This window comes from Lactuca serriola, chromosome 1, assembly GCF_051521515.1.
Source record: "Lactuca serriola cultivar US96UC23 chromosome 1, Lser_US96UC23_V15, whole genome shotgun sequence".
Lineage (NCBI taxonomy): Eukaryota > Viridiplantae > Streptophyta > Magnoliopsida > Asterales > Asteraceae > Lactuca > Lactuca serriola.
In genome coordinates, this window is record NC_136408.1 from 98201224 (window position 1) to 98273312 (window position 72089).

Consider the following 72089-nt stretch of genomic DNA (forward strand, 5'->3'; position numbering starts at 1 on the left):
TTACACCTTGTAACTTGTTGAGCAAGGTGTGTACCTTCATGTGATGATATGTCATTACCATATATGTCATTTGTCTTGTTATATAGACATACATTAGTTAACAAATGTATTTTTGCTATATTAAGCATGGTAAATGATAAATTGTTATAAACAAATTTACATCCATTACATACAAACATTTGGTAAGCTAGGACAAATATAGTTTACGAATACTACAACTACCCTTATTTTGATAAACTATAATATGTATAGTTTATGATTCATTTACATAATAAACACATTACTAAAGGTATTACATATACAAAAGGGGTTATTACCACTACGAATAACTATGATAAACTATAATAAGTATAGTTAAGTCTATTACATCCCCACAAGTAAGTACGCTAATTATAATCGGTATAATTAGGTTGCATATACATTACAAACAATATGATAAACTATAATAGGTATATTTTATGTTTCATCTACACTACAAACTTATTACAAGAAGAAATTTCACCATCACTTTTGATAAGCTATAATATGCATAGTTCATGTTCACTACCACTATCGCTATTTGATGAACTGTAATATGTATAGTTTATGTTCACCATCACCATCACTTTTGATAAGCTATATGCATAGTTCATGTTCACTACCACTATCGCTATTTGATGAACTGTGATATGTATAGTTTATGTTCACCATCACCATCTCATTTGATAAACTATAATATATGCATAGTTCATGTTCACTACCACTATCACTATTCGATAAAATATGATATGTATAGTTTATGTTCACAGCCACTACTACTATTTCATACACTACACTAGGATTTGGTTTCGGTCTTTGGTTTTAAGACTACATTCTATCTAGAATTGTTAGTTTTCAGGTATAATTTCTAAGTGTATATGCTAGAGTTATATAGAATGTAGTCGTGATCGACTTAGAATTGGTGGGTCCGCTTTATTTCCTGTTCCTTGTTTGGTTGTGAGCCTAGGGCAGACCCATTACATTCGACGGTTTATTTAACTTTAATTTTATATAACTTATATACACTTGGAGGTTATGGAAGGAAATTATTGGGAATTCTAGGATGCACAATTTCAAAACACGGAAACTTACAACTCACTTTTCAAGGAAAATATTGGATTTTCTGGAATCCCTTTACCGCTTTTACAAGGAAAACAGTTTATTTCTCAATTAAAACTCTTATGAACTCACCAACCTTTGTGTTAACACTTTTTCAGACAACTTGTATTCTCAGGAAATCACTAAACAGGTAATCAACTGCTTTCGAGGACGGGACGCTAAGGCGTTAAATTGAAAACTTATTTTGTCATCATGATCTAATTGATTTTGAAACATGTAAACTTACTCTATGATGTAAATCTTTCAATTATATTGATGATGGTTGTGTTTGCTTTCTTCAATATTATACTCTTTGTCATGATACTATACATGAAGTCATCCACCCCCGAACGTTTCCGCCGTTCTGGTTTGGGGGTGTGACAATCACTGCCCCATTGGGGCTTAGTCATTCGATACCAATAATAACCTTGTTCCCCCTGAACGGTATGGGAACCAAATCAACTAGATAAAGCTCTTCGAACAACCTCAAAACACAATCCCGGAAGACCTCTGATGCTTGCACAGACTGGTCGTCTGCAATCTCGACCTCTAGAGGGCAATCCAACATGCCCGAGGACTCGGGAAACTTCTTGCTAAGCGCAAGAGAAACAAACGATCAGGTAGTGCCCGAATCAAACAACACCTGAACTGGGATACCGTTCACATGGAACGATCCTAAACATATATATATATATATATATATATATATATATATATATATATATATATATATATACAGAGCATATATCAATATCATAAGCATCATATGAATAAATCAGGGAGAAAGAATCATACATGTCACTACATCGGGTGCGGAGCGTGCCTCCTCGGTTGTCAACTAGAAGGCCCGACTGCTCACCACTGGAGCCTTTGACTTGCCCTGCTAGCCATCCGTAATCCGCAAGGTCGCTGGAGCTGGTGCCTTCACTGGCGTTGCTGCTGTCAACTAGGGGCAATTGGCCCTCTTATGGCCCCTCTGGTTGCAATGGAAACACAACAACTCGGATGTCTGAATAGTGGGTGCAGGGGAGGTACAATCCTTGCTGAAATGCCCCAACTTGCCACACTTATAGCAGCCCGACGATCCCATCCTGCACGCTCCCTCGTGTGACTTGCCGCATTTCCTGCAGCGGCCTCGACCTAGCTGGCCTTTTGGCCCAACGTCTGATCCCTTGGGCTTCTTTCCCGAAGCCCTAGTCACCTGTCCCTCCTCGGCCTTCCTTTTCCAAACGTGCTCCAGGTCAATCTCCCTCTCCTTTTCCCTAGCAATCATGGAATCCAGGGTAAGGCAAGCTGAAAAACTGACATGCTCCCGAATGTCGGCTTGCAACATGTCATGGTAGTGGGTCCTCCTCATATTCTAGTCTCCCGCATACTGGGGCACCAGTAACGCCCTCTCCTAAAACTTGGTGGTGATCTACGCTACTGTCTCAGTCGTCTGTCTCATATCCAGGAACTCCCGGGCCAACTGTTGAAGCTCCACCGCAGGAGCGAACTCAGCTCTGAACCGGGTCATAAAATTTGGCCATGCCATAGCCTCAATAGTCAAGGCTCCTATAGAGTCACCAACCGACTCCCACCAATCCCTGGCCCGGTCCCTCAAGCATCATGCTGCATATCGCACCTTCGACCCCTCGGGGCAGAAGCTAGTCAACTATGCCGAGTCAATGTCTACAATCCATCGTCTGGTAGCAATGGGGTCCTTTGCCCCATGGAAATCCGGTGCACCACTGCCCCTGAAGTCCTTAAAGGACAGTGTGCGTGATCCTGACTGGCTGGTCGCCATGTCACTCCTGAACGCCCTGAGGCGATCTTCCATCAGCTCGATGATCCCTTCCTTGATTGACCCAAAGATGACCGAGGTCGCATCAAGGACGCCTCTAGTGATCTCGGACACGATGAACTCGCGTAGCCTCTCATCCACTGGTTCGGAACCTGAACCCAAACCCGATCCCTCTCCTGAACTACCAACTGGCAGCCTGGGACGTAGTACCACCATTCTGCAACACATAATGACAATCGCCAGTGATACTAATACATCTAGAGGGATCACATCTATCACAAGTTTCTTGGTCTTGTCTCAGCCTTCCTCGACTCAAGTATGGATCCTCTGCTTTCCGTAGTACAGGCCCATACTACCTTCCACATATATCTGTACTTTCCTCAAGAACTGCCTCGACTACACCAAGTCCCTTCTACTGCTACTGATCTCTACTACTCTCATCCTAGGCTTGCCCTAGGGTACCTCTAACTCCACCCAAACCAATCCTCAGTTGCTGAAGGCCTCTTTGCAACGCCAATTAGCCACCATATGGATACAATCACATGCCATGAGGCTCAGATAATCCTTCGGGTAAGGGACTCATCCCTACAACGGTTAGGACTCAGACAAGAGCTACACAATAGGGTCAAATCCAACACTCTGAGATTATTCAACCCTAATTGCATGTGACCTAACGTACCCACCTAATAGCTAACTCCCATCACTCCGAGTCCTGCAAAGCACAAAGCAAGCAACATTCAGACAAAAAGGAAACAAGCTCGAGCAATTCTATCCATATAACAAGAATCTGTACTAGCATGCGATATAAGCTCATATAACCAGGCATAGCCTAAACAGGCTATCCTATCTCTGTCTAATCAACACTATCATGCAGCTCAAGAGCACATATAACAGGCACATAAGGCATCATTCTTAGATCCTTAGTCCTAATCTAGCATGCTATTCTACTGAACTGATAATCATAACATAAACTTGTATGGGTACTTTAGGGAAAACTTACTTGAGCTCAGCCGGTCGCGCACATCACAAACCTTGTTCTTTCTTAAAAATCTTTAACTTAGATTTAAAAAAACCATTTCCTTTGTAAAAATCTTTTAATCCCTTGGTTTGAGTCCAGACACCCCCGAGGGTGTGTCCAAATCCCTCAAACCAAGGCTCTGATACCAACTTGTAACATCCGAAATTCCGAGTCCAAAAATTTCAATTTTGATATAACGATTTAGAAAACATTTATCAAACAACATCACCATGTCATATCATTTCAGAAAAGTAGTAACAATGTCAGAGTGCAATCCCAAGAAATATCATAAGGCGAAATCCAATGTGTGTATGATGTGCAGCTACCGCGCCGGCTCCTTCCCCTTCACTGAAGAGGTACCTGAAACAAAACTGAAAACTATAAGCACGAAGCTTAGTGGGTTCCCCCATCGTACCACATACCATACAATCACGTAACATACATATATTGTCAGACATATCTGGGTGCCCGACCTACCCCTTCGGTCCTCTCGACCGGATATTGCCTAACATACTTGGGTGCTGGCCTCCCCTTCGATCATCTCGACCGGATACTGCCTAGCATACCTGGGTGCTGGCCTCCCCTTCGGTCCTCTTGACCGGATACTGCCTAGCCTACCTGGGTGCTGGCCTCCCTTTCGGTCTTCTCGACCGGATACTGGGGACTATTTCACCCCTCTACTACTACCACATAACATGTAACACATAATCATATTATATCTAGCATGACTGGGTATGGCTACCCCCTTTCGGCCCTATCGACTGGAAATCTTGGGGACTATCTCCCATACTGCTACTAGCATACAAAATCATATGATACTGGTACATAACATATCAGGTAGCAGCACGCCTAGATGAATATCACAAAGACAATCATCTAACATACGACTCCTACTGGTGGGCCGACATTGGTGCCTTAGACCCACTTTTACTGGAAGGTAACTCACCTCGTAAGGCTGACTGCTGAAAAGCTGATCGACAGATGTCTGACTGCTGCTCCGGTGATCCTCCGACAATAAATCCATAAAACACTTAATCAGACACTGATAACTACGCTTAGGGTAAAATGACTATTTTACCCCTGACCAAGTCAAAGTCAAAGTCAACTTCCAGTTGACTCGACTCGCCGAGTTGGGCCGCCAACTCGTCGAGTCCCTATCCCCTCATCTGTGCTTCTCCACGCCTCTAGTCATCGAGTTTGGCAACGACTCGACGAGTTCTCCCTCTAAAACAACCCCGAATGAACCTTCATCCGACTCATCGAGTCATATGAACAACTCGTCGAGTTCATCTCCATCCTATGAACAAGTCCTGCCCTTAACTCGCCGAGTTGTATGAACAACTCGTCGAGTTCATCTTCGAACGTTGGGAGATTGCCTTGGACTCGCTGAGTCTGTTCATACACTCGCCGAGTCCTATGATTCCCAGGTCTATGGCTTAGTCCAATGCGTTGGGTCATTCCCCCGGACCCCTCTAAGACCACTCTAACACTCACTGGGTTCCTTCGAACCATAACAGAAAATGGGAAGTCAATCCATGGACTTGCCGAGTCCCTGGAACGACTCGCCTTAGGGAGGAAGTTAAGGGATTAGGGTTATCTAAGATACACCTGCGTTATCCTAAACCTTCCTTATCACCTATATAAACCCTTATAGGGTTGGATTTTGTCTAAGGGCACTCCAAGAGAGGATAGGGCCAAATTTTCCACTTCCCTTCTCTCTCCATAGTAATCCTTGGTTGTTAGGTTTGTTTGTGAGCCATTAGAGGCGCGACACTTGTGGCGCTTGTACCAAAGTTCAAGATCTTCAAGGATTTGATTGTTATTACAATATAACAATAAAGGTATGTATCCTAACCCTAATTAAATGTTAATTTCGAAAAATTACATGTGCCTCCTAGGGTTTCTAGTTTTTGTGTTGAATGCTTGTATGTCTAATAGTGAAAACATAAATCCTCAAATTAGGGTTGCATGCACACATAAGATTGTTTGTTTTGTATAAAACCCATCAGTACTATCTACCCCTTCAGTCTCTTTCAACCAATAATCGGGGACTATTTCACCCCTCCTACCATTAGCACATAATATCATAGCATTCTAGCACATAAAGCATAACATATAGTGGCATACCAGACAATTATCACAAAGACAATCGTCTTAACTACAAACAATTACTAGTGGGTCGGAATTGGTGCCTTCGACCCACTTCTACTGGAAGGTCACTCACCTCTATGTCGTATAGTAGTTGAACTGCCCTTGGCTCTAGAATCAACTCCTTTCAAACTCTTACACATAACAATCTCCTTTAATTACTCTTTCATACTCATAACCCCATTAAGGTTCAACTCTGGTCAAAGTCCAAGTCAAAGTCAACATTCTGGTTGACTCAACTCGTCGAGTTCCACGAACCATAAATCCTGAAATCGTGATCTAACTCGTCGAGTCCTCCCTCAGAATCGTCGAGTTCTTCCCTATAATAGAATTGGGACTTTTCACTATAACTCGTTGAGTCCTTCCTTGAACTCGTCGAGTTCTTCAATCTTTGAAACCCCTGAATCCTTAGCCAACTCGTTGAGTCATCTCCTAGACTCACCGAGTTTTCTCAGTAATCAGAAAAGGTTGGGGACCACGACCTAACTCACCAAGTTGAATGAACAACTCGTCGAGTTCCCCTTAGTCTAAATTCATTATGTCACTTCCAGACGAGTTCAATGCTTCCAAACCATAGATCTGGTCCCTTAAAGCTAATATCTTACGTAAAGTTGCTAATTTTCCTTGCATGCATGGCCTTTTGGAGCTTAAAAGGCCAAAATGACACCTTAAAGCTTGCATGGAGCTTCCATGGCCAAAAAGTTTGCACCTTTTATTTATGCCATGAAACCCCATCTAGACCCTAGATCTGGAAGAGTAATCACTTGGGATGTCCAAGTCTCAAAAGCTAATATTCTTGGACACAAAACCCCATAAAAGTGAAATGAAGAGATCTAAGAAATCATTGAGCAAGTTTAAGACTTGCTTACTCGAAAATGCAGCAAATGAAGTGAAGTTTCTGGCTCTACTCTCTTCTTCTTGAGTCCTCTAGCTTCCTCTTCTTCCACAAGCTTCAAAAGCACAAGTTTTCTCTCAAAAATGTCTCACAAGCTCACACAAGGCTCTAGGGTTTCGTCGCTAGAGTTTTGGGACTTGGAGGCTCTCAATAAGGGCAACCATTAGGGATTAATGTGTTTAAATAGGATGCAAAACCCTAAAATTAGGGTTTCACTTAGCCAACCCTACTCGTCAAGTTGGGGTTCTCAACTCATCAAGTAGGTTTCTTCACCCGCGTCCCAAAATAATCCCTACGCGACGAGTTTGGGACCTCCAACTCGTCGAGTTCTCATATAAAAGTGAATAAATTTTATTTAAAATACATACCAGGAACCGGGCGTTACATATCAATTTTATTGATAAACTTTCCTTTTAATTTCAAAATTATTAAATTAAAGTCTCATTAATTTCTTTTATTTATTTATCTAAATTATTTGTTAAATTAAAAAAAAATCCTTTAATTTTAATATTCAATATTTTTCTCACTTTTTCTTTATATAAATTCAAACTTCAAATGTTTAGAATTATATAATAAACACAATTGGAGTTGAAATACAGTTAAAAAGCCAAAAAAAAAAAAAAAAAAAAAAACCCGTCTATGCTCGGTCCGCACATCAACATGCATTGGGCATACATGGTCCGTATTGATCATTGATGGAATGACATTAGGCCAACGGAAACAACTTGCTTACCAACATTTTTGCCTAAGACATAAAAGATAAGGTAAATAACAATGTCCTTAGAGTAACAAAGAAAGTTGTGCAATTTCATTTATTAATGTTAGGACCAAGTACGCAAAAACAACAAAAATACTATATTTATGTAAAGTTTTTCATTATTCATCATAATAACACCCCTCATATGTATAGCATTAAGGCTAAACCCCAACCATATCGACTCATTCCCGAGCCACAACCACGACTTGCTTGCCAACATTTTTTCCCGAAAAAAGCCCGACCAAAGCCGCCGGTGCACTCTCAAGCCCCTCTACAATATCTTCAATGTAACATATCTTCCTTTCTTTTATCAATGGTATAACCATTTCCATGTACTTTGGAAGCAAATTAAAATGATCACTTACAATAAACCCTTTTATATGAAGTCGTTTCATTATTATGCTTGACAAATTCCTCACACCCTCCTCTTGACTTAAGTTGTATTGTGAGATCATTCCACAAGCCGAAATCCGTCCATTTACTCTCATATTTAAAAGCACCGCCTCCAACATTTTCCCACCAACATTCTCGAAGTATATATCAATTCCTTCCGGAAAGTACCTGATATTAATCAGAAAAAATAGAATATATATATATATATATATATATATATATATATATATATATATATATATATATATATATATATATATATATATAAAGTATTAATCTATGTTTTAGGTGACAAATATATTATTTGTTTGGGGTACTAACTAACCTCTTGAGAGCTGCATCAAGATCTTGCTCTTCCTTGTAGTTAAAAGCCTCATCATATCCAAATTTATTTTTCAGCAGCTCAACCTTGCATAACATATGATTTTGAGAAAATGTATGCCAATAAATAAATCATCATATAAGGGAAAATATTGCTAAAATTAATCACCTTTTCGTTGGTTCCAGCAGTCCCAACAACATAACATCCGGTCAGCTTCGCAAACTGCCCGACAAGCTGACCGACTGCCCCCGAAGCGGATGAAACAAAGACATACTCTCCTTTCTTCGGAGCACAAATCTCATAGAAGCCATAATAAGCAGTCATACCAGGCATACCTTGAAAACACCATCAAAGAAACAAACTCATTTTACAGAACTCAAGATCCGTAATTTACAGAACCTTAAAGCTCGATAATTAAACATAAAACATACCAAGGATTCCTGTATAATAGGAAAGAGGGACATCTGTATCTTGAATCTTGAAAAGGGTCTGGGGAGTGGTGATAATGGTGTATTGTTCCCATCCAGTTCCTCCCCAAACAAGGTCACCTTTCTTGAAGTTTGAATGCCCAGAATCTACAACTTTAGCCACTCCTAGTCCTGTTATTGGCTACAACATGAAAACACAAGAAAAAGATTGGGTGCTACAGTTCATTTCGAATAGAAAAGCACAATCCTAACGACTGAATTTTCAATTGTCAAACTGTTTTCTCCTAAAATGCAAAAACGAAAGTGAGAAATGAGAGTGTAATTCATACCGAACCAGGAGTGAAGGGTTCAAAGTAACTGCCTTGAGTTTTGCTCATCCGACCACGCATGTAAGGATCGCAGGAGAGATAAAGATTCTTTACGAGGACGCCATTGGAACCTTGTGGGAGCTTGAGGGAGATGGTGGTGGAAGTTTTAAGGAGCATGTCTGATTCCTTGGGGAAGCCATTAACGTAATCCTTCAAGATCACCTGTTGATTTTTCGCTTCTTCCATTTGCTTGCTACCGTGAATGTGAGTGGATTGGGAGAAATGAAATCGAATGTGACTATGTGAGGTGCAAATTTGCGGACCCACAAGCTTCTCGATTGGTCTGGAAACAATCTAGTCTTTTGGAATCGGCTTTCAAAGGTTCTGTCTTTTTTATGGACTTGTCTTTTTTCCGTACACGTTTATTTTATTTTTTATTAACTTTTTTTTTCTTATTGGGTACGGTTTTTTGGAACCGATATTTTTTCGGTCTCGCTGTCTTTATGTACATCTTTTTCTGTTAATATTCATGGTTTTCAGTTTCAGTTTTAGTATTTTTTTGTCTTAAATTTTTCCGTTAACTCATATATGATTAACACTGATACATTAAGATTTACTAAAAATAAAATATTAAAATTTAATTAAAGTAAAAAGAAACGAACTTGTAATGTGTGATTAACAAATATGTACCTAACGCAAAATGATATGTATATAAACCATGACTTTTGTTTTTTTAGATTGATATTAAGTTGGCCATAAGGCATTCTTAATACATTAAACTCCATAAAATCCAGTAGATTGCTATATTATCTTTACAATTGTATAATTCTATTATTATTTTTTTCTATAATACATTGAACTCTACAAAGTTTACAAAGTTCAATAGAATGTTACAAACTGTAATTTATAATAAATATTTAAGAATTAAAAACTTTATTTTTTCCATTGAAGAGTTCAATGGTCATTAAACTCAAAATCCATTGAATGTTAAAGTAGCATTTCACAATGGTAGAGTTCATCAATTGAATGACACATAGACTTGTCACCTCATTCAAATCTCCCATTAAGCTTACCATTATGAATAATCTTAGAATGATTCAGTCTTCTTTGGGAACAGTTTGGTTTTTTTACCGGTCTTGAACCCGTCTTTTTCAATTCGGTTTTTTTATAGGTCATTTTTTATTTTGTTCTCGTTTTAGATTGGTTTGGTCTCTGTTTTTTTAGAACAGTCTGAAACTAGTCTTTTTGTTCATGTCCAACTGTGTATAACTCTTGATGAATCGAGTTACGTTGCATGCCTTCAAATATTTTTGTTCTTAATATTATTTAACGTATGGTTTGGTTTCGTGTAAATTGCATCTTTCATCTTTATTTTTTTTACTTGTAGTAGTTTGTTTGTGTATTGTTTTTTTTTCCAGACCTAACTATATTACACTTATTGGATTTTATTATTTTTTTTATTTGTTTATTTATTTTAATAGGCCCTATATCTTACACCCAAACCTAAGTTGTCAAGATCGGGATCATACCCAATATCATTTTATGTTTTGCAAGATCATAACCATAAGATCGGATTGGGATTAGAAGATCTTACCAAAATAAACTTGTACTCAAATTTTCTCGTAAGGTCTTGGGTGTACAATATACATTATAACTTGATGTCGATTAAGACGTTAATATGGAGTCAACTATAACTTTTTAAACATGAATCATAATTTATGTTACTACAAAGCATAAAGATTAAGTATAAAACATCTTAACTACAAAATGAAACAAGATCATTATGATCTACAGCTAAAGGATTAAGATCACAAACGAGATATCATGAGTATAATCTGCCTAATTCGACTTAAAGTGATGAAGTAATAATGATCTATGAGGATTTTGCAACTTACAGTTGATTGCAAGTTAAATATAATTTTTTTTGAGGTTTGACTATATAATAAAACTAAAGTGGTGGAATCGAATCGTGTTAAGATTTTAAGATCCTAGTGTGGATCCTAAGATCGCACTATAGATCTTGCTTCTGATGGATCCTAGTGAGCTTGGGGTCATTTTTGGCTTCTAGGATCTTAAAATCATAAGATCTTAAGATCAAGATCGAGATCATGCCCCAACCTCACCCATTTCCTCCCCTATAATCAAACAAGCACGACTAATAACTTGATGAAGTCAAATCCAAAAAAATCTAAACTAATCAAAATTAAATCTATAAAAAATTCGTAGAAACTTGATGAAATCAAATCTAAAAACTCGAGAAAAATAAAATCTTCAACCAAAAAGTTTAGAGAAATCAAACCATGTGAAATTAAATCTAGAAAATTCCAAAGAAACCCGATAAAATCAATTCTAGAAACACCCAAAATTAAACTAATGCAAAAATAATCTTCAGTCTCTATTTCTTATGCAAACCTACTGTAACATACACTTTTTGAAATCGTGTATTGTAAATTATAAAAATGATAATATTATGAAATATTATATGAAATTGAGTGTTGAGTTCTAACGGATACTTTTTACTAGAAATGAAGTAAAATTATGTTTAGAATCACTCAGAAAATATTGGAAGTCTTATGAGATTCCAATTAAAATGCCAATCCGAGATATAACGAAAAAGTTATGACCAATCAAATATCCGCAACAAAACCGGCACGGTGCCGAATAACGTAAAAAGTGAGTTTTTGATAAACAACTTTTTAGCCTTAGTGATCTTAATGAAAGTTGTAGTATTCGTTAAACCGATAATTTTGATAAAAAGAACGCTAAAATCTGACTTCGTATGAGAAAGTTATGGATTTTACAAGATTGGGCACATTTTTCGATAATTTTCGCATGAATAGTGTTCAATCCGCGTGGCGTCTTCTGATTGGACCGCAACCTCGCATGGCACCCGCTGATTGGTCCAAAGTCGTCACCCTCTTTCCCCATTAGACCGAACTTCAGTTACTTAGAAGCTTCCATCTGGCCGAAGTCAATGACGCGTCTCATGAGCTAGTGTCTCGCAAGCTCGCCCCGTGTCACCCTTCCGAGCCTCGCACCTGGCCGCCTCACATGCGCGACGTCTGGCCTCTGAACCGAGCTCCTGCTGCCACCGAGCTGCTTCGCTGCTGACCTGCGTCTCTCCCTCCTTGCTTCGGATCCAACCCTCGCGAGTATATATAGAGGCTGCGAACCAGCCTAGGTATTTTTAAGAAATTGCCATTTTTGGCCCCTTTTTCTATATTTTTAGTATCTCCACTTTCCCCGAAACCGTGGTAACATTTCTAGCACCCGAAACACGTTCCGAAGTTCCCGAGAAGCCCGAAAAATTTATCTTTTCGGTTTTGAAGCTCTACCTTCGCAGAGCCCGGTTTTCAATAAATCTCCTGGTGTTCAACGAATAAAGTAATATTTGGAGCCGAAATGCTGCTCAAATTACTATTTTAACCCCCAAATATTTCAAGGTGAGTTTAATATATAGGAACAATTGTATGTTATGTGTTATATGTGTTATGTGATTTTCGGTGTTATTATTCCGGGTTATTTTCCCGTGTTATTTTTATTCGCTATTTTTAATAGCAAAGAAATACCTTTTACCATGTGATCAGTGAAAGGACTTAGATTCACGTTGGTACTGGTATGTAGCCTCTGGTCATATAGAACATGTATCCGTAAGAGAATGATTTCTATTTTATGGCATTGGCAGAAGGTTAGACAGGGCTGAAAGACTGAAATCTACCAAAATATTTAATTGGAAAGTGTATGTCTTGTGTGCCATTTGGGCCGAAGCTTTATTGATGTATATCAAGTATGGAAATCGTTATTTCTCATTGATTGTATATCGTTGAACCAAATCAATGATTGATATGGAAAGTTTGTCACATGATTCACATATGCCCCTGTTGTTCCTTGTTCCACTTTGCTTCTGCCATATTGAAGTGTATATATATGGCATAACGTTATATTGTATCTATTATTGAACTCACTAAGCGTCACCGCTTACCCTCTCAATGTTTAACAAATTTGCATGAGATAAATAACCAATATAGTTATATACTGTCGAAAGGTTTAGAATAGTTGTAATATTACTTTTGTATTTAGGGATCATGTATGTATAAATGTATAGTATCCTGGGTAGTTGTGTAATATATAACACTTTGTAATAGTCGGTTTGTATCCAGTCATTTGTAACCTCTTTATCAATGTAAAATATTATTTTTATGAATATGCAAGTAGCATGTTTTGAAGTAACTATATTCTCATGTATGAAAGTTTGGGTCTTTCAGAAATACAAAAGTGAGGGTCTTTCAATCATGGTATCAGAGCAATGGTTTAAGTGAACTAAATACCACGAATTGGTATTTAGACTTAAACTGTTGGAAGTTAAATATATAAACGGATTCATTAGGAGTATATGGATACAAACCAAAGGAAATACTTAAGTGGGGTATTGGGTAGTGATAAACCCTAGTATTCTAAGATATTATGTTACTTCAAAATTTCTAGAGAATTAGTTTAAGTGAACTAGGAATTTTTGAGAATTTCTAGACCTAAACATAAATTGTTAAGTGAAGATGATACGATGTGTATCTGTTATACTTAGGTTGAATACCTAAATGGAAACAAGCACTAGAATATTAAGAGGAGATATGCCTTATATTCTAATATGTGCTAAATGATAAATGAATATAACATGCCTTAGGTTGCTTGCCTTATTGCTATTATTTAAGAAAGTTTAAGGTCTGTTGCCGACCTTGGTTTAGAAAATTTTATGTTCTGAATTCTAAGAATTTTTGTAATAGAATTTACATGAAACTTTTCGAAGTGATAAAGAGACTTATGATAGTTGAGATCGATAAGTTTATAAATAAACGATCGTGGGATATCGTAAAATAATATTTACCAAGTGAAATCGTAAATAGTGTATTAATACCAATAGAGTGGTGTTGTACATTCAATGTATAAATTTGATGAAATAATAACATCTTTAGAAGAATGATGTACATTTGAAACACATTTGGGCGAGATAAATGTGTGGGTACAAATCCATGAAGTTGTTCCACCGCTGTCCAGATTGAAGCAGTGATTGTTTATAGAGTCAGAAGAACCGAAGATGGTGATAAATACTTCGACAATATTGAAATTAATGTGGTACAAGATTTAGAAGAATTAAATAAAGATTAAAGGAAATGCTAATGATGTTTTCCGACTCAATAGGCCAAGACTTTGTGATGTAGTATGTAGTTCAAGTAGTAACTTTATACAAGATGCTCAGACTTAGTATTTAATAATACTGAGTGGTGATTGACTTCTATCACATCCTTATGGAAGTTCCATTGTGTGTTAAGCCGAATTTAACATACATGTTTAGGATGGTGAATTAGGTCATTTAGTAGTAAAAGGTTAAGAAACTTACTTGTTTAAGTAAGGTAGAATGCTTAGTTGAAGAAGCAATACACCCATAGTATTGTATGAGAAGAAATGTTGTAGTAAGGAATGACACAGAACCAAGTTGAAGCTAGTAGAGCTTGCTGAGATACAGTGATAATGCAGACTTCTTAGGATAGAATCCTATGAAGTAGACTTAGACTTACTCAGATACAAGAATGACGATGTCATGGAAGGATAATGAAATGAACAAATCTGCATGGTGAATTACATAAGTTAGAAGATGATGCAAGTAGTTGAAAACCGTTTGTATCTATACTGCTAGAGTAAATTTTGGGTGTAGTATGTCTTGCAGAGTAGATACTACCCGAGAAAGAATTTATATGAAGAATTGGAAGTAAAATTCTATCGACCTATGGAAAAGTATTAGAATATGCTAGATCGAGCATATGCGTGAAAAGAATCGTAGAAGACGAGTATAAGTAATCCAAGATATGTTTGATAGAAACGCGAAAAAACCTAGTTGAGTCTTAGAGAAATTGTTGTATGTACTTCTTTGAACACACTCAGGTGTGAAAAGTTGCTTTGTGAAAATGTTTGAATGGTGACTTGGGAACTGCAAGACAATACTTGGGACGAGTATGAGTATGTGTGAATGGTAATAGAGGCCTATACTATTGGAAGCACATGACTCACGCTTGGATTAGGGAAAGTCACAAGGTTACCAAGAAGCTAGTAAATGATTCCGTTTTATTCATGTGTGTCGTTACCTTTGTTTCGGTAATGACTAAGAAGATAATTATCGTTCAAATATTAATGTCATAAAGAGTGGAGTCTGATTAATATAAATCTACAAAGATAAAGTTGATTGGTTTAGAAAGCCACGTATTGAGTAATGACAAAATTTCAGTCAAGAAGGAGATGGTCGATAGAAATATAACGATCTTCATTAAAGAATTGAGCAACCATTAACTAGAGATGTTACCTGCTATGAAGGCAATGAAGAATTTAGTTATTCATGGAAGGATTACAGTATGAAATCCATGATTTCGTAATCAATCGAAATATTCCATCATTTGACGAAAATTGATGTGTATGTACGAAAGCACGAATTAGAGATATGTGGTGCTATTCTTTCTGTTCCAAAGCATCCACGTGTTGATCAAACTCTTTTTGTTTTCTTTATTCCATTAGCTCGATTTATTCGATCTGATTCTAATACAAGAGTTTGGTTCGTTATGTGTCTTGCGCGATATAAAATCAAAGGTCATTAGAATATGATCATTCGAGTTGTTGTTATAGCAAAAGTAAAGACCTTATCTTGGGTTTAGTCTATAAACCAAGAAGGAGCAGGAGTCTGCAATGAGAATTGAGTTTTAACTCAAAGATTAGGATCAAAGGCTCAATAGAGAATGATGAGCGGGTGTAGGTTTGAGCACCGCTAGTAACTAAGAAGTTTGAAGGGTTTGACAATCATTTGGCAAACCAAAAGTTAAATATCGTACATTTTAGATTACCACATAAGAAGTAAGTTAGGACTCGAATGTTGTAACTAGTAATTTTCTCATAAACTCTAGATCTACTCACATCTTATTTGATTGTGATGCCTCAGATTCTTTCGTGCCTTATAAATTCGCACATTCTTTTCGAATTTCTTGTTACGCAATTGTCCAATCATTTCATATAGATAACACAGGAAGTATATCATTACTTGCTGATAAAGTCTATAGGGATAATGTCATAAGAATTGAAGGTTATAATCTTCTTGCTAACCTAATTCCTATCTCCTTGCCCAACTTTGATATTATTCTCGGCATGGATTGGTTGTCAAAGAACCAAGCAAAACTCTTGTGCTACAAAGAGATAGTATGCATCCCTATCGAAGAAGAGGATTCTATTTATGTCTACGTTGAAAATAATAACTTCTTTCTTAGAAACTCATAAATTTATATCAAAGGTATATTCTACTTATCCGGCTAATGCAGTTGATATCTTAAGAGAGGGGAAGAAAATTGTAAATGATGTTTCCATTATTAATGAAAATATTGATGATCTTCCCGACGAATTGCCTGGACTACCCCGAATAGGCAAGTAGAATTCTGAATTGACCTTATGCCTGGTGCTACTTTAATTGCCATAAACTACTATATAGAATGATAGCATTTGGGTAACTGTCGACAAGCTGACTAAGAGTGCATATTTTCTCGCCATACGTACAACGGTTCTAATGGAGAAATACGCACAAGTTTACTTAGACGAAATCATCGCGAGACATGGTGTGCCACTAAAGATTATTTTCGATCGTGATACTCGCTTCACTTCTCACTTTTGGGCGAGTATGAAACGTGGATTGGGATCTCAAGTTGCTCTCAGCACAGTTTATCATCCCTAGACAGATGGTCAGACAGAGAGAACTATCCAAACAGTAGAAGATATGCTTCGTGCATGTGTCTTGGAATTCGGTGGTAACTGGGACAAGTACTTGATCTTGTAGAATCTTCGTATAATAACAGTTACCATGCTTCAATCAAAATTCCACCATATGAAGCATTATATGGTCGTAAATGTCGTACGCCATTATGTTGGCGAGATATAGGACAGAAGATCATTGGAGGCCCTAAAATGATTCAAGATACCACTGATAAGATTCAATTGGTATGAGAAGGAATTAGAGTGGCCCAGGATTGACAAAAGTTCTGTGCAGAAAAGAGAAGATGACCTATAGAATTCTAGGAGAGTGAATTCGTAATACTGAAGGTATCCACATGGAAAGGAATTGTATGATTTAGAAAGAAAGGAAAACTAAGTCCTAGATTTGTTGATCCTTTCCAAATCATCCAGAAAATTAGTAAACAAGCATACCACTTGGAATTTCCTGAAAATTTGGCAGGTATTCATGATGTATTTCATGTGAGTTATCTGTGCAAATGCTTGAGCGTATATGATGAAACGATTTCGTTATCCTAAGAGAAATTGGATAATAAGTTATGATATGTAGAAAAAAAACTGAAAAGATCGTAAACGAATGAACGACTAATCTATGTAATAAAGAAGTGGAGTTAGTGCTTGTCAAGTGGAAGCACCATCGAGGACCAAATTATCCTTGAAAAAAAAAAGAATAAGATAAGAGTGAAATATCCTCATTTGTTTTAATCGTTATGATTTCGGGGACGAAATCCTCAAAGGGATGAGGTATTTGTAACATACACGTTTTGAAATCATGTGTTGTAAATTATAAAAGTGAATAATATTATGAAATACTGTGTGAAATTGAGTGTTGAGTTCTAACGGATAGTTTTTACTAGAAACGAAGTAAAACTATGTTTAGAATCAGTCAGAAAATATTGGAAGTCTTATGAGATTCCAATTAAAATGTCAAACAGTGAAATTTAGCGAAAATATAAAATTTGAAATAAGTAAAATTTTATTATTGAAAGTTGTAGATAATCTCGTTATAAATATAAAGGCAAAAATTTTGATAAAAAGAACGCAAAAATTTGACTTCGTATGGGGAAGTTATGATTTTTACAAGTTTTAGCTTAGCAGTTGACAGCTAAAAACTCGAATTTTAGATTAAGTGATTTTTAGCTGACATAACCTAAACGAGAATCGAAGGTCTCGTCATTATCAGTACAACGGTAAAAAGTCTGACGAAAACGGACGTCGGATGAAGAAGTTATGAATTTTTAACGGATTTACCAGTCCCGTCTGTTAAAAAAATAATAATATAAAAATAAAGTCAAAATTTTCCGACAAAGTCTAAATGAAAGTTGTAGAGCATAATTTTCTCTATGCTTGCATATAAAGAACGTGAAAAACGGAGCCCGTATGAGAAAGTTATGGATTTTACAAGATTGGGCACATTTTTCGATAATTTTCGCATGAATAGTGTTCGATCCACGTGGCGTCTTCTGATTGGACCGCAGTCTCGCGTGGCACCCGTTGATTGGTCCGAAGTCGTCATCCTCTTTCCCCATTGGACCGAACTTCGGTCCACTTAGAAGCTTCCATCTGGCCGAAGTCGATGACGTGTCTGATGAGCTGGTGTCTTGCAAGCTCGCCCCGTGTCACCCTTCCGAGCCTCGCACCTGGCCGTCTCGCATGCGCGACGTCTGGCCTCCGAACCGAGCTCCTGCTGCCACCGAGCTGCTTCGTTGCTGACCCACGTCTCTCCCTCCTTGCTTTGGATCCGACCCTCGCGAGTATATATAGAGGTTGTGAAGCAGCCCGGGTATTTTTAAGAAATTTTCATTTTTGGCCCCTTTTTCCATATTTTTAGTATCTCAACTTTCCCTGAAGCCCCGATAACATTTCTAGCACCTGAAACACTAAGGATGAGCATAGGCGGGTACCCGCCTCATTTGGCGAGAACCAGAACTGGAACCGCCGGTTCCGGGACTAGTTCCAAACATTTAAGAACTGACTAGAGCGGTTTCGGTTCTAACTTCTTAGGAGCGGTTCCTCAGAAGTTAGAACCGAAACCGCTCTAGTCAGTTCTTAAATGTTTGGAACTAGTCCCGGAACCGGCGGTTCCGGTTCCGGGAGCGGATAACCCGGTTACATTAATTTTGTTAACTTTTGTCGATAAATACGCAATGTAGTTTGATCCAAATCAAGTCAATTCGGACCAAAGACAGACAAAATCGGATCAATATATATTCTAAATCAGTCTAAGTAACACACATATTTATATGAAATTATATATATATATATATATATATATATATATATATATCTATATATATATATATATATATATATATATATATATAAACTGGTTTCGGCGGGTACCCAACGGGTAGCGGTTCCGAAAAAACGAGAACCGGAACCGGAACCGCTTAAGGCGGTTCCATAACTTTAGGAACCGGAACCGGAACCTCTTAAGGCGGTTCCAGTTCCAAAACCGGCAGTTCCGAGGTGGTTCCGGTTCCAAAAGCGGGTACCCGGTTCCGATGCTCATCCCTACGAAACACGTCCCGAAGTTCCCGAGAAGCTCGAAAAATTTATCTTTTAAGTTTTGAAGCTCTACCTTCGCAGAGCCTGGTGTTCAATAAATCTCCCGGTTTTCAACGAATAAAGTCATATTTAGAGGCGAAATGCTGCTCAAATTACTATTTTAACCCCCGGATATTTCAAGGCGAGTTTAATATATAGGAACAATTGTATGTTATGTGTTATGTGCTTTTCAGTGTTATTATTCCGGGTTATTTTCCCGTGTTATTTTTATTTGCTATTTTTAATAGCAAAGAAATATCTTTGACCATGTGATTAGTGAAAGGACTTAGATTCACATTGGTACTGGTATGTAGCCTCTGGCCATGTAGAACATGTCTCCGTAAGAGAATGATTTCTATTCTATGGCATTGACAGAAGGTTAGACAGGATTGAAAGCCTGAAATCTACCAAAATATTTAATTAGAAAGTGTATGTCTTATGTGTCATTTAGGCCGAAGCTTTATTGATGTCTATCAAGTATGGAAATCGTTATGTCTCATTGATTGTATATCGTTGAATCAAATCAATGATTGATATCGAAAGTCTGTCACATGATTCACATATATGGCCTTGTTGTTCCTTGTTCCACTTTGCTTCTACCATATATATATATATATATATATATATATATATATATATATATGACATAACGTTATATTGTATCTATTATTGAACTCACTAAGCGTCAACGTTTACCCTCTCAGTGTTTAACAAATTTGCAGGAGATAAATAACTGGTATAGTTATATACTGTCGGAAGGTTTAGAATAGTTGTAATATTACTTTTGTATTTAGCGATCATGTATGTATAAATGTATAGTATCATGGGTAGTTGTGTAATATATAACACTTTGTAATAGTCGGTTTGTATCCAGTCATTTGTAACGTCTTTATCAATGTAAAATATTATTTTTATGAATATGCAAGTAGAAATCGATCTTATTTCATGATTTTAGAAATAAGTAAATTTGGGAGAAGTCAATTCTCAAAAATAGAAATCAATTTTAAAAAATTCAGTTTTGTTTCACGATTATCAAAACCACCAAAAGTGTCCATGTGTTGTATACACATTATGGAGAGAGGAGAGGCAGTTATGGAGATGGCGGATGTCAGTGACTATTGAACAATCGAACAGAAGCATTAAGAAAAAGAGGTGGCTATTGAGCGAAATCAGTAAGTGAAAAAGCATCGGTAGATTGAATGTAAATTGGAGATGCGGTGATGGAGAATGGAGATGGTTGGATGTGAAGTGTGTGTATAAACGTATGAAAAGACGTGGGTGTGAGGGAAAATAGGTTTATAGGATCCGATTGTTTGTTTGTTTTTTTTTAATTCATATAATAACAATACTAATAAATAAATCAATAAGAAAAATTAAAAACTCTATAAGGGTATAATGGTTATTTGAAGTTGGACGAGATCAAAATCGATACAAAACAAACTATAAAGATGGTTCAATTTTATAAGAAAAATGTATCAAATGCACAAGATTATCCAAACCATAGAAACAATCTATATAGTATAACAAAATGATCAATTAAACTGAATTCGTATAACTATTTTTTCTACACCAAACATTGCAAATTTTATAACTTATTGTGGATATATTTCTAAAAGTATAAATATATATTTATAGTTATAAAAATGTAGTTATATTTCTAAAAAAGCGTAAAAATATATATTTTTAGGTATTTATGCTTTTTAGAGTTATAAATATATATTTTTACTTTTTTTTTAAGTATAAATATCTATTTTGATGTTTTTAAAAGTATAAATATTTATTTTTTTGTTTTCAAAAGTATAAAACATATCTATATATAGTTTTAAAAAAAATAAACTAATATTGCTAAAAAAAATTGTCTCTCTTTTGAATGATATATTTCTAACTACGTAAAAATGTGTATGTAAACTTCTTAAAAATATATTAATATTTTCTAAAAAATATCGTTATATTTCTCAAAAACACAAAATACATATTTCTATTCCTAAAAACATATTTATATGACGTTTAGTTAAACTTTTTTTTTTATGTATAAATACGTTTTTTCTACATGAATACGTATAATATGAATAAAAAAAATACCTAAGGTAAAAATATAAAAGATTTGTAAAATTAAAGATTTTTTGTAGATTTGATTTTTATGATAACCTATAAACCTAATATACAAGTAACAAGGGCAAAAAAATGGCAAATTTTATATATTAACAAACAAAAAATTGTCGCATGGACAAAATCCATAAATTTTTACAAAGTTAATGGCTTTCATGTAAAATACACATAAAAAATTGTCAAGTAGGTTTACTATATGTATTCATTCAATCAAGCAAACTAAGGTGATGTTTGGTTTTTGGCAAAATGCGTTTTTAGCAAAATGTATTTTTGACCTTTTATGTCTGCTGGTGGAAAGACACTTAATGAAAAAAGTTGTTTGTTTTTCAGAAAACAAAAGACATAAAAAAAAATCTTTTTGGCATCTTTTTCAAAAGATAAAAAAAGATTGTGTTTTTCGAAGACATTTTCTAAGTTATAACCCAGATGTTATATCTTTTCCACCACCACCACCACTTTTGCCGACGCCACCAACTCTAACACCACCATCGTCGCCGCTACCAGCACCAACACCATCATTCTTTTTATGAAAAATTTAAAAAACAAGCAATCTTTTTATGAAAACTAAAGAAATGGAGAAAAAACTTTTGGTCTATCTTTTATTCGAAGACATAGAGAAAACATAAAAAATGACCGAAGACGTTTAACTCTTCAAAAACAAACACCACCAAAGTGTAGGTTAAATAGTGAATGAGTTCCTTTTAAGCCGAAGGGTATACTCATCACGAGAGAAACTCCACCTCACCACCACCTTACCACGATCGTCTTCCACACCACACACTGGTGTACCTGCAACAAGAGGGCACGATCGTTCACAAAGAAAGAAGAGAGGAGGACATAGAAAAAAACAAAATAGTTAGATGTGGTTTCTTGTGGTATATACCACATGTGGTCACAATCATGACTCCAGGTCATCAACATAAGGTTATCAACATAATACCTTCGGGTGATGTGCATCAACGTTGCCCTTCTCTAACTAGTCAAATGACATCTTCGTGCCATATATATCCCCATGACGTTATTTTGGATGGATTCGATCCCGATAAGTTGTGCTTTAACATATAAAACATAACTTAAAAATAATGGAAAGGATATACAACCAATTAGAGGCAAACATCATACAACCAATGAGAGGCAAACACCTTACCACGATCGTCTTCCACACCACACACTGGTGTACCTGCAACAAGAGGGCACGATCGTTCACAAAGAAAGAAGAGAGGAGGACATAGAAAAAAACAAAATAGTTAGATGTGGTTTCTTGTGGTATATACCACATGTGGTCACAATCATGACTCCAGGTCATCAACATAAGGTTATCAACATAATACCTTCGGGTGATGTGCATCAACGTTGCCCTTCTCTAACTAGTCAAATGACATCTTCGTGCCATATATATCCCCATGACGTTATTTTGGATGGATTCGATCCCGATAAGTTGTGCTTTAACATATAAAACATAACTTAAAAAATAATGGAAAGGATATACAACCAATTAGAGGCAAACATCATACAACCAATGAGAGGCAAACACCTTAATGCCAATGATTCAAATATAATATCAGGTTAAACATAACTTATTTTATTTGGTTAAATATAACTTGGGAAAATCGCAAGAAAGTCACTATATTACCACAAAATTTCGATTTTGAAACTGGGTTTTGTTTCTCAATTATGTCACTATATTTATAATTTTGTTGCAATATCAACCAAATGATTGGTTCTCCCGCAATAAAGTCATTGAGTTTAACAAAATTTCGATTTCGACACTGAGTTTCAGATTGTAAGAAATTCACTATATTACCACAAAATTTTGATTTTTATACCGAGTTTTTTTTTCTCAACTATATCATTACATTTACAATTTGGTTGCAATGTTAACCAATTGACCGATTCAGGAGATGTTGTGGTTTAGAAGCTCGAATTGTACAAGAAATGAGTAAAGGTCGATCCAATGGTTCAAACTCACTTATAAGTCGGCGAAATGGGCATAGTCACCCTTCCAGGAGATGTTATTGTGGTTTAGAAGCTCGATTTGTACAATCAATAAATGAAGACCCCTAAGTTCAAACCCACATAGCATTTCCCGGATTAACCTTTTAGGGGAGTTCATTACTTGTTGTACAAATCGAGCTTCTAAATGACAAATAACATATCCTGAAAAGGTATGTACGCCTTTTTCACTGCCTTTTAAGTGAACTTGAACCACTGGATTGACCTTCATATACCATTTATGAAGAAATACTTTGACGAGAATTAAGCATTAAGCATTATAATAAAAAGTGTCACCTAAAAAGGTGAATACACACTTTTCGCTGACTTTTAAGTGAGTTTGAACCATTGTGTCAACCTAAAAAGATATGTGAAATTGCATTTAATGCAAATCCAATATGTGTTGTTTACATGAAATATGCTTACGAAAGAATCAGATTCGATCATCTCAAACATCATCCCTTGAAATTTTTTAAGTTTTCTAATCTTGAACCAAGACTGCCACTTCATTAAAACTCTGGGGGCCAAAATTGTAACACTGCAACTTCTTCCCCAATTGTGTGATACATGAACATAAAGCGACCAACCAGTCCCAAAATTGAGTTCAACCCCAAAATTGATTTTCATCTTTGTTCTGATTGAGTGACTTTCGTTCTGATTGTCTTCATAACTTTCATTCTGATCATACCAATCGCCATCACAATTATGCAATGATTGTAGGAAAATGTTCTGATTCATGTTTAAGTTTTGTTTCGATAGTGTTCCAAACAAGTCATCATTCCGATACACATACCCAAAGCGACAGCCTTCGTTCCAAAAAGTGGACAAACATAGACCTTCTAAGATTCGACATTCAAACTCCTAGATTGGAACAACAAGGCAGTTATCTGACAATCATCAGAACCAACTTTGAACCTGAATTTTGACCGATTCATTTCGACCCATACTCCTTGTAAGCATATCGATACATCTCTTCTTTTTCAATACTCCTATAATCTTCCACAAACTCATTTAAAAGTCAGCAAAAAAGGCGTACTCAACCATTTAGGTGACACTTTTGATTATAATGTTTAAATTTTTAATTCTTGTCAGAGTAATTCTTCACAAATGGTGTTTGGTGTCTGAAGTTCAATCTATTGGTTCAAAATCATGTAATACTCACCTTTTCAGGAGATGTAATAGTTGTTTAGAAGCTCCATTTGTACAACAACTAAATATAAAGACCGCTACAAGGTCGATCCAGGGGATCGTCAGTGAATTTAAACCACTAAATCGACCTTGTAGGGGTCTTCATTTATTTGTTGTATAAATTAAGCTTCTAAACCACAATAACATCTCCTGAAAAAGTGATTATGCCTATTTCATTGACTTGTAAGTGAGTTTGAACCATTGGACTGTCTTTCATTTATTTGTTGTAAAAATCAATTTGTACAACAAGTAACTTTTTTAAAAAAGTAATTTAATTATTTACATTTAAAAAAAAACTAACTTATAACTTACTTTTTGGCTTGCCAAACATGATATTTTTAAAAAGCTCGAAAAATAAACTAGTTGTGAAACGTCAAACACAACCTTCACAAAAAATATGGCCATTGTGTGAAATCTTCTTAAAGGTGGCTTGTTGGAAGATACATTGCGTTGTCATTTTAATGAATAGCTCAATAATTTTTAGTTAAATATATTAAATTAATGTATAGCACACTTAAAATTAGCTAACAATATATCAAAATTGGCACCTCCAGCCATGAGTTTAAGAACCATTCTCAAAGAAAGCATTGGAACCGAAAAATCAAAGACTTAATAATATTAAAAAAACTTTTAAACAATATATTTCAATGAAATAAATATATGTCAGTTATTAAAAAAAATATATGAATACAAGATACTTTGAGGCTTAACCTAATGGGCCATAGGATGGCCGAGACTATACATCAACGATATACAAACATAATTGTACGTTAAAATCCACTCGTTATTTAATCGGAATAATTGGTCCAAACATGTGGACCTAAAGTCATTAAAATGATATGGAGAGGCTATTGATGAATACAACTTTATAACCCGTGAGAACCATGGTTATAAAATTAATTATATTTTTATATTAAAAAATCAAAATTATTAATTAATTATTTTAAATAAATTATTGCTTAAGAGATATTTTTTAGTTATATAAAATTATAATCCTTAATTTAAACAAATACGTGAAGTTATATCACCTTATCATCTGTATTAATTTTATTTTATTTTTTAATCTAATGTTATTAATTTAATATAATTAAAATGAGAAATTTTTAAATTTGAGATTTAAAATGGAGTTAATCAAATTAGAGTGGAAATTTTGAAATTTGAAACGGATAATTAATAGTTTGACAAGTGGCATGATATGTGATATATAATATTAATGATGAGTTCTAATATTACGACACTTATCAATAGTAGAATAAACCTATTCATTTATTAGAATAGGAAGACTCAGAATTCATAAAATGCATGGAGGGACATAAAGAAAGTGAATATCACCTAAAACAACTTTTTCATGAACAAAGTGGGAGTCTATATTAATATGTGGCTGTCGACATTGAACGACACTTATGGAAGATAAGAGAAACTAACATTGTTGTGTTAAAAGATGGTGAATTTGGTAGGGGAAGAATGTAGTTCTTGCAACATATTCTAAATCTAACATGTTTCAACAACATTTTCCACTCCTTAATATTCTACATCAACACTCGATCAAGATATGATGTATAAGACCATATTGGAGAAGATGAAGTTAGTCAACGTTGACTTCTTGACTATATTTGACTTTCTGTTAGAGAGTTAATTGTTTGTTAGCTATAGTTTAGTTAGTTGATCAGAGTTAAGTTAATTAGTTGTTTTACTTGATGTATATAGATTGTATTGGTTGTTCAGATGAATTAATGAGATGAGAAATTCTTTCCAAATCTTGAACTTCTACATGGTATCAGAGAAGGAAAATACGATCATGCGGTCTTCATTCTTCATTCTGTAGATTGATTCTTGTTCTTCAATCTACATATTTTTTTTATTGATTCAAATCACAAATTGATTCTTGTTCTTCAATCTATTTCATTTTTTTTTTCATTTTCATTAGATCGATTTTGCTTTTCGATCTAATTCTGCATCATGTCTACAAATTCATCAGGAACGATTGAAGTTTCTAATCCGTTGTTTCTAGGACCTTTGGATAATCCTAGCACAATTTTAGTTTCAAAAATTTTTGATGGATCTGGTTTTTCGATGTGGAAGAGATTGATGATTCTAGCACTTTCAGCCAAGAATAAACTTGGATTTGTTGATGGATCTCAGTTCAACCGGATGAAGCTTCTGCACTGTTTCAAAAAATTGGAACAGAGTCAACTCAATGGTTATAAGCTGGCTGTTGAATTCGTTATCAAAAGATATTGCTGAAAGTGTTCTTTTCTTACAAACTGCTAAAGAGATTTGGTTAGAATTAATACAAAGATATGAGCAATCTAATGGAGCACTGATATATTAGATTCAAAAACAGCTATTCTCAATTAGTCAAGGATCGGATGATTTTTCATCTTATTTCACTAAGATCAACCGAGTTTGGGATGAACTCAAGATGATACATGAAGTTCCAAATTGTTCATGTGGATCTGCTGCAAAGATTAACAAATTTCTAGAAGAACAAAGACTAATTCAATTACTAATGGGGCGTAATGATTCATACAAGTCGATTCGAGGTCAGATCTTAATGATGAATCCCCTTCCTAGTATTTCTACTGTTCATTCCTTGTTGATTCATGAAAAAAGACAGCGTGATATCACTACTAGCCCTACTATTGTGTCTGAAGCAAGGGCTATGAATGTTAACAATTCTCATAATTCACACAAGAAACAGTTACAATGTACTCATTGCAGAAAGACAGGTCATGTTAAGTCTCAATGCTATAGACTAAATGGTTTTCCTGCTGATTTTAAATTCACTAAGACAAAGAAAGTTGAGTCTACAATTCATAATGTGAATGATCTATCTTCATCAAGTGCTCCATCTACATTTTCATCTAGCTCTTAATCTATCACTCCTGAACATTACAAACAATTGATGCAACTTCTAAATAATAATGTCAATGAATCTACACGGGTCAACTCTGTTATTACTGATGGAGCTATGGATACTGCAGGTAATTTTGTCGGCTCTTATGGCAAGCATGTTTCTTACATTTTTAATGTGATTGATTCTAATAGCCAAGAATCTACATCATGGATAACCGATTCAGGAGCATCAGATCACATTTGTTCAAACAGATCAATATTTTCATCTTTGAAAACATTTACACGACCTCATCTAATCGGTTTACCAAATGGGCAATCTATTCATATTTCTCATAATGGCAGTGTTCTAATTCATGAGAATATTGTGCTTCATCAAGTTCTTTATGTACCAGAGTTTAAATACAATCTTATTTCAGTTGCTCGTGTCACTTCTCAACTCAAGGTTTGGAATCTTTTTACTGATGAATTATGTGCAATGCAGGCCCCTTTGTCGAGAAATAAAATCATCATTGGACAAAGAGTGAGGAATATTTACATTAGAGATTACAAATTCATTAAGAATCCTAGTTCTTTAGTTCATTCTCTCAATAATTGTCAATCTTGTAATAAGAATGATTTTCACAATCTTTAGCACAATAGATTGGGACATCTTCCTCTTTATAAGATGAAATTCATTTCTTTGTTGTCTAAACATTGTAATGACAAGAACTTTGACACTTGTACTATTTGTTATTAAGCCAGGCAACACAAATTGGTTTTTGCTGACAGTAATACCATTTCACATGAGTTGTTTGAACTTGTACATGTTGATATTTGGGGACCTTACAAAATTCCAACATATAATGGGTATATATATTTTCTTACTCTTGTGGATGATTATTCAAGATGCACCTGGGTTCACTTACTCAAAAAATAAAGGAGATGCTTTTGCTCTTATACAAGCATTTACTAAGTATGTTTAAGTTCATTTCAAAACCCATATACAAATCATCCGTTCTGATAATACTCTTGAATTGGGATCAAGCAAAGAAGGAATTCAATTTTATGCAACTCATGGAATTCTTCATCAAAAATCATGCCCTCATACACCCCAACAAAATGGGATTGTTGAAAGAAAACACAAGCACCTTCTTGAAATTTCTAGAGCTCTTTTTTTAATCTGGTCTTGGCAAATTTTTTTTGGGGAGAATGTGTTCTAACTGCTGCTTACTTAATCAATAGAATTCCTTCCAAGATTCTAAATAATCTCACACCCTATGAAATATTACATAAACAACAACCAAATTTGGAATCATTGAGGTCTTTTGGTTGTTTGTGCTATGTGTCTACTATTTCACAAAATAGGGATAAATTTATGACAAGGGTTGGGAAATGTATTTTCATAGGATACCCATTTGGACAAAAGGGTATAAATTTCTCAATCTTTCTACAAATGAAATCATTGTCTCCAGACATGTTAAGTTTGTTGACACTGTTTTTCCCTTACATAATAATCATTCTGAAGAAGGTGTTACTTCATGCTTTCCTAAAGCTTATGATTGTCTAGATTCTGAATTTTCTCCAAATGGTTCAGTTGATCACAATGATTCTTCAACCAATGCTCATTCTGATGCAGCTCCATCAAATGACAATTCTGCCTCTACATACTATGAGCCTTCTCTAAATGTTCCTTTAAGAAGGTCAACACGAGCAACTCATCCTCCAGCTTATCTCAATGACTACATATGTAACAATGTAACAAATCATGATGATAATGGTTGTGATTGTCCTCATACTATCATAAACATGTTCATTCCTAATGCTACATTCTATTCTCATGTTGTTAATTTGACAAAAGTTTCAGCATTCAATGTCAATTCCAAAGTTGTTGAACCATTATACGATCATCAAGCAAAGGGTAATTCATTATGGGAAGAAGCTATGCAATAGGAATTTGCTGCTCTTGATGCTAATTAAACATGGGAAATTGTCCCACTTCCAAAAGGAAAAAGACAAATTTCTTGCAAATGGGTATACAAAGTCAAATATAAGGCAGATGGCAGTATTGAACGATATAAAGCTAGGCTTGTTGCTAAGGGCTTCACTCAAAAGGAAGGTATTGACTATCATGAGATTTTTTCTCCTGTTATAAAGTTCAACACTGTTAGATGTTTGGTCAACTTAGCAGTCAAAAAGAAATGGAAAGTACATCAATTTGATGTTAATAATGCGTTTCTTCATGGAGATCTACATGAAGATGTATATATGATATTTCCCCCTGGCATGAATAATTCTTCTTCACAACTTGTATGCAAGTTAAAGAAGTCCCTTTATGGCCTTAAACAAGCTTCTAGACAATGGTATGATAAACTCTCTTCTAAACTTAATGCTAAATGCCTTATTAGATATGAAAATGATCATTCTTTGTTCATCAAAAAGCTTGAGAATTCCATTGTTATTGTGGCTGTATACGTTGATGATGTCTTAGTCACAGGGGATAATATTAAAGAAATAAATTCACTCAAACAAATTCTTGATGATAAGTTCAAAATAAAGGATTTGGGAAGTACCAATTTCTTTTTGGGATTGGAATTCATACATGTTAATGATGCAATGATTGTTCATTAACACAAATGCATCAAGGAACTTCTAGAAGCTTATTCTATTACAGATTACAAATCAGTAATTTCTCGTCTTCCAACCAAGTTAAAATACTTGTTCAATTCTTCCGCATCCTTGTGTGATCCAACAGAATATCGACAACTTGTTGGGAAACTTAATTTCGTACTTCACACAAGACCCGACATTGCGTTTACAACTCAGTTTCTAAGCCAATTCAATAGCAAACCTACTTAAGAACACATGGATGCTGCTCTACATGTTCTTAAATACTTATATGGTACAATGTCACAAGGAATTTTCTTCAATAATAAGAATGAGTTTCAGCTGGAAGCGTTCTGTGACTCTGATTGGGCAGCTTGCCCTTCTACACGAAGATCTGTAAGTGGTTATTTCATTACTATGGGTGGAAGTCCTATTTCATGGAAGTCTAAAAAGCAAGCCACGGTTTCATTATCATCAGTTGAAGCTGAATATTGGTCTATGCGTAGAGTTTGTTCGGAGCTTGCCTGGTTAAGTAGACTCATGGTTGAATTTGAGATATCAGACATTGAACCGATTCCTTTAAAATGTGATAACATGGCAGCAATTTTTATAGCCAAAAATCCTGTCTTCCACGAACGCATGAAACATATTGATCTCGACTGTCATTTCGTTTGAGAAAAGCTTCAATCAGGCTTAATTTCAATTTCTCATATTCCCACAACAGAACAACCTGCAAATGTTTTCACCAAGTCTTTATCGGGATCTGATCATGTGCATGCAATATCCAAGCTGGGGATGCTTCCATATCCACCAGCTTGAGGGGGGGGGGGTATTGGAGAAGATGAAGTTAGTCAACGTTGACTTCTTGACTATATTTGACTTTCTGTTAGAGAGTTAACTGTTTGTTAGCTATAGTTTAGTTAGTTGATCAGAGTTAAGTTAATTAGTTGTTTTACTTGATGTATATAGATTGTATTGGTTGTTCAGATGAATTTATGAGATGAGAAATTCTTTCCAAATCTTGAACTTCTACAGACCATGATATCATATTTGTGCCTAGGAAGACACAATAGCTGGAAGTGGAACATCGAAATCAAACATCCACCTTAATTGAATATCATACCAGACTATAAAAATAATAGACAATAAGGTATAAGGTTGACATTTATGATGAAAAGTTCCTTCAATGTAACACAAACTGCACCCTAATATGAGGCTTTTGAGGATTATTCATAAATAGACCAATGTGTTTTATGACATACGAGTATATGACGTATCAGTTTTATTGAAGATAAGATATATTAAAGTGTCCAAGGATCCACTATTGTGTTCCAAGTCCAAACTGAGTATCTGCTAAAGTACTACATGGTTTTAAGTTAAACATCTTTCACATATAAGAATCATGGTAGTATAATTTTGTTGACTAAGAAACCATTTGTCAGTGGTGTGCTTGGGGAGATCTCGAGAAAGTAACCGAATTTATCCTTAAGTAGGTCAAGAGTGCTCATGATAGGAGAGTACTTTGTTTCAATAAAACTCATGTAATGCCAAACAAGGACATCATAAAAATATAACATATGATATGATATTCCATAACAAAAACCTTATATTTGTATGAATATAGATGAGTCAGACTAACAATGCTAAACCTGATGCACGTAAAATACTATGCAAATCACGAAAATAGCCTCTCGGATTTTGGTTTGAGCAATACATAGATTGATGTAACAAACACATATGATCATGTCATCAAGATTCACAAAAAAGGGAAAATGACTAGCTTAGGAGAGTAATTATCTATTCGTTTTGTTCAAATTCAGGCAACTTCTTTTTTTATACACGATTGACCAACTATCTTAGGTTACAACTTACTTTACGTATATGTGACATCTACATGGCAAATTAAAATGGAAAAAATGATTTTGAGAAGTTTAATTATCAATTTGTTTTGCTTTTTTTTTTTTTTTTTAATAAACGATTGGCCATTGGACTTTTAAGAAGTGTTCAAATGTTATCATTTGTAACTGATATTTAATTTTGATAATTAAGTAACTTTGTAATATATCTTTTAAAATTTGATGTTACTTTTAAATTTATTTTTATTGTATTTTTATATATTATTAGGAATAAATTTCATTTTATTGAATTTACTATAGAAGAAATAACTACAAATTTGCTATATATGGATCAACAAAATTTGTTACGAAAAAAATAGTTATGAGATTTGCTATGGAAATATGGCCACAAAATGATATTTAAACATTACTTTAAAGATTAAAAACATCTTTAATTAAAAGTGGAATTCTGAAAACTATAAAAAACCTCAAACAAAATAAAATATTGTTTAAAAGTATGACAGTGGATAATCACAAACGATATCATAATATTTATTCATCCAATAATTATTTAAGCTATTTCAAGCCTAATTAATAACACCTTTTCTATGTTTGTGACTATATTTTCTTCTCAATCTGCACCATAATGCTTGTTTCTCACATGGGTATGTCAAAATAATGCATAATGCTTGTTTCTCACATGGGTATGTCAAAATAATGCGCTCTTATGCAAAACTTAGGAAGTCATAGAAGAGTTATTTTTTTACATATATATGAATGCAAGATGATCATGAATTTTGCAATATTGTATACGCCTTCAATCTGTGTGTATCTCAAAAGTACTAAACTTTTAAAATAAATGAATACTACATATATTGACAAATAATAGATTGTATACATCACCATAAAGCACATAGTGGTTATTGAATATTTGAATGTATACATCGTCATAAACATATGGAATGAAAGAAAAAAGAGTATCAAAATAAGCAAATGGATAAATCATTTTTTGCTATTATTGAATAATTCATAATCGCTAATAAATAATTTATCAAAATAAAATAAAAACCATTGGTCGTCATAAATGATATTGAACACTTCTAAAAAGTTCGATGCAATTGTGTAAAAAAAGTTGTCTAAATATAAACAAAAAAAATTACCCTCTTAAGTCATTTTCCTATAAAATAATATCCATTGATGCATGTAACTTTTTTCTTAGATGATCCGTGATAAATGCATTTTCATATAATTTGGTTATGATTCAAGTTTTGAGATACTACAAGACCTAAAATAATAAAAATAATCTTTGATTTAAAATAACGGGTTAAAGTTTTATCATAGTTAATGCGAATAATTTGACTTCTACCATTATTATATATATTAAAATCATTTCGTTTATGAATAGTATACTTTTATTGTTTCATAATTTGGCTATAAAACTTTCTTATTTCAGAATTTGGAAACAAAACTATCTTATGATGGTAAATTTGGTCCCTAAACTTTTATATGACTACTATAAAAATACCCTTTAATGACACACATTTAGTGTCGTAAAAGCCACAGATGCCACACATATACATGTCAAGAAAGGCTCTGTCATAAAGGAAGACGACACGCTTTTGTGCGTCATAAACTTACGACGTGCATTTACAAAGTGCATTTACAAAATGCATTGCATGTCATTGAAGCCCCGGTCATAAAGAAATGTGACACACATTTGTGTGTCGTAACCTTACGACGCACATTTACGACTCACATTGAGTATCATTAAAGCTCATGTCATAAAGAAAGACGACACACATTTTTGCTTGTTATAATTTTAAATGTTTAAAAATTATATATTTTAATAGATTTACTAATTTTCAAATAAAATAACACATTAAAAGTCTCATAATACAAAATAAAATACCATAAACAAGAAATATAGATTATTGCACTAATATGTCAAATACAAATAATCATTCCAATAGTAAATAAATGTAATACATTGCTAATATTGTATAATATTTATCATAGAAAAACAAAACATGTACTACATTAAAAGGAACTTATGAGTAAGTTCTCCTTTGACAATCTCCATGATAGCTTTAAGCCTTTCAACTTCATGAAAAAAAAACAGGTGTTGTTACTATTGATGTTATTGGGATAGAAGAAGAAGTACTAGTATGATTGGAAGCTAATGCAGCTGTTAAAAGGGGTTGCCACATGACTATTGTAAAACCTTGATGTATTCTTGTCAGGTGTGAGTTTGTGATTCACTAGAAACGAAGTTGGAATGGAACCAAGAGTTGCCCTAGCCCTAATTCCCACCATTTCCCTAATGCCAATTTAGTAAAGAAGATAATAAACAAGATTGTAACTTTATAAGATCTCTTTGGTTTTATATAAAATACAAACCAAACACTAATTACCTTCCATTGTTGGGATCCCACTCCACTACATATGCTTGATCATCTTTATCATTAGTGTTTGCTAGTTCACCAACTGGAATACACTATCTAACCTTAATTTTTATACTCCCTAAAGGTACATCAGACTGAATAAAATCATCAGCAACAATTAATGTATGATCTCCCTTGGTTTCTAAAACAACATAGCTTCCATGATCAATAACCATAGTAGATTGATCCTGTGAAAAAAAAATATCACATAGGTCAAAACATGCAACAAGTTAATATCTATAACCAATTTTGGTTTCAATCTAATGACCAAAATAGATTCATACAAATAAGCTTTTATAAATATTGTTAACAAGTAAATCCATAAGAACATAAATGGCATTTTTACCCATGTTATTGCAGTCCCTCGAGTAAAGTCATAAGAGGAAGCGTCCCTTTGTATAAGAATTTCAGCCATGCAACCATAATCTACAGACTTCAAGAGTAGGATTTCTAGATTCATAACTTTACAAATAAACCATGAAATAATTAAACTATATTTTTGGTCCTTGAGTTTAGCTGCTAATGTTAGTTTTTGTCCCAAAGAAATTCGTTTGCAACTTTGGTCCTTATATTAATGTTTCATAAGAATTGTGTAACATTCAATTCCAGGTATTTCTTCCTTTGTCCTCTAAGTTTCAAAAAAATTACAAAAATGGTCCTTCGTACACTGGGCATACGTTTAGGTACGCTTAGCATACATGCACGTTTTAGATTGGATGAGCTTACCCATGTACGTTGAGCATATGTGGTATATGTAGGGCGTATGCAACTAAAGACTAAACCCTAAATTTTAGGGCATGATCCCTATTTAAACATCATTATAGCCCTTGGACCTCTACCCTCATCAGCCCCCATTATTCATTTCATCCCATTGAAACCCTAGTTCATCCTTGGAGTGTTCTTGAGCTTTGAAGTGATTTTTGTGTCATTTTTGTATGTATTCAAGAAGAAGGAACTTGGAGACCAATAATTTGTTGAAATTGAGCATTTAGATCTAGAATCTTCATCAACTTTGTGAGCTTTAGATGGTAAAAAGTGATGGGTTTTAAGAAAAACAAAAATACCTATGTGTGCATGCAACCCTAATTTGTAGGATTTATGTTTTCACTAATGGACATGCAAGTATTGAACACAAAACAATAAACCCTAAAAGGCAACTATAATTTTCGAAATTAACAATAAACTAGGGTTAAGATACATACTTTTATTGTTATATTGTAATAACAATGAAATCCTTGAAGATCTTGGACTTGAGAGCAAGTGTCACAAGTATAACACCTCTAACCACTACTAGAAAAACAGCCTCTTACAACGCGCAATGCGTGTCGTAAAACGATCAGATGACGCGCAAATGCGTGTCAAGGAAGGCCCTGTCATAATGAGAGATGACACGCTTTTGCGCGTCGTCTATTTATGACGTGCAATTACAACACACATTTACAACGTGCGTTTACGATACGCTTTGCGTATCAAGGAAGGCCCTGTCATAAAGGAAGATGACACGCATTTGCGTGTCGTAACCTTACGACGTGCATTTACGACTCGCATTGCGTATCATTAAAGCCCCTGTCAAGAAAGACCATGTCATAAATGAAGATGACACGCATTTTTGCGTATCATAATTTTATATGTTTAAAAAAATATATTATTTATAGATTTACTAATTTTCAAATTAAATTTGTATTTAATGTCTCATAATAGAAAATAGAATATCATATACAAAAAATACAATCCATTGCATAAAATTACATGTCAAACAAATAGTCGTTACATGGAAAGATAAAACAAATCAATAGAAGTTGTAACAAAAATTTACAAACTAACTACATACAAAAAATATAAAAAAAATATACCCTCAAATGCTTTTCAAATTCTAATCCCCATTTCAGCTCTTCAACTCACTTCTCCAGTTTGTCCTTAGCTTCTCTAAGAGCTCTAACATCTCTTGCAGCCTGTGACAACATATTATAATTTTTTAATTACTATTTATTCTTATAATTCAAAGAATTTAGATAAAATTGTATTATATTTTACTTATATTTTTTTACAGAAAATCCACTCACCAGCTTCAGCATTCTTAATTCTTTCCTTGCATACCTTTGAGGAAACTCTCTTTACTTGATAACTTTCAGCTGCATTAAGATAAAATACAAATCATTATATTTCTACCTTATTCTTATTTTTAACCTTTCACTGAATTTCAAAATGAAAATGACAAAATTTTCTTACATTATCCATTTAACAAGTCTAGGCCTCTCTCATGCAAAATCTTGATCAAGTGAAAAACGTATCCAGACAAGGAAACATCGAAACCTGCTTCATATGGACAATATTTCATTCCATAATCCTTCTCAATACTAAACACAGCATAATCAAAAACATTTTTCATATTATTACTAAAAACAGAAATGTTAAACTTTGACATAACAACACTATTATTATACTAAAAACAGAAATTCAAATGGTAACTCCTGTATGCACTTCAAATGGTAACTCTTGTATGCACTTATAAGTTCCTATGTTCATATTTTTACAAGGTTTTGAAAACTGGACCGGACATCGAACCGTTTATCTTACTGGTTCGACGGTTGGAACGGTCCTAAAACCTGGAAAAAATCGGATATATATATATATATATATATATATATATATATATATATATATGTGTGTGTGTGTGTGTGTGTGTCTGTGTGTTGTGTTTAAAAGAATAAATTATATATACATTAGTGTTTTATATATGTATATATGTATATTAAATAACATAGTGTGTGTTTTACATTATCGTAGTTGTCTAAAAATATAGTCTGAATAATTAAATATGTGTAATATTTGTGTTCATCATAAAAAACAAATAATGTAAATATGTTTAATATGTGTGGATGTTGTATGAGAGGCCAAGTTTGAGGCATCCCCCATCGGTGGGTGAAAAAGAAATAGAAGGCAAATAAGTTCCATAAAAGGAGTGCTTAGAAGGACAAGCCAAGTATATGTTCTCACTGCCGGCTCCTTTGAGCTGGCTTGATCTTTTGAGCCGAGTATAAGAAAAAGAAACAGGCCAAGTGTTCACATTCACATTGACACAAACAACAAACAACAAACCATCCATCAAAAATTATGTACAAATTACAAGGTCAAGGAATGGAAAATAAACTTACAACATTTTGACCGAGCACGTGTAGAGGATTCCGTCTGATGCGTTTGCTCGGCAGGCACAGATCATGTATGTAGGATCAATGTATTTCACATCAGCTGCATCCCCAATCTCCTTGAAATATTTTTTTTATCTAAAAAAACAAATATCATTTCACTTACATTCATTTGTTTCTTATAATATTTCTTCCTATCCAGTTATATTTATAGCAAAGTCATCGAAACACATACCTATTTTCACTGCTACAATTAAGTTAATTTAATTAAAAAAAATGGTTGTAAACGAGTTTTCAAAGTAGAACATTTCCATAACAAAAAAAGTACCTCCTGTTGTATATGAACGCCAATATCTCCAAGTAGAACATTCCCAGATGCATCCTTAGCATTTGTTTTCTCCACAAAGTTCTATACAAAACCATATCACAAATTGTAAGTTGAGCTGTCTTTTTTTCCCAAAGTTTAATCAAATTACAATCTATTTTCTAAAAACAATATACATTTTATTATAATCTTATTTGTTTTTTGTAAATGAAGAAAATATAATTAAATTATGTATGGAGTAAAGTTAGAAGTTAGAACTAATCTGACCAGCTCCCTCTGCTACACAGATGACAGTTGATCCCTTTGTCTCGAGTAGATACTTTAGATGTTTTAGGACACCATGTGGCCCATGCAACTCAAAGGGTACCTTTAATTTATAAAACAATTTATATCAATATCTCAAAATTTTAACTATTGACAAAAATAACCTTGTCAATGCAACGATCAACATCCAGAAGATAGCAGAAGTAAGAGAGTTGCTTGTACACATCAGCCTCCGAATACTAGTCAAAAATAAAAATTTTAGTTTTTTATGAAGGGTAATGACAAAAATAGTGTTTTTGAGATGAAAAGCAACCTGTTTCACTTGTGTTCTGGACTAGTATCCGGAGGCTAATGAATCTTATTGTGGAAGTAGCTTACACAATGCCAAAGCTTCCCAATACTTTATATTATAGTGAGCAATAATAACAACCATTAAATAAGAAATGGAAACTTTTCATAGAAAAAAAAATCAAAGCGTTAAGATTCCAAAGTTATAGAGAAAAAAAGATAGATTTAACCTGTTACCTCTGTTTCCATATTAAAAGAAACTAGGCTTCTCATGACTACTGCATGCATATGCCACAAGATCTTCTGGTTGAGGAAGACGACTAGCCAGACCTACAAACAAAACCCACCCACCATTTCCAGTTAGTTTACTTACTTTCATGTGCTTTGTTTAACTTTAACAGTATGTATGTAATTTCTTTTTTTTGATAGCTGAAACTTCTTCCATTCCTTTTCTGAAAATGGATTCCTTAGTGTTGCATGTGATGACTCCACATAGATTAAAAAATCTTGTGAAGATTGTGGCTCTTTTTCTTCCCATGTTGAAAAAGACACCTGATTCAAAGAAATTGTTAAGTTTTATAACCAATAACTAGATGTCTGAAACATAAGTTCTTGTTACCTCAGAAACAGACTTCAAAAATACAAGTGTTCTAGAGGCATGCTTAATGAAATTTTCAAATATCAGTTTTATTTTTGTCTTCCATATTCAATGAACTTTGATGAAATAGGCATTCGTATAACTGTAGAGTCTGGTGACCATAGAACTTTTTGACCAATAAACATGGGACTAAACTGATCACGGAATCGCTCGGTCAAATTGGTACCTGTAATTAACAAAATCATAACAGAATACTAACCTGATTAACAAAAAGATAACAAAATTATTACTAATATATACCTGTCAAAGTAAACATCTTTGCAACTGGAGAATTACTTGATGAAGGTAGAGTAAAAGCTTTACCACAAGGATCAAACATATATAAAAATCCACCAGAGACAACTGAAGGAAGATCAGTTATAGAATAACAACTCGTTAACCCTAATCCAAAATTAAGCATGTCACCCCTTAAACCCCATGGAGGAAGAAACTTAAGGCTAGATATTTCCTCTCTACTAAAACTTGCTTCTTCCAGTACAGCAACAATGGCAGGCCCTTAAAAATCTCCTGTAAAAAAATTATTTTAAATTTTTTTAAATTTAATTGGCTATAAAGTAAAACTAAATAGTATGATAACTTTATACCTTAATTTTGTATCATCAATGATTGTGATGGATGTTGGCATTTGTCAAAAATTATATGAAGCTTTTTGGCTTTACAGCAGTCTGCAAACTCAATAAGATCATATAACAAGAAATCTTTCCCTCCATATAATTCAAGAAGCTCATGGATCTTTGCATAGTCCATATAGGGTAAATCTTTTGTCATTTCCTCACTGACTAAAGAGATGGAACGAAGGGATTGAATCCCTAGCCTGTTAGCCAGATCATGACTGATACTCGAGTGTATGATATGTTTTCCCAGAGGGGTATTATTGTCCAACCAAGGTGCATCATTATTCATCACATCCTTTGCAGCCATGAGAACCCCTCGAGAATCAGGCACCAAAAATGGAGTGTTGGAAGATTTAAACATTGATCTCTCTGATTGACAATCATGGATGAAGCGGGCCACATCTATGATTTAGGCCTGACAGTATCCGGTGCTGCAATTTGCTGAGCTGGCACTAACCATGGAAGTCCGGTCAAAGGTGGGTCAACAGAAATAGGACACCATCTGATGGCTTTTAGTTCAGACCAAAACTCGTCTCCTGGCATTTCATCGAACAGCTTGCCTACATAATCTTCATGAAAAGCATCAGGAGTGTTTCTTGAGTAGTCATATGCTTCATCATCTGGCCCAAACTCATTAAAACTGAATTCTACTTCCTTAGTTGAAAACTTGAGTGCCAATGCATCTAAACAACCAAGTAGTCTGTTTTCATTTACAACAGCCTCTGGTTCCATTTTATCATGCAACATAGACACTGATTAGCAGAATCAAGCAAACCCTGGCAAAAGAAAAACATTAAGAACAAGAATGTTTGAAGAATGATTAAGAACTAAACAAGACATGGGTGTCTTCAAAGTCAAGATCATGAACTAAAGATGATGGAATTTTCTAAAAAAGAAAAGCATTAAGAACAAAAACACAGGAAAATGGATTAGATGTGTAAGAATCATAACCCTTGTTTACTAATCATATATAAAAATGCCTAGATTGGGAAGGAAAATAAACATGCAGGTTCCAGGAATCAAGAAAACCAAACAATTTATGAAAATCTTATAAAATCAAAGAGCTAAATCCACATAAAGTCTAACACTGAAAGAAGAACAAGAAATGGCTTTGAAAGATTATAGATGCAAATACATGAAAGAAGAAATTATACTCTATGGACGAGAGACTTACCTAAAGTCACAGGAGAAGAAGTGTTTGTGCAATCAGAGTAGTTTTAGGGTTTCCTTCGGTTACTCCCTTTACATCTCTGAAAATCTTCATCTATGGAGGAGAGAGATGAGAGAAAACCCGGTGGAGGGGAGAGATGAGAAGGTGGATGCATCGATTAGGGAGAAAACAAACTCAGAGAGTGGAGTGAAGTCGGATTTAGGAGAAGTTTTACCAGTTTTAGGGAGAAATCGAACTAGTTAGTCTTTGTTGTTGATCTTCTTTGCTGGGATTATTGGCACGTGAATAGAGAGAAAGGTTAGGGCTTCTTAATTGAGAGAAAGCTTAGGATTGATAGAATTTACGAGAAAGATCTTGCGGAAAGAGTTGATAAATCTCGAGGCTGTGACGATGACCATATGTGATAACGAACGGTTGACTCCGGCAATGGGGAGGTTCTTGATTGAGAGAACCTGAACTAATTCGAAGTTGAATTCACAGTTTTTGATCTAAGGCACCGTTTCTCAAGAACAAATTAGGGTTCTTAATATTTAGGGATTTATGATTTAGGGTGATTTGGGGAGTCGTAGTAGGCGGGATGTTTAATTTTTTTGGGAATGGAAAATGGTTATGAATGATTTAGGCTTTTAGCAGAGGATTTTAGAAGGAGGATCAGGCGGGGTGTTTAATTTTTGTGGGATTTCATTTCCCAAAAAAAAATACGGAAAACGCGCCTTCTTAAAAAAATATAAAGCGACACCTTTACACGACACGCTTATTATAATAGGTGCCCTCCGTATTTCTTTTTCTGACGCTAATTTTAGGGCACGCATAAATGCGTGTCCTCTATCCTTCAAATTTTAGAAGAGATGACATTATTTTTAGGGCGCATGCTTTTGCGTATCGTAAATCACTGCGTGTCATTGTTTGCGCGTCATTAAAGGGCTGTTTTCTAGTAGTGAACGGCTCACAAACACACTAAGCAAGAGGATGGGAGGAGAGAGGAGGAAGATACTTCAAAATTTCTGCTATCCTTAGGGTTTGAATGGCATGGCCAAAATTGATAGGGTTGAGGCTCCTTATATAGCCGAGGTTGCTTAGAACCAAAGCTAGGTTTGCTGGAGGAAACCCTAATTTCCAACTTAAGGCCCAAACAGCCCATGGACTCCCCATCCCAAGGCCTTGGATGAAAATTCTAGGGCCCCCCTAAGAGTTTTCATCAGACCCTTCTAGGGTGGTCCAAGAGCCCAAAACCACAACTATTAAATAATTTCTAAATATCCCCTATACTTTTAATTAATTCTTTTAATCCCAAAATTAATTTCTAATTAAATATTAATTAAATAACATGATTTCTAATTAATATATTATTTTCATAATACATTAATAAATCATTTTTCTATATTAATTTATTATTCCAAATAATAAATTCTTCCTTTTTCTCAATAGGTCATCTTGTCTAGTTGCTAATATGAAGGCAGCCCAAAAGGAATGTGCTACTATCAATTCAAGTACATACCAATTATAGTTATGAGCATAGACACCTAGTCCAACAAAAAGTTCTCACCTTGATGACTCCTTATGATAGTTTGAGTTTAGGGTTGTTTATGAGCTTTATTTAGTCCTATGGGCCCTCCTTGTGAGTTTGAGCTACTCCAGGAGTTAGATATGTTAGATATCAGCCTCTTTGTTGGTCATGATGCATAAAACTCTTATATTGATGATTGTTATGATCCCATGAATGAATTTGGGTCCTTATTATGAGCATTGGTGGGAAAAAATGGTTATTGGGTTCCATTAAGACACGCTAAAGGTTAAAGATGCCAACTTTATGTATTAGAACCCTAATATGGACAATATATGGTTGTTAATATGAAGGCAATCCAAAAGGACTGTGCTACTATCAAAATTAATTCCAAATTAATTTCTGATTAAATATTAATTAAATAACACGATTTCTAATTAATATATTATTTTATAATACATTAATAAATTATTTTTTTTATTAATTTATTATTCCAAATAATAAATTCTTCCTCTTTCTCAATAGGTCATCCTGTCTAGTTGCTAATATGAATGAAACCGAAAAGGATGTGCTACTATTATTTTAAGTACATAACAATTATAGTTATGGGCATAGACACCTAATCCAACAAAAAGTTCTCACCTTGATGACTCCTTGTGATAGTTTGAGTTTAGGGTTGTTTATGAGCTTTATTTGGTCCTATGGGTCCTCCTTGTGAGTTTAAGCAACTCCAGGAGTTAGATATGTTAGATATTAGCCTCTTTTTTGCTCATAATGCATAAAAATATCATATTGATGATTGTTATGATTCCATGAATGAATTTGGGTCCTTATTATGAGCATTGGTGGGAAAAAAATGGATATTAGGTTCCATTAAGACATGCTAAGGGTTAAAGATGCCAACTTTATGTATTAGAACCCTAATATGGACAAGATATGGTTGCTAATATGAAGGCTACCCAGAAGGACCGTGCTACTATCAATTCAAGTACATACCAATTATAGTTATGGACATAGATATCTAATCCAACAAAAAGTTCTCACCTTGATGAATCCTGATGATAGTTTGAGTTTAGGGTTGTTTATGAGCTTTATTTTGTCCTATAGGTTCTCCTTGTGAGTTTGAGCAACTCCAGGAGTTAGATATGTTAGATATCAACCTCTATGTTGCTCATGATGCATAAAAATCTCATATTGATGGTTTTTATGATTTCGTGAATGAATTTGGGTCCTTATTATGAGCAGTGGTGGACAAAAATGGATGTTGGGTTCCATTAAGACATGCTAAGGGTTAAAGATGCCAACTTTATGTATTAGAATCCTAATATTTACAAGATATGGGAGTTAGACCATACAACTGAATGGATTAAGCACTAAATGGCTTAAGCTGACAAGCAACCCGATACACTGAGCGTACCAAGGGTGTACGCAGCGCGTACTAGTAACCCGACGTGTACGTAGAGCGTACGATGCGTATGCCGAGCGTATGACTTGTTGAGGCTTTTCGTGGGCTTTTGGAATTCAGTTGGGCCTTAGCTAGGAATTGGGCCTTGGGCTGTTGAACATTAATGGGGCTCATAACTTTATTAGTGGACCTTAAGTTGCATGAGTGGGCCTTTATGGGCCTTAGGGGTCATGATTTTGTTATTGGGCCAAATATGGGTAGGCCCATTATGGGAAGGGTAAAATTGACTTTTATCCTAGGACTTTGGGTTTGGGATTTAGACCCACAGTTATGGTTTATAACCTTATTTTGATTAGGGTTATTTGTTTGTGTTAGTTTGTGATCTTTTAGTTTTGTAGCCAAGCATCTAGTTGTTTATCAGCCGACTAAGGTGAGTTTTCTCACTGTATCAATGGGTCGAAGGCACCAAGGTCGTCCCATTATTTGTGATATTGGATGTTAGCTATGTTTGTGATATGTGTATGAAAGACCAGGATATGGCCCCTGACAATTGTATAAAAGACCATGATGTGACCCTCGACAATTTGTATGAAAGACCAGGCTCTGACCCCTAGCACCTGTATAGAAGACCGAGATTTGGCCCCCGGCAAGAAAATACTTGTAAGACTATGATTTGGCCCGTAGCATTAACTTATTTATGTTTGGTATGTGGTACTTTGGGGAAATCACTAAACTTTTGCTTACATTTTATATTTATGTTTTCAGTTACTTTCGGTACTAAAGGGAAGGGTTCGACGTGATGACACAACATTCAACCCTCACTATTTTCGGCAAATTTTGGTATTGTTACTTTGATGATTTGACATTGTTACTATGTGATAATTGTAATTCTTGTTTAAAAATGAAAAATTTTATCATGGTTTTTGGGTTGTTACAAGTTGGTATCAAAGCCTTGCTTTGAGGGAGTGTTAGAACTCAAACTGAGGAAATGATAATCTTTTCAAAAGAAAAAGAAATTAAATTTTTGAAAAAGATTCTTTTTAAGTAAGAAGAGAAGTGCAATACATGCAATCAACCGAGCTTAAGTAAGTGTTTTCCAAGTTACCTTGAGGGAAAATATCCAAAAGCTAACTGCCCTTGACAGATTTATTGACTTTTTACAAAACAAAGTACTACAGATCAACAAAGTCCTTTTGCTCCTTGTAGTATAAGTAAACCTTAATTGAGGTTTACTAGTTTTGTGATATCATTAGTAAAAAAAGTCACTCAATGAAGTCTGTTTGTGGGATTCTAGCGTGGGTAAAAAATCCCATATTCGGGCTAGAAACATAGCATTATAAGTGTCGTAATTGTGTTAGCTTTGGGGTGATAGAGTAAATAATTGATAACTATTAATTATAATTAGCTTCTAGATATTTTCCCTCAAAGACAGGTTCTAGGTTTTCAAGGTTTTCAAGGGGGGTCTATACATAAACAAAAAGATAATTATATTCAATGCCATTCAACTTCTTCATTGTTTTAAAAACATGTGTTGCATAACATAACTTACACTTGTTTTATCACGAATAACAAACATCAAAGTAGTTTTACGTGGACTAAATAGTCGCAACATAACCTGAAATATAAAAGTTCAAAATTCAATATTTTGACATTAGTGATAATAAATAAAAAGGATAATACAAATGTAAAGACAATGCACCTGAAATATAATTTTTAGTAGAGGCTTCTTAGCAGCCTGTTCAAGTGTTCATGCCCAATATCATGACGACACCTGCATAACAAAATGTATCCCATGAAATGGTTCTTCATACTACTTTTTTTGTCACAGAGTCCTCGGAGCATATATACTTATTCTGGGAAACCCGTAGAGCTGATCTCCGCAAAATCCATATCTATAGCTAGATAACCGTTTTTTTTGTGTCTATTTTTTGAAATTACACTCAAAAATTTGACTATAGCCGGCAAAATCGCTTTTTACAGGCATGTTTAGCCATAACAATCATCAAGTTGTTTGACGAAGCTCCAACACCCGACAGAAGACTGTGATTGTCATTTTATTATTACCCTTTTGTTATTTATAAATACTATGATATATATTAACACTAAAATTAATGCTTAATAAGATATTATGTATATTACAAAACTTACAAATAACATAACTTTCCAATTCTTTTAATAAAATATATAGGCGTCCATAAACATTTAAGACGTATGCTATAAACCTATAGCAAACATGTATATATAGGCGTCCATAAACATTTAAGACATATGATATCTATAGCAAACATGCCAACTTTCTTTTATTTTTAATGTTTTTAAGAATACTATAGAATCCAAATCCACGTATAAGCTATAAACCTATAGCAAACACGCTAACTTTCTTTTATTAGCAAACACGCCAACTTTCTTTTATTTGCAAACGTTTATTGCTTAGCCAAAGCTAAAACAAACATACTCATTCACGAGCCACCACCACGACTTGTTTCCCAACATTTTTGCCGGAAAACAGCCCCACCAAAGCCGCCGGAGCACTCTCAAGCCCCTCTGCAATATCTTCCACATAACATATCTTCCCTTCTTTAATTAAAGGTACGACCATTTCAACATACTTTGAATAAAGATGATAATGATCAACCGCTATAAACCCTTGCATACGAATACGTTGATTTATCAAACAAAACAAGTTCTTCACCCCTTCTCCTTCCTCCAAATTGTATTGTGAAATCATCCCACAAACTGAAATTCGTCCATTTAATCTCATATTTAAAAGCACCGCCTCCAACATCTTTCCACCCACATTCTCAAAATAAATATCAATTCCTTGTGGAAAGTACCTGACAAACTCAGAGTTATCAGCTAAATACGATCTCATCTGTCTTTATATATGTTAGAGTCTTACCTCTTTAAAGCTGCATTTAAATCGTGTTCTTCCTTGTAGTTAAAGGCCTCGTCAAATCCAAATTTATTCTTTAGAAGCTCAACCTATAGAACAAAACGAGTAAATTATACTTTTGGTCCCTACGTATAACTTATTTTTGCAATTTTGATCCTAAACAGTTTTTTCTTGATATTTTGGTATTCGTTGAAGTTTTTGTAACGTTTTTGTCCTCATTCTAAATAAAATAACTATTATTGATAGCTAAGTATAGCTGGTTTTTATCATTTTGATCCAAAAATATGATCATTCTACTATGAACCTTACCAAAAACGTTAAAAAAACTGAAATAAAGACCAAAATAGCAAAACCTTTTCTTAAACTAATCTAAAAGATAAAAGCTTGGACCTTTTCTTTTGTTCCGGCACTTCCCACTACATAACATCCGGTCAGCTTTGCAAACTGCCCGACAAGCTGACCGACTGCCCCCGAAGCTGCTGAAACAAAGACATACTCTCCTTTCTTCGGAGCACATATCTCATGGAAACCAATATAAGCAGTCATACCAGGCATACCTAGAGAGAATATGAAATTAGGTTACTCTTAAATCTTAATAATATGGTGTAATTCTGAGTAAATAACACGTTAACTTGTAAACATACCAAGGATTCCTGTATAATAAGAAAGTGGGACGTCAGTATCTTGAATCTTGAACAGAGTATCAGGATTAGGGATAAAGCTGTATTCCTCCCATCCAGTTCCACCCCAAGTTAAGTCATCTTTCTTGAAGTTTGAATGTCCAGAATCCACCACTTTTGATACTCCATATCCAACTATTGGCTGCAAGATTGTAATGGGTATATGAAAACACGAAGAACAAACTGTTTGCCTCTAGAATTTATAAGAAAGCCAGAAATCGAAGAAGATCAACCTAACTCCCCTAAAAATGGCGGAGATTAGAATTATAAGAAAAATTCTCCTCCTTCCTCGACAATTAGAGTATAATTAATTATGAATAGTGATTATAAGATTGAGTTACTAACCGAACCAGGAGTGAAGGAATCGACGTAACTTCCTTGGTTTTTGCTCATCCGGCCACGCATGTAAGGATCACAGGAGAGATAAAGGTTCTTGACGAGGACGGCATTGGAACCTTGTGGGAGCTTGAAGGAGGTGATGGAGGAAGTTTTAAGGAGCATGTCTGATTCCTTGGGGAAGCCATTAACGTAATCCTTCAAGATTACCTGTTGATTTGTCACTCCTTCCATTTGCTTGCTAGACTGTTCTTGAGTTCTATATGAGCAGCGATGTTTGATGTCTTTATAAGATGATATATGATTTTGGGAAAACCACATAAATGCCCCTGAAGTTGGCACCGAAGGTTTTTCTAAGGCTTTTAGGTGGGCAACGCCCACAGGCGTTTGTAGGAGACAAAAGAAAGAAACGGTGTTTTTAAGATGTTGTGGTGGTAACCGAAAACAACGGACAATCCTACACTACAATGATCTAGCCCTATGGAGACGACACTTATCTAGACGACATATGTCGTCGGCAAAAGCCAAGCTATACCGACGACATGTCGTTGGTAAAATGTTTTCCAACTTTGACCATATTTCTTTAACCAGAAAGGCTATTCCGACGACAACTCGTCGGTATAGACTCAGCGGGAAGGGGCAAAATACCGGCGGTATGTCCAATACCTATGCAGACGACATGTCAGTCTTTATAAGATATTAAAAAACATTTTCGATTTATTTATATTCCTTGTTGCAGAAAATAAAAAACGTCGTCGTTTTCGTCCACCTATTCTGACGACATGTCGTCGTTATACGATTTTTTTTTTAAAAAAAATTCGATTTATTTAATCCGTGTCACAGAAAGGTAACACGATGTCGTTTCGTACACCTACACCGATGACTTGTTGTCGGGAAAACATGAGACCGACCCACGTGAAAAAACTGTCCAGATGATATGTCGTCTAATAAACTATTTCTTTTATTTATTTATTGTTTTAATGACGTAAAGCGGGACGACGTTGTTTTTTATTTACCTTTACCAACGACAAGTCGTCGATATATGGTTTTTCTGTAACAAAATTCGCATCAACGTTCATTTTGTAGTCGCACCTGCACCTCGTTTTTCCTGTCAACCATCGGCGACGCAAGGCGATTTCCGGCCACTCCGCTTCATCGGCGACCTAAAGGTAAGTTTCTTGGTCTTCGATTTCTTCCTAATTTGTTGTAGCTTAAGTTTTATTCCGATTTTGGGGTTTTATTTCCGGTTGTTGGAGCCCTAACTCACAGCTTCATTACCGTCGGCCGGCAACAAGCTTCATCACCGCCGGAGAAAAGGATTTCCAGTTATTGTGCTATCTTCACCACCGATTTTGAGGTAATTTTTTTGTTTTTTTCCTGCTTAACAGTATGTGCGTGATATTGAAGTTTATGATTTTTTTTTTCTTTCAACACACCATGATATATAATTTTTCTCATATTTTGTTTGGTTGATTGCTTTAATATATATATATATATATATATATATATATATATATATATATATATATATATATATATATATATATATGCATTTTGAGGTATGAAAATGTGTTTTGGCATGAAAATGAAAATGAAGTTAGGCATGATGTGTTTATGCTCATTGTGGTGTATTGGCATGAAAATGAAACTAAGAATGTGTAGCACCTGGTTCCTGGTACGTATTCCTTGTAATTAATATTTCTTAAATTATGCATTTTTGCCTTGGACTCGGCAAGTTGAAGGACCAACTCGCCGAGTAGGAGCGGGATAAGGCACGGGGTCTGAGCTTTGGACTCGGCGAGTAGACCCTGTTTGGGCAAAAACCCTAACTCGGGTGTTTGCACCCTATTTAAACGCTCTAACTTGGCCTCTTTTCTCTCTAACACTTCCAGAGAGTTGTAGAGCGAAACTCTAGCCCCCATATTGTTCTTGAGGGTGATTTTGGCTTTGTGAAGAAGGTTTGGAGCTTAGAAGAAGAAGGAAGAGGTTGAAGTGTACAAGGAAGGGAGGTAGATCCGGAATCTACACTGTGAGAAGCTTCCATTCGGGTAGAAAAGTTCTTACCTTGATCACTAGTTCATTAGATCCCCTTTTTGTCCCAAGTTAGTGGTTTTCAAGCCCTAAAACCACAAGCTCCATGTGTTATGCTCTATATTCTTAAAGGACTTCAGATTTGGACCTTATGGACATCTTGAAAGTGTAAAGTCTCTGTGGTTGTGGTGATTGAGGTCCCTATTGAGTGTATGACCTCATAAAGAGCTTAGATTTGCCTTTTGGAGCTTATAGAGCCTTGCATGCACGTAAAGTTTGCAACTTTACATGATAAGCATGCCCTAGGAGCATAGATCTATGGTTTAGAAGCGTTGCATGTCTCAGATTTGGTCTGTATGGGAAATGGGTCGAAGGGACTCGACGAGTCCCAAAGTGGAACTCGGCGAGTTCTATGAAGATGGTCTTAGACTCGGCGAGTTGGATGAATAACTCGGCGAGTCCTATGAAGATTTCCTGGAACTCGACGAGTTGTTCTTAAAACTCGGCGAGTCATATGAACTGTTACCGAGTAAGAGGGGTTTAAGTGTTGAAGGTCCAACCCTTCGTATCTACACGCGGAATTAGCAATTTAACGTGTAGCAATAGTTCCAGAATCCCAAATCCTCATAAAGGATGCTCTGATGAGGATTTGGAAGCGAGTAAGAGATTTGCTCGTGGGGACTCGGCGAGTTGTTCTTGGACTCGGCGAGTCGGATCGTGAGTCGGTCCAATCGTCCCAAGCAGTGAGTTAAGGGTGACTCAGTGAGTGGGAAGAGGGGCTTGTTGAGTAGGACCGGGTTAGTAGGAGGAGGACTCGGCGAGTCTGTGCCATGACTCGGCGAGTCCAGTCAACTAGAAGTTGACTTTGACCAAGGAGTTGACCTTGGACCAGGGGTGGGTCAGTCATTTGACCTAAGGGTATTTATGAGTGGCTAATCTATGTTTATGGATTTATAGCCGGAGGATTACTGGTGCAACAGTCAGACGTCTAGCAGTCAGAGTTTCGGTAGCTACTTTTCGAGGTGAGTTTCCTTCCAGTAGGAACGAGTCTAAGGCACCAAGGCCGGCCCATATAGACGATATGTTAGTATCGAAGTGTGGGCAGAGCCCGTATCTCATAGTTGAGTTTGAATATGATATATGCTAGTATGATAGAATTGGTTATACTCCATGTTTGTGTGATACTTGTATGTTATGGTTAAGCAGTTGAGTGTGGGCGAGGCCCGTATCTCTCTGATAGCGGAGTGTGGGCGAGGCCCGTATCTCTCAGATAGCGGAGTGTGGGCGAGGCCCGTATCTCCCAGATAGCGGAGTGTGGGCAAGGCCCGTATCTCCCAGCTAGCGGAGTGTGGGCGAGGCCCGTATCTTCATGAGTGTGAGCGAGGCCTGTATCTCCTAGCTGTTCATTGTATGTTTGTATGGTATGAGGTATTATGGGGGAACTCACTAAGATTCGTGCTTACGGTTTATAGTTTTGGTTTTCAGGTACCTCCTCAACAAAGGGGAAGGAGCTGGCACGGTAGTGGCACATCACACACACCTCTTGTTTTCCGCACTAAGGGATTGTTCTGGGATTTATACTTTGACACTATGGTTGATTCCATGTTTTGGTTTCAGACATGTAACATGTTTTAAGAACTGATAGGTCCGAACGTTGTTTATTTTCAAATGTTTTGCAAAGTGTTTAATTAAAAATGAAATTTTTGGATTTGAAAAATTGGGTCGTTACAAGTTGGTATCAGAGCCCTGGTTTGAGGGATTCGGACACACCCTCGGGGATGTCTGAACTCAAATCAAGGGATTAAAGGATTTCGGAAAAGAAAAGTTTTCTAAAGGATTAAGTAAAGAGTTTTAAGAAAGAACGAAGTGTGTGACGTACGCGACCGGCTGAGCTCAAGTAAGTATTCCCCAAAGTACCCATACAAGTTTATGTTTCGTTTATCAGTTTCAGTAGAACAACATGCTAGAATAGGACTAAGGATCTAGGAGTGATGCCTTATGTGCCTACTTTATATGCTTCAGCTTATGAGAATTGCATGCTAGCATTGAGTAGACAGCAGTAGGATAGCCTGTTTAGGTTATGCCTGACAGTATGAGTTTAGCACTGTATGCTAGATCAGTTTCTCTCTATGAGAACGGATTTGCTTGAGGTTATTCCCTTTTGTCTGAATGTTGCTTGCTTTGTGCTTTGTGGGGCTCTAAGTGGTGGGAGTTGGTCATTAGGTGAATACGACACATCACATGTGACCAGGGTTGTAGGGACGAGTCTATTACTCGAAGGATTATCTGAGCCTCATCACATGTGATGGTATTCAGGTAATGGCTAATTGGCATTACAAGGAGGCCTTCAGCAGCTGAGGACCGGGTAGGGTGGAGTCAGAGATTTCCCTAGGGCAAGCCTAGGATGAGTATAGCAGTGATCAGCAGTAGTGAAAGGGATCTGGTGGAGTCGAGGCAGTCCTTGAAGAAGGTACGGATAGATATGGAAGGTAGTATGGGCCCGTACTACTGAAAGCAGAGGATCCGTACCCGAACTAAGGAAGGCCGAGACAAGACGGGGGAACTTGAAATAGATGTGATCCCTTTAGAGGTATCAGTATCACTAATGGTTGCCTGTGTGTATTGCAGAATGGTGGTACTACGCCAGAGGCCAACTGGTGGCAGTTCTGGAGAGGGATCGGGTTCGGGATCAGGTTCCGAGCCAGTAGATGAGAGGCTACACGAGTTCATCGCGTCTGAGATCACTAGAGGCATCCTTGAGTCGACCCCCATCATTTTTGGGTCAATCAAGGAAGGGATAGTTGAGCTGATGGAGGACCGCCTCAGGGCGTTCAGGAGTGACATGGCATCTGTCCAGTCAGGATCTCGCACACTGTCCTTTAAGAAATTCAGGGGTAGTGATGCGCCGGATTTCCATGGGGAAAAGGACCCCATTGCTGCCAGACGATGGATTGCGGACATTGAGTCCGCACAGCTGACCAGATTCTTCCCCGAAGGGTCAAAGGTGAGATACGCATCAGGGTGTTTGAGAGACAGAATTAGAGATTGGTGGGAGTCTGTCGGTGACTCGTTGGGAGCCTCGGTTGTTGAGGCTATGACCTGGTCGGACTTTGTGACCAGGTTCAGGGCAGAGTTTGCACCGGCTGTCGAGCTTCAGCAGCTGGCCAGGGAGTTCTTAGACATGAGATAGACTACGGAGACTGTGGCGGAGATCACCGCTAAGTTCTGGGAGAGGGCATTGCTGGTGCCCCAGTATGCGGGAGATGAGGATATGAGGAGGACCCGTTATCATGACATGTTACGGGCTGACATCCAGGAGCATGTTAGCTTTTCAACTTGCCCTACCCTGGAGTCCATGATTGCCAGGGCAAGGGAGAGGGAGATTGATTTGGAGCATATTCGGAAGAGGAAGGTAGAGATGGGGCAGGTGGTTGGGGCTTCGGGGAAGAAGCCCAAGGGATCAGATGGTAGGCCGAAAGGCCAAGGAGGGCCGGGCAGCTGCAGGAAATGCAGCAGGTCGCACGAGGGAATATGTAGATTGGAATCGTCAGGATGCTACAAGTGCGGCAAGACAGGGCACTTCAGCAGGGATTGTACTGCCCCTGTCTCGGTTGTTCAGACATCTGAGTTACTGTGTTTCTACTGCAACCAGAGGGGCCACAAGAGGGCCAATTTCCCTCAATTGACAGCAGCATCAGTGCCAGTGAAGGCGCCAGCTCTATTGAATCTGAGGATCACAGATGGCCGGCAGGGCAAGTCAGAGGCTCCAGTGTTGAGGAGTCGGGCCTTTCAGCTGACTACAGAAGAGGCACGCACCACGCTCGATGTGGTGACGAGATCATTCCATGTGAACGGTATCCCAGTTCAGGTGTTGTTTGATTCGGGGGCTACCCGATCGTTTGTTTCTCTTGCGCTTAGCAAGAAGTCTCCTAAGTCTTCGGGCACGTTGGATTGCCCTTTAGAGGTGGAGATTGCCGATGATCGATCACTGCGAGCATCAGCAGTGTTCAGGGATTGTGTCCTGAGGTTGTTTGAGGAGTGCTACTTGGTTCATTTGGTTCCCATTCCGTTGCGTGGGAACAAGGTGATTATAGGCATGGATTGGTTGAGCCCTAACGGGGCGGTGATAGATTGCGCACACCAGCTGGTGCGGATCAGGACCCCAAGTGGGGGAGACTTGGTGATCCACGGTGAGAGGCCACAACGTGGACCCGCGGTATGTTCAGCCGCGAGAGCTAGGCGCTACCTTCAGCAGGGTTGCGCGGGATATGTCGCGTATGTTATGGACACCCGGGAGGCGGGTAAGGTGACGGTGAGCAAGGTTCCGGTGGTACGAGACTACGCTGATGTATTCCCCGAGGAGCTTCCGGGAATACCTCCGAAGCGACAGGTAGAGTTCAGGATCGACCTAGTCCCCGGTGCGGCTCCGATAGCCAAGGCACCGTACCGGTTGGCTCCTCCCGAGATGCAGGAGTTGTCTACACAGCTGCAGGAGCTGTTAGACAAAGGGTTCATCAGACCGAGTAGTTCACCCTGGGGAGCCCCGATTCTGTTTGTGAAGAAGAAGGACGGGTCGCATCGGATGTGTATAGACTATCGGGAACTGAATAAGGTAACGGTGAAGAACCGTTACCCACTTCCGAGGATTGATGACCTCTTTGACCAGTTACAGGGAGCATCTTGGTTCTCCAAGATCGATTTGCGTTTGGGTTATCATCAGATGAGGGTCACAGAGGAGGATGTGCAGAAGACTGCGTTTCGGACGCGCTATGGCCATTATGAGTTGGTGGTGATGCCGTTTGGGCTCACCAATGCCCCTGCCGCGTTCATGGACCTCATGAACCGTGTATGCAGACCTATGCTGGACCGGTCTGTGATAGTTTTCATTAATGACATCTTGGTTTATTCCAAGACACAGGAGGAACACGAGGGGCATCTGCGAGAGGTGTTGGAGAACCAAAGGAAGGAGAGCTTATATGCTAAGTTCTCCAAGTGTGAGTTCTGGTTGCACGAGGTGCAGTTCCTTGGGCACCTTGTCGACGAGGACGGGATTTCAGTGGATCCGTTCAAGGCGGAGGCCGTGATGAGGTGGGAGGTTCCGAAGTCACCATCTGAGATTCAGAGTTTCCTGGGATTAGCGGGCTACTATCGGAGATTCATTCAGGACTTCTCTAAGATAGTCGTACCCCTGACACGGTGACTAAGAAAGTCGTGGTCTTTCGATGGGGGCCTGAGCAACAGGCATCGTTTGAGGTTCTGAGACAGAGATTGTGCGAGGCGCCAATCTTAGCCCTGCCAGAGGGCATAGAGGGTTTTGTGGTATATTGTGACGCGTCCATTTCGGGGTTGGGCGCGGTACTGATGCAGAGAGGGCATGTCATTGCCTACACTTCGAGGCAGCTGAAGCCTCACGAGGGGAACTACCCGACGCACGATTTAGAGTTGGGGGCGGTGGTCTTCGCCCTCAAGATTTGGCGACATTACCTCTATGGGGTTTGGTGTAGCATTTACACGGACCACAAGAGCTTGAGGTACCTTATGGACCAGCCAAACCTGAACATGAGGCAGCATCGGTGGCTTGATGTTGTGAAGGACTATGATTGTGAGATCCTTTACCACCCGGGGAAAGCCAATGTGGTGGCCGATGCGCTTAGCCGCAAGGCGGCGTCGATCAGGGATATCTGCATGCGGATGACAGTGGTAACTCCGCTATTGGAGCGGATTCAGGAGGCCCATCAGGAGGCCATGAAGGAGGAACATCAGAAGAATGAGCTCATAGTGGGTTAGGTTTCCTCTTTCGATTATGATAGCCGAGGATTATTGACACTACACCGTAGGGTGTGGGTGCCGTATCTCAGAAGCGTGTGCCAGGTCTTGATGGAGGAGGCGCACAAATCCCAATTCTCCATTTATCCCGGGGAAACGAAGATGTATAGGGAGCTTCGTCTAGACTATTGGTGCCCTGCATGAAGCGAGATGTAGCTTGGTACGTTGAGCAGTGCTTGACCTGCAGGAAGATCAAGGCCGAGCATTAGAGACCACACGGAAAGATGCAGCCGTTGGATATTTCGTTATGGAAATGGTAAGATATTACGATGGATTTTATCACAAAGCTTCACAGGACCGCGTGGGGGGTGGATTCGATATGGGTCATCGTGGATCGATTGACCAAGAGCGCCCATTTTATTCCAATCCAGGAGAGCATCTCGGCCGAAAAGTTGGCCGACATCTATATCAGAGAGATAATGGCGCGACACGGGGTGCCAGTATCAGTGATTTCAGACAGGGATGTGCGTTTTACTTCTAGGTTTTGGAAGAAGTTTCACGACGAGTTGGACACTCGTCTGCATTTTAGCACCGCCTTTCACCCGCAGACAGATGGTCAGAGTGAGCGGACCATACAGACTCTTGAGGATATGTTGCGGGCATGCGTGCTAGACTTCGCTGGTAGTTGGGATACCTATCTTCCTCTAGCTGAGTTCTCATACAACAGCTACCACGCGAGTATTGACCGTCCTCCCTTCGAGATGTTGTACGGGCGGAGGTGCAGGACCCCGATATGTTGGGGTGAAGTTGGCCAGAGGGTCATGGGGAGCACCAAAGTGGTGCTCAAAACGACCAAGAAGATTCAACAGGTTCGGAGCAGGCTTCAGACTGCATAGAGTCGGCAGAAAAGTTATGCGACTAAGCGCCGTTCAGACTTGGAATTCCAAGTCGGGGATATGGTTCTTCTGAAGGTATCACCATGGAAAGGCATCATCCGATTCAGGAAGCGAGGCAAGTTGGGCCCAAGGTACATCGGGCAATTCAGGGTTGTAGCCTGGGTGGGCAAGGTGGCGTATAAGTTGGATCTGCCAGCCGAACTCAGCCAGATCCACAACACTTTCCACATCTCTCATTTGCGAAAGTGTTTGGTGGACGACTCGGCAGTGGTGCCTTTGGAGGATATTCAGATCGACGATAGTTTGAATTACATTGAGAGCCCAGTAACAGTCCTCGACCGGAAGTCGAAGGATTTGTGGAACAAGAGAGTGGAACTAGTGAAGGTGCAATGGCAGCATCGGAAGGGATCGAAGTGGACTTGGGAGCCGGTGGAAGAGATGATGGAGCACTACCCCGAGCTGTTTCAGGATCGAGCAGCAGACTTCGAGGACGAAGTCTAAAATAAGTGGGGGAGATTTGTAGCACATCGTTCCTGGTACGTATTCCTTGTAATTAATATTTCTTAAATTATGCATTTTTTCCTTGGACTCGGCGAGTTGAAGGACCAACTCGCCGAGTAAGAGTGGGATAAGGCGCGGGGTCTGAGCTTTGGACTCGGCGAGTAGACCCGGTTTGGGCAAAAACCCTAGCCCGGGTGTTTGCACCCTATTTAAACGCTCTAACTTGGCCTCCTTTGTCCCTAACACTTCCAGAGAGCTGTAGAGTGAAACCCTAGCCCCGATATTGTTCTTGAGGGTGATTTTGGCTTTGTGAAGAAGGTTTGGAGCTTAGAAGAAGAAGGAAGAGGTTGAAGTGTGCAAGGAAGGGAGGTTGATCCAGAATCTACACTGTGAGAAGCTTCCATTCAGGTAGAAAAGTTCTTACCTTGATCACTAGTTCATTAAATCCCCTTTTTGTCCCAAATTAGTGGTTTTCAAGCCCTAAAACCTCAAGCTCCATGTGTTATGCTCTATGTTCTGAAGGACTTCAGATTTGGACCTTATGGACATCTTGAAAGTTTAAAGTCTCTGTGGTTGTAGTGATTGAGGGCCCTATTGAGTGTATGACCTCATAAAGAGCTTGGATTTGCCTTTTGGAGCTTATAGAGCCATGCATGCACGTAAATTTTACAACTTTACGTGATAAGCATGCCCTAGGAGCATAGATCTATGGTTTAGAAGCGTTGCATGTCTCAGATTTGGTCTGTATGGGAAATGGGTCGAAGGGACTCGGCGAGTTCTATGAAGATGGTCTTACACTCGGCGAGTTGGATGAACAACTTGGTGAGTCCTATGAAGATTGCTTGGAACTCGATGAGTTGTTCTTTAAACTCGGCGAGTCATATGAACTGTTACTGAGTAAGAGGGGTTTAAGTGTTGAAGGTCCAACCCTTCGTATCTGCATGCGAAATTAGCAATTTAACGTGTAGCAATAGTCCCAGAATCCCAAATCCTCATAAAGGATGCTCTGGTGAGGATTTGGAAGCGAGTAAGAGATCTGCCCGTGGGGACTCGGCGAGTTGTTCTTGGACTCGGCGAGTCGGATCGCGAGTCGGTCCAATCGTCCGAAGCAGTGAGTTATGGGTGACTCGGTGAGTGGGAAGAGGGACTTGTTGAGTAGGATCGGGTTAGTAGGAGGAGGACTCGGCGAGTCTGTGCCATGACTCGGCGAGTCCAGTCAACTGGAAGTTGACTTTGACCAAGGAGTTGACCTTGGACCAGGGGTGGGTCAGTCATTTGACCTAAGGGTATTTATGAGTGGCTAATCTATGTTTATGGATTTATAGCCGGAGGATTACCGGTGCAGCAGTCAGACGTCTAGCAGTCAGACTTTTATTAGCTACTTTTCGAGGTGAGTTTCCTTCCGGTTGGAACAGGTCTAAGGCACCAAGGCCGGCCCGTATAGACGATTTGTTAGTATCGGAATGTGGGCAGAGCCCGTATCTCATAGTTGAGTTTGATTATGATATATGCCAATATGATAGAATTGGTTATACTCGTTGTCTGTGTGATACTTGTATGTTATGGTTAAGCAGTTGAGTATGGGCGAGGCCCGTATCTCTCTGATAGCGGAGTGTGGGCGAGGCCTGTATCTCTCAGATAGCGGAGTGTGGGCGAGGACCGTATCTCTCAGATAGCGGAGTGTGGGCGAGGCCCGTATCTCCCAGATAGCGGAGTGTGGGCGAGGCCCGTATCTCCCAGCTAGCGGAGTGTGGGCGAGGCCCGTATCTTCATGAGTGTGAGTGAGGCCCGTATCTCCTAGCTGTTCATTGTATGTTTGTATGGTATGAGGTATTATGGGGGAACTCACTAAGCTTCGTGCTTACGGTTTATAGTTTTGGTTTTCAGGTACCTCCTCAACAAAGGGGAAGGAGTTGGCACGGTAGTGGCAAATCACACACACCTCTTGTTTTCCGCACTAAGGGATTGTTCTGGGATTTGTACTCTGACACTATGGTTGATGCCATGTTTTGGTTTCAGACACATAACATGTTTTAAGAAATGATAGGTTCGAACGTTGTTTATTTTCAAATGTTTTGCAAAGTGTTTAATTAAAAATGAAATTTTTGGATTTGAAAAATTGGGTCGTTACAGAATGATGTTTGACTTTGTATTTAGATGTATACATTTGTATGAAATTGATATTTGATGTCTAAAATGTAAGGTGTTATAAGGTATGATTGTATGAAATTGGATTAAAAGTGGAATTGTATGTTTGAATTTGATTTTGTATGATGTTTGATTTTGTATTTAAATGTATACATTTGTATTGTATATCTTAAATGAAATGAAAAATGGAATTGAATGTATTGTATACATGTATGATTACGTGATATTTGTATTTAATATTTTGAGTGTATATAAGATGAAGTGATAAAGTTCTTAATTGATAAGTTATAGTTTTGGAATTTAGATGCTATTGTTTGTATTGTAAAGTGCTTAATATGGTTTCAAAGTGCTTAATTTTGTTAGTGACTTAATGTTGGTCATTACGACTTTAGCTTAATTAGGTTATTAATAGCAACGTACTTTTAGTAATTTTAAATTAATTATAAAGTAAAGTTGAATTAATTTAAATAAATCAATAAATATAAAATATTAAATTAATTATAAAATCAAATTAAATTAGTTTTAAAATCAAATTAAATTAGTTTTAAAATCATATTAATATTAATATTAAAATAAAATAAAATTAATTATAAAATCAAATTAAACGGTATATTTTTTAAACCAAAATATTATGCAATATAATATTATAAGTACGATGCTATAATAGAAAATAAGCAAAAGTATAATGTTATACTTAACAAAATTATGATACTTTTGTTAATGACTTCATGTTGGTCATTACGACTTTAGCTTAATGGTCACTACGACTTTAGCTTAATTAGATTATAAATAGCAACGTACTTTTAGTAATTTTAAATTAATTATAAAGTAAAGTTGAACTAGTTTTAAAAAAAATCAATAAAAATAAAATATTAAATTAAATGTGAAATCAAATTAAATTAGTTTTAAAATCCAATTAATATTAATTTTAAAATAAAGTCAAATTAATTATAAAGTCAAATTAAATTAGTTTTAAAATTAAATTAATATTAATATTAAAATAAAGTCAAATTAATTATAAAATCAAATTAAACAGTATATTTTTTAAACCAAATTATTATGTAATATAATATTAAAAGTACGATGCTATAATAGAAAATAAACAAAAGTATGATGTTATAATTAACAAAATTATGATACTTTTGTTACTTATAACATTATACTTTTGTTTATTTTCTATCATAACATCGTACTTTTAAAATTATGGTTTAAATAACGGACCGTATAAGATGACTTTCTTATTAAAATACGTTGAGTCGTTGATTTTTAGTTTAAGTTTCTTCTTCATAACCATTGTGAATATTCTATCCAATCCGTTTGATTTTTACTTCTCGAGTATATATTTTTTTATATACTTATGAATACTCTATCTATTCTCAGGTATATATTTATTTAGATAGCCCAAATACAGTTTAACTTTCGATAACTATATATATAATATAATTTTTAATAATGAAACAACAATGTCGGCCGATGTCCACTAAGAAGCTCGCTGAACTTTGTAAAGATGTCAAAAAGTTGTTGCATTGGTTTGTACTAAACAACTGCGATGAGGATGAGCTGAAAGGCTACATATCGTAAGTTTTGTGATCTATTAACTATTTTTTCGATAGTGTTATGATGTTATCATATCTTCAAACTATTCTAATTGTTTTGTCTCACATCCAGCGAATTCAAATAAGAATCATCTGAAAGTGATATGAAAACAGAATTTCCTCAATGGTTCAAAAGAAAGGTAAATACCTTATATTCTAATTTATAATATAAAACTAATTTGTATTATTACTTAAATGTATAGTATTATATTTCCTTATAGATTTGTCGCCTCGAAAGAGAATCGCCTTCGGACTATACTAACGATTTAAAGGCGTTGGCACATGGTTCGTTAGATACAACTTCTTACACTGCCTGCATAGTAAATGGTGTTCGATTTGTTGTGCTTAGCTGTGATCTCCTACGTACTACTCAAAATAGTGGCATTCTTACATTAGTAGTAGACGGTATACCATTCTACAGTCAATTGGAGGACATCATAGAGTTGCATTATTTACATGGTTATTAGTTGTACTCTTTCATGGTAAATGGTTCAATGCGTCATTAGGTAATGGACTTTTAATTAGTAAAAAGATTATGGTTGTTATCGATACCAGTCATGAATGGTATGTCGGTAAAACATGGTATGACGATCAACAATACATCTTAGCCACTCAAGCTAAACAAGTGCTTTATCTCAAAGATCCTGCTCGAAACAATAACTGAAGAGTTGTGGAAGATGTTCATCATCGAAAACTTTGGGATTATCCAAGTATCGGTGTTAATGAGATAGATGTGGTGAATGAAACTCGATCAAATGATTTTCCATTGGCTATCGATTTAGGTGATGATGATGATGATACATACTCTGTTGACGGTGATGATATGTACTTTTTAGATAATGATGATGATGGTGAATCAAGTGTGGCTCCTACTATAAACGATGACAGTTTCTTTAATGATGACGATGATAGTGGTGATATGTACTCTTCAGATAATGATAACGATTTCATAAATAATGACGAATTTATTAATGATGATGTTGTACATGTATATTGTTCTAATGATGATTCTGATTGATGGTATGTTACGGTTGTTATACATTATGATTTCTTAGAATTGTTTATTAGTTTTTTAAAGTATTTTTAGTATATCCCTATTCTAATAAAAGAGTAGTTTTTAATCTCCTTTTGACATGTGTCACCATATTAAGCCTCATAATTAATGTAATTTTTTTGTCATGTTTCACTTTATTATGTCTTATAATTAATGCATACCATTTGTTAACATATTGATTATCCATTTCAAAATTCAAATTTTAAATTTCTCATTCTAATTAAATTAAATTAACAACATTAGAATAAAAATTAATACAAATTTTAAAGTGATATAATTTTACATATTTATTTAAATCAATGATTATAATTTTATATAACTAAAAAAAACCTCTTAATTAATAATTTATTTAAAATAAGTTATTAAAAATTTTAAATTTTAACTATTAAAGTTTAATTAATTTTATAACCGTGGTTCCCACGAGTTATAAAGTAGTTTTCTAATATTTGTTAAATAGATGGATACACATGTTGCAAGGGGGCATGGAGGAGACGGTGGGGAACCACCTCCACATGAGCGTGCAGGCAAGATATCGGCGGGTTGTCAATCTTGTAAGTTACATGAAATTCTTAAATATATTGGATATATTTTTAAAGTTTTAAATTTCTTAAATATATTGGATATATATTTAAAGTTTTAAATATACCGGGTTGTCAATCTTGTAGCAAACTCGACGCGTCGGCGTGGAAAAGGAAGATGCTTAAATATGCGAAAAAAGTTCAATCTCAGCGGTCAACCTTTACCTATGGAAATTGATAGCATCGGGAGGACCTATAGATTCATAAATATAAATGGTAAAATGTTGACAAAGTTTATCTTAAACTTGGTGGCAGATCATGTACCACTCCATTATAGGACTTGGAGATGTGTTCCTTTCCATTACTATGAAGCTATGTATTGCTGAGATTGAAGTCAGTACAAAATACTTTTTATATGTAAAAAATTTCATACTTTTTAAATATTTTTTTACTAATTAAATTTGTTTTTTTTATTGTAGACATTTTTTAATCTTGATATGTATCGGGGTACAAATCTGTGGGTAGCCCTTCGAGCAGTTGTACATAACGACTCCCAAAGAGCTTATAAAGAGTACAAATATCAAGTGAAAAATTATTTTGATAGGATTGGTGGATATAAGGATGTGGAAGGTGCAAGACAAAGTCCACCAGATGATATGGACGACGAAGCTTGGGATAAGACGATTGTTCTTCTTTTTTTGGATGAGGGTTATAGAAAGCAGTGTGAAAAAGGTAAAGAAAGTAGGTCCAAACTTCCATTTACGAGTTCTTATGGAAGTAGAACATATGCAGACAGACGACTTGAGAAGGTAATTAAATTTATTTGTATTATATAAAATTTTTATTAACACTTATATAAATATATTAATTATTTTTGGCTTATTATAGAGAGAAAAAGGACAAGACCCGCAACATATCGACGGTTGGAGACAAATGCAATTTAAAGAAAGTCGGGGTTGGTGTACACCGCAAGCAAAAGTAGTTTGGGTAAGTAATAAACAAAGTTAATAAGTTGTTTGATAAATATGTTATTATTATTATTATTATTATTATTATTATTATTATTATTATTATTATTATTGGTTTAAGGTATATTATTATTATTTTAGTATATAAATTTAGTTATTTGTTTTAATGAATGTATTTTTATTGTTTTCTTTATTTTAGGAAAACATTCAATGAGAGAAGATGTTGATGCAATCAGAGCTCGGGGAGAACGGAAAGTTAAATGTAGAACAATGTCTCGCTCGTGCCCTCGGTGAGAGACGCGGGCATGTTCGCAGAATTGGAAGGAAACCAAGCATCAACAATAATTTATTTTCAAATGAACATATCAAACATTTCAAAGCTTCCACATTCCAATCTTCAGATAATCCCCAAGTTGATGTATTATCCCAACAAATTCAAATCATGCAACAACAAATGCTACAAATGCAACAAATGTATAATAAAAGTTTTCGTCCGTCATTCCTAACTTCCAACCACAACCAATGCCACAATTCCAGTTTAATCCCAATATGTTTTCATAAAATAACCCCTAAACAACAAAAGAACTCGAGGATGATGATGATGACGATGATGATGATGATGTTGATGATGGTGGTGATGAGGAGGAGGAGGAGGAGAACTAGAATGATAATGAGAATAATGTTTGTTAAAAACTTGTTTTTTTTGGTATTTTGTTATGTAGTAGAATTTGAATTTGAATTTGAATTTTAATGGTATGTTATGTTTATTAAGTGTTTTATATTATTCTGCAAATATATTGTTTGGATTTGTTTTAAAAACAGATTTGGTAAATATAACAAAACCTTTGAAAAATATTAAAAAAAAAAAAAAAAAGGCTATACCGACGACATGTCTTCAGTATATCTTTGTAACTGTAAAAATGGTTTTCACAATCTAGAAGACATGTTGTCGGTGCTATTAGAATGGAAGTTGGCTACACCTACTTTTCCAGACGACATGTCGTCGATATTGCCCTCACTTTTCCTGACGACAAGTCATCGGTATTGCTCAACCTTTTTCCAACGACAAGTTGTCGGTATAGAGTCCGAATAAAACTTTCTTTTTTCGAAAATCAATCCCGACGATCCTTTGATGACACCGATGACATTTTCGACATTTACTGACGGAGTTATGTCAACAACTTTTTACAAACGAAATGTCGTCTCTATAAGCTTTATCGACGACATGTCGTCGGTATAGTGTCTAGAATTGTTGTCTACATAGGGGTCGATCCTTGTAGTGCTATCACGTGCAAAAACATTGAAAAATGGCGATGTTTGTGCCATCATAACATACATAAACGCTCCAGTTGGTGTTGCTCATACCTAGCAAAAATAACTAAAATTTTCAATTAGTTGGAGAATTACGAAATTCGTATTTTTTTTGTCAAGTTAAAACCTTCGTAATTCTTTCCATACAAGCTTCATTTGGGATAATAAAAAAAAGAGAGAAATTAATTAATCTAAACATTATAAATGAGTTTTTCAAATAAAATAATAATTTTTCTTTTCAATTTTTGAAAAATAGTCACTTCTTTAGGAATGCTTCGTTCTTTGTTCATATCCAAAGTTTTTTTTTATTTCTTTTTATTTTTTTTTTTTATTTTTTCATTAAATTCTCTCTATTTTTGTTACGATTCAGATTTAATCTTCAAATTTTTGAGTTATTTTTTGTTTTTTTCATTTTTATTTTGAAAGAAATATCCCTACTTATGTCCAAAATCTCTATTTCGAAGTGTTTAAAGTCATTAGTTTCATGAAAACGTCTAATTTATGCATTAATATCGTATATAGTTCACATTAATATGTTTGTTTAATTTTTTTTGTTATATTTAAGTAAAAAATGATTTTTTTTCTCGAAATTCTGGAATTGTTTATCGGAATTCAGACATGTTCTGGAATTTCCGAAGTTTTTATTTTTTTTGAAATCCAAAATTTCAGTCCAAAATCTGAATGTTTGTCCGGAATTTAGTCTGAAAGATACTTTTTTGTTAAAAAAAGGTTTTTTTTTATAGAATGTCCATTTCAGACCAAGTGGTTATTTTTGCTAAAAATAATTGTTTTGGTTATTTTCTTTTAAAAACACATTAAATTGTTGTTACATCACTTATTTTTTTAAAAAAAAAATCATTGTGTTCTTTGTAACAAGGTTATATATATATATATATATATATATATATATATATATATATATATATATATATATATATATATATATATATATATATATATATATATATATTACACTAGGGGTGAACATTTTGAGTTGTGGATCGGACCGGGTGAACCGGCCCGTACCGGACCGTTTATTTAAAACCCCGGACTGGTTCTCAGTTCTAGGATTTCAGGAAAACCGGTCCGATCCGGCCGGTTCCGGGTAAAAACCGGTTGGTCTTACACATACCTAGCAAAAATAAACAAAATTTTCAATTAGTTGGAGAATTACGAAATTCGTAATTTTTTTGTCAAATTAAAACCTTCGTAATTCTTCCATGCAAGCTTCATCTGGGATAATAAAAAAAAAGGGAAATTAATTAATCTAAACATTATAAATGAATTTTTCAAATAAAATAATAATTTTTTTAAAACTTTTTGAAAATAGTCACTTCTTTGGGAATGCTTCTTTCTTTGTTCATATCCAAAGTTATTTTTTTTTCATTTTTTTTAATTTCTCTCTATTTTTGTTACGATTCAGATTTAATCTTCAAATTTTTGAGTTATTTTTTGGTTTTTTCATTTTTATTTTGAAAGAAATATCCTACTTATGTCCAAAATCTCTATTTCGAAGTGTTTAAAGTCATTAGTTTCATGAAAACGTCTAATTTATACATTAATATCGTATATAGTTCACATTAATATGTTTGTTTAATTTTTTTTGTTATATTTAAGTAAAAAATAATTTTTTTTCTCGAAATTCTGGAATTGTTTATCGGAATTCAGACATGTTCTTGAATTTCCGAAGTTTTTTTTTTTTTGAAATCCAAAATTTCAGTCCAAAATCTGAATGTTTGTCCGGAATTCGGTCTAAAAGATACTTTTTTGTTAAAAAAAGGTTTTTTTTTTATAGAATGTCCATTTCAGACCAAGTGGTTATTTTTGCTAAAAATAATTGTTTTGGTTATTTTGTTTTAAAAACACATTAAATTGTTGTTAGATCACTTTTTTTTTTAATTCATTGTGTTCTTTGTAACAAGGTTATATATATATATATATATATATATATATATATATATATATATATATATATATATATATATATATATATATATATATATATATATGTACAGTGTTCTAAAAGGCGCGTCATGGCGCGCGCCAAGGCACGCCATGGCGTGAGGCGTGGCTTCGCCGTTACGAAAAGCTTCATAACGTTGTTGTTAGGCGTGGCGTGTGGCATGGCGTGTTATGGCGCGTGTTTTTTTCGTTCGAGACATAATTTTTTTGTTCTTTGTTATGTCTTTTCAAATCGGAGATACAAGTATTGTGGTTTATGTTAACTTTTTGTTATTATTTATTGATCTAACACTTCTAAAAAACAGTTATATTTAATATAAATTTATATTTATGTGGTAATATAATTTTAAATTAATACAAAATCGTCGCCTTACATCACGCCTTGAAAAACGTCATGAATCGCCATGGCTCGATAAGCTTGAGACTTGACCTTGCCGCCACGCCACGCCTCACACCATTTAGAACCTTATATATATATATATATATATATATATATATATATATATATATATATATATATATATATATCACTAGGGGTGAACATTATGACTTGTGGATCGGACCGGACTAGTCAACCGGCCCGTACCGGACCGTTTATTGGGAACCCCTGGCCGGTTCTCAGTTCTAGGATTTTAGGAAAACCGGTTCGGTTCCGGGTAAAAACTGGTTTTGGACCGGCTTATTTAAAAAAATATATATTTTGTATTCTGTGAAAATTTTTAAATAGCCATATCTTATTCGTTATAAGTTGGATTAACATGCGTTTTTTCCAACGTGTAATTTAGAGTTAGTAGGTGATTTCAAACTATAATTTTGTTGTTTTAGATGTTATATTCAATGACTAGTTGTGAGACCCGTATATTATACGGGTTGATTAAAATAAAATGTTAAGTACGAACGATTAAATAGAAATTTTATTTGAATTTGAAATTGAAATAAGTGAAAATTATGAGAAAAAAAACATGCAAAAAATAAATTAATTAAAATTAGGTGTTTAGTGTGTACTAAACAGGTTAATTATAACAAAATGTTAAACATAAAGGTTTAAACTGTAAATTTATTTGAAATTTAAAATTTGAAATTTAAAATTTGAAATTAATAGTCATTATGGTAGGTTTAATTTATGGAAACTAAATTAATGATATATTGAAAATGAAAAATTAAAGTAATGACAAGTAGAAAATAAATATATCTTAAATTATGACAAAATGACATGTGGCTAATTTTATGAGAGAAGAACATGTGGCAAAGTCATTTTCATTTATTATGGTAGATTTACAATTCTTTCAAAGTTGAGATATCAAAGCTGAAATATTTCAGTTTTTCAACAAGAAATTTAAATTTTTGTATTCCGTGAAATTCTTTAAACAAACATATCTCATTCGTTTTAAGTCGAATTGCATGCGCTTTTTTCCAACGTATAATTTAGAGCTTGTAGATGATTTTAGACTATAATTTTGTTGTTTTTGTTGCTATATTTAATGTGTAACACTCTAGATTTTCAAATAAAAATTTCATTTTTAAAACCATACAAAACACAGTTTCACATTTCTCAAACCCAAATTCGTAAGTTGTTCAAAACACAAGACAACAAAATGTTTGACAACATCCTAGAATCCTCCAAAACATAAATCTCAAGCTGGTGTGTACAATCAAGCCGAAGTCTTCCCGCGATCCTGAGAGGTACCTGGAACACATTTCACACAACACTGTAAGCATGACGCTTAATGAGTTCCCCAAAATACCAAACACAAATAATTAGCCTCTCATGGCTATATCTCAATAAGGACCCCCTGTTATGTGTCTAAGTGTAGACCCTCCAGTCTCACAGCTCGGGTCGGACCCTCCAGTCCGGTATCTTAGTGAAGACCCTCCAGTCTCACAACTCGGTTTGGACCCTCCGGTCCTAACTCAATAAGGCACAGAATAATATACAACATAAATCACAAAGACAAAATGCATGATATCACATGACTCAGTACAAGCACATAAGACTCTCTGGTTAGTAACTCAAATAAGACCCTCCGATCACACAATATTACCACCCAGGTAAGTATAGTAAGAAGACTCACCTCGTAAGTAAGCAAATAGGTCTTATACTCAACGATCGGTCTAGACTCCGCCTACATGTCATATCATCTCTAATTAACAATTTATAACAACAACTCCAAAGATCTTAAGTTAACCCCTTTTACTAACTCTCAGAAAGGATGAAAGAACATTTTACCCCTCCATGGTCTCCAAAGTTCACAAGTTGACCAAACCCTAATAGTCAAACGGAAGTCAACGCTCAAGTCAACAGTCCATGTTGACCCAACTCGTCGAGTGAACCTATGCAACTCATCGAGTTCCTTCGTTTCTATAAAATATCAGGTAAATCCAACTCAACTTGTCGAGTTTTCTCACCAACTCGCCGAGTTTGTAACGCGTCTAGACTATCGGGGGAAAACCCTAACTAACTCGTCGAGTTGGATTACTAACTCGTCGAGTTCCTTCAGACCATTCTCTCATTCAGATGCTTTTAAGTAGAACTAAGGCCCCAAACTCTAGATCTAGCCTCCTAGGGTTGGAATACCATGTAAAGCTGCAAGCTTTACGTCCATGCATGGCATATAGGGGTTAAGTTTTCCAAAACAAAGCTCAACAAGGGTTCAAATCAGGGAAGTTGGACAAAGCTTGATAAAGCTTGAATCTTTAGGCGTAAAGAGCCTAATAACGTCCGGATCTAAAGTCTCATCTTCATAGCATGTCCAAAAAACCAAATAACTCAAAAAGAAGGTGAGAATGACCATAAACTATCTAATGGAGAGATCTAACAAACAAGTGGTCAAGATACTGCCTTTTTACCTCTAAATGGCTGCTACTACTGAATAAATGTCGGATCAAAATACTCCTTCTAGTTCCAAGCCTCTTGCTCCTCAAGCACCTTTAAAGAATGCACCGAAACACTTACTGTTAGCCTCTCTCTCTCTCTCTCTCATACAGATTGATTAGGGTTTCTCTCAAGGTGTTAAGGTGATAAGGAGGTAGGGTAAAGGACTTATGGTCCATTACATAGGGTGCAAACCCTGAAAATTAGGGTTTTCTTGCTCAGCTCCTACTTATCGAGTTGGGTCCTCTAACTCGTCGAGTTGACTCTAAAACCCGCGTGGCTATCCCAATTTCTACTCGACGAGTTAGGGGCCTTCAACTCATCGAGTTGCCCTGTTAAAATGAATATAAATTAATTAAATTTTATACCTGGGAGTCGAGATGTTACAATTCCCCCCACTAGAATCAGACTTCGCCCTCGAAGTCATTCTCTAGAAACAACTCTCGGTACTGCTCACGCATCTCGGACTCCGACTCCTAAGTCCACTCGGATCCCTTCAGATGCTGCCATTAAACCTAAACCAACGGCACCGCTTTATTCCTCAAGACCTTCACCTTCTTATCTAAAATTGTCACCGGCTTCTCAATGTAGTTTAGGCGATCATCAACCTGAATGTCATCTAAAGGGACCACTGTCGTCTCGTCGGCTACACACTTCTTCAGTTGGGACACATGGAAGATGTTATGGATCTAGCTCAACTCTGCAGGAAGCTCTAACTGGTAAGTCACCTTACCTACTCGAGCAATCACTCTGAATGGACCAATGTATCTAGGGCCCATCTTGCCTCACTTCGTAAATCGGATCACCCCTTTCCATGGGGATACCTTTAGTAGAACAAAGTCGCCGACCTGGAATTCTAGCTCAGAACGTCTCCGGTCTGCCTAACTCTTCTGACGACTTTGGGCTGTCAGTAACCTCTGTCTGACTTGCTGGATTTGCTTTGTCTTCTTGAGCACTATCTCAATGCACCCCATCACTCTCTGCCCAACCTCTCCCCAATAGATGGGTGTCTGATACCTTCTCTCGTAGAAAAGCTCAAAGGGAGGCATCCCAATATTGGAGTGGTTGTTGTTGTTGTATGAAAACTCATCCAAGGGCAGGTAGGTGTCCCAATGTAACTCCTGTGTTTCTGGGCTTGTCATTAATATTGATGTAATATTCTAGGTTAACTTTTGTAACCCGTTTTGAAATAATAGAAGTGTATTATTTGAGTATTATGTGTTTTGTGCTTAATTGTGTGTCTTAATTTAATTAAGAATAAAAATAAGCGTCAAAATGAAATGTTAGATTAGCTCGATATCTATGGATATTTTTGTAATATTTGAAACGAGGTTTCCGAATATATAAAGAATGCCGAAATCCGAGTTATAACGAAGAAGTTATGATATGTCGAAGTTTCGCGACAAAACTGACACGATGCTGAATGACGTAAAAAGTGAATTTACGTTAGAGCGATATTTCGACCTAGTGATCTAAACGAATGTTATAGAGTTCGTTAAACCGAGAGCGTGCATAAAAAGAATGCCCAATCCTGACTTCGTATGAGGAAGTTATGATTTTTCTAAGTTTCAGCTTAGCAGTATGCAGCCTGAAACTCGAATTCGAGATCAAGTGATTTTTGGTCGAAACAATCTAAATCAGAATCGAAGATCTTGTTGATAGTAGTGCAATGGTGAAAGGCAGAAGAAAACGGACGTAAGATGAAGAAGTTATGAATTTATAACGGAGTTTACCTGTCTCGACCTGCTAAAAATAAGTAATAAAAATAAATTCAAATTTAGCCGGTGGAGTCTAAATGAAAGTTGTAGAGTATAGTCTCACCGATCTTATCCGAACTACGCCCATCGTAGTTGAGTACGCCCAGCGTACACCGAAGCGTGACCTGCCTCGCACTCAAGTGCTCCAATGACGCATGTAGTGACGAATTCGGAGTACGCCCCGTGTACCGGAGCATTACGCCCAACGTAATGCGAGGCTTCAGCCTCTATAAAAGGCATGCAAGGGCAGCCGATCCTTTTGCTCAATTTCTCTTCTCTCTCTCTCTCTCTCTCTCTCCCGTTTTGCCTCGTTTTGCGTGCTAGAAATATCCCGAAGCCCCGGTATTAATCCTGATCCCCGAAGCAAGTCTTGAAGCCCTGAAGATCCCGAGAAGTGCAATTCCCGAGCTGAAGCTCTGCCCGCGATAAGCCAATTTTTGTGAAGATCTTCTAGATCTACCAAAGAATACTACTTCTACACGTTGTAGTACTGTCCGATCACCTTCTGATCAAGTGAGTGTGTAGTCACTTTTCTTCTAACGCATAATTATGAAGTATTTTATACAAAATACGTGTTATGTGTATATTTTGTTGTTATATGTGTGAATGTATATTCACTTCCTTCTATCTCATAGATATGATTTATTCTCTATGAAATACGTGTTATGTGTTTGTGTCTCATGTGTTGATTGGAATATGTACTGAATGAGAATGCTATACAGGTTTTAAACTATGTTTAAAAATATATATTTTTATCTACTAATATGTTGGGTAGAACATGGGTAGATAGTTGATGTGTGATAAACAGATGAGAGGCCTCGATGTTGTTGTTGTTGATCTAGTTATTCAGCGGAGTATGGATAACGACTACAGACTCTTTCTAGACAGTCAT

General features: G+C 36.1%; 3 protein-coding genes and 1 long non-coding RNA gene across 4 annotated transcripts; 1 reads left to right on the forward strand and 3 right to left on the reverse strand.

Annotated features, from left to right (window-relative positions):
* Window positions 1-7740: 7740 nt before the first annotated feature.
* LOC145095862 (2-alkenal reductase (NADP(+)-dependent)-like) lies at window positions 7741-9499 on the reverse strand. The gene is made up of 5 exons (XM_079033679.1): window positions 9190-9499; window positions 8864-9041; window positions 8601-8767; window positions 8436-8518; window positions 7741-8278 (listed from the first exon to the last, which is right to left on the reverse strand). The coding sequence occupies exons 1-5, from the start codon at window positions 9412-9414 to the stop codon at window positions 7900-7902; spliced, it is 1032 nt and encodes a 343-aa protein (XP_078889805.1). The 5' UTR covers window positions 9415-9499; the 3' UTR covers window positions 7741-7899.
* A 17279-nt stretch (window positions 9500-26778) lies between these two features.
* Window positions 26779-27694, forward strand: LOC145059323 (uncharacterized). The gene is made up of 2 exons (XM_079007179.1): window positions 26779-27042; window positions 27152-27694. The coding sequence occupies exons 1-2, from the start codon at window positions 26779-26781 to the stop codon at window positions 27692-27694; spliced, it is 807 nt and encodes a 268-aa protein (XP_078863305.1).
* A 10311-nt stretch (window positions 27695-38005) lies between these two features.
* Window positions 38006-39645, reverse strand: LOC145070208 (uncharacterized). Its single transcript, XR_013689863.1, has 5 exons — window positions 39456-39645; window positions 39177-39381; window positions 38795-39109; window positions 38273-38372; window positions 38006-38089 (listed from the first exon to the last, which is right to left on the reverse strand). It is a non-coding gene; the product is annotated as an uncharacterized LOC145070208 (long non-coding RNA).
* A 6383-nt stretch (window positions 39646-46028) lies between these two features.
* LOC145095867 (2-alkenal reductase (NADP(+)-dependent)-like) lies at window positions 46029-48145 on the reverse strand. Its single transcript, XM_079033686.1, has 5 exons — window positions 47828-48145; window positions 47447-47624; window positions 47193-47359; window positions 46809-46891; window positions 46029-46743 (listed from the first exon to the last, which is right to left on the reverse strand). The coding sequence occupies exons 1-5, from the start codon at window positions 48137-48139 to the stop codon at window positions 46365-46367; spliced, it is 1119 nt and encodes a 372-aa protein (XP_078889812.1). The 5' UTR covers window positions 48140-48145; the 3' UTR covers window positions 46029-46364.
* Window positions 48146-72089: the final 23944 nt, after the last annotated feature.

Coding starts and splice junctions, on each gene's coding strand:
- LOC145095862 (XM_079033679.1), bottom strand. CDS start 9,414: ATGGAAGAAGCGAAAAATCAACAGGTGATCTTGAAGGATTACGTTAAT. Junction 8,519..8,600: donor CTGCTGGAACCAACGAAAAG/GTGATTAATTTT, acceptor ATGTTATGCAAG/GTTGAGCTGCTGAAAAATAA. Junction 8,279..8,435: donor CTTGATGCAGCTCTCAAGAG/GTTAGTTAGTAC, acceptor GATTAATATCAG/GTACTTTCCGGAAGGAATTG.
- LOC145059323 (XM_079007179.1), top strand. CDS start 26,779: ATGTCTACAAATTCATCAGGAACGATTGAAGTTTCTAATCCGTTGTTT. Junction 27,043..27,151: donor ATAAGCTGGCTGTTGAATTC/GTTATCAAAAGA, acceptor CTGATATATTAG/ATTCAAAAACAGCTATTCTC.
- LOC145095867 (XM_079033686.1), bottom strand. CDS start 48,139: ATGTGGTTTTCCCAAAATCATATATCATCTTATAAAGACATCAAACAT. Junction 46,892..47,192: donor GTGCCGGAACAAAAGAAAAG/GTCCAAGCTTTT, acceptor TTTGTTCTATAG/GTTGAGCTTCTAAAGAATAA. Junction 46,744..46,808: donor TTAAATGCAGCTTTAAAGAG/GTAAGACTCTAA, acceptor TGAGTTTGTCAG/GTACTTTCCACAAGGAATTG.